We start from the raw sequence: 72089 nt of genomic DNA on the forward strand, positions 1-72089 counted from the left end.
ACCAAAACCTAACTCACTATTATCAAGTTGATTCTAACTCATGACAACCCTGTAGGGTAGAGTACAATTGCCTTTGTGGGTTTCCAAGGCTGTAAATGTTTACTGGAACAGTAAACCTTATTTTTCCTCTAAGGGGTGGCTGGTGGATTTGAATTGTTGATGTGGTGGTTAGCGATCCTATTCACTATGATCACTACACCACCAGGACTATTAGGTCTCTACATTTTGTCTTGTTCTTCTACGTTGTTCTCAGAGTGAATGTTATAACAGCAAGGATCTGGTGATTTTACTTGTTCTGCTTATGAACTTTAGACCATAACCCAGGTGCTCTTCTTCAGTAATCTATGCTCTGCCTTTTTTTTTTTATTAGATTTACATCTGCTGCTTTAACTGCTATTAGATATTCAAACATGCTAAACTTTCTCATCTCAGATTACTTGAATATGTATTTTTCTCAGCCTGCAGGCTATAATGCTATTTTGTTAGTTTACCAGCAAGTTGTCTCTGATTCATCGTAGCCTTGTATAAAACAGAACAAAACTTTCACTCCATCTTCATGATCATCAATATGTTTAAGTTTTTTGTTGTGGTATAGTGTCTCCTAACCTAGGAGGTTCAACTTCCAGGACTATATTGGACCATATTCTGTTGTGATTGATAAAATTTTCACTGAATATTTTTCAGAAATATGTTACCCGCCTTTCTTCCCAGTGCAACTGAGTCTGGGAGCACTGCTGAAGCCTATTCCTCTATAATAACCTTGCTGATATTTATGATACTAGTGACATATTGTCAGTTTTATAGCACAGGCCAGACACCACAATGCAACAAACTGGATAGTGTAAAATGAATAATTATAGCCCTTTTACTTTTTTAAATTCCTTGAGCCAGCTTCAACCTAATCATCACTGTTCACAGAGTGCCTTTCCTAATACACGCTACAAAAACGGTTGCCTTTTTTAAAAAAACATTTCTATGATTCCCTATGTATTTTTGTAATATTTATCATGGTTGATTATAATTAATTGTTTGTGTCTCAGTTTTTCCAGAATCAAAGTTTATGCAGATAGTAATCACACATTCCTGAATCTACCGTGCTCAGGCTACATCGTAACAGAACAGCAAAAATTCATTAAACAAATAACTACATTACTATAATCTTCACCAAATTGCAACTGTCTGTGTGTCTAAAATGATTAGGCTTTTTCATTTTGAGTTATAGGGTCCACCGGGAAGAGTGCTTGTGAGGGAACCAGGAAGAGAATTAACATGAGAATCAGTATTGAGGGCCGTCAACTTTTACAACATATGGTTCTTATAGAAAATGATAAATGATACCCTTTAGAGTAATTGCTTGATTTCCCTCTTTTTATTGTTTTTCAACTTTCTATAAAGTTATCTAAAGGTAGCTCACAACCACTTCTACTAAATCCCTTTTAATTCTGTGCCATCCAGACTGAGTACCAGAAGTTATATTGCCAACTAAGTGGCAACAATTGAAGGAAGATTTAATGTAAATAGGACAAAGAAACCCTGATAGATGTTTTTTTCTGAGAATACATATCCTGTTGCATTTTAAAAGGAAGCATTCATTTCTATCAAACTTAAAAGAGATTGCGTATTGAAAGTGGAAGGTTAGAAATTGATAGGTTGTTTGTGTACTCTTCAAACACCTTTATGATGATAGACAACATGATTACTAAAGGGGTATCAACATGTAATTTTTTTCATAAAAAGCTAAAGAACAAAAGTTATTCATTCTGGTTTCATTCAGATGTGATATTACACACATTAACACACTGAGAAATGCTCACAAAATAATGACATTCACTCTTAGCAATCTAGTTAAGTTTGTCTACATAGTAAAAAAAATCTTACGGGGGAAAATACAGAAATAAACATATAAGACATATAAGAAGGCTTAAATGACTATGCTTAAGGGCTAGGTTTCATATATATATATATATTTTTTTAAACTTTGTATATCACTGTGGAATTCTTTTCATTGTTGTTTATATCACTCTAGATACCAATAGTGCAGAAAAGAAATAGCAAAATAAAGAATAAGTTAATGCAATTAAGACCCATTCTCCATATGACATATTCATGAGTTGTATAGCTGTTATTCTTATGAGGACTAGGAACTATACACGATTGATGTCATCTCCATAAAAAGAAGCCAAGCTTTCTTCGGCTGCCTTTCAAGTGTCTAATGGTTTCACATAGTGAAAAGTTCACCTACAAGGGGGAATAGCCTGATTTAACATTGGGGAAAATGTAGTGTATCAAGATTGCATTCTTCCATCATATTTATTCAATCTGTATGCTCAGCAAATAAGGAAAAAGCTGGACAATCTTATCAAGATCATGGCATCAGAATTGGAAGGCAGCTTCTGAATGATGAGCTAAGATATGCAGATGACACAATGTTGCTTGTTGAACGCAAGAAGGTTTGAAGAAGTTGGTGATGAAGAGAAAGAACTTCAGCTTTCCATAAGAATTGAAACTCAATGTAAAGAAAACAAAGTTTCCATAACTGGACCAATAGACAACATCATGATAAATGGAGAAAATATGTACCGGTAAGTTGTGAGGATTTCATTTACTTGGATCTACCCACGAAGCTCTGGCAAGAAGCTGCCTAGATATCAAACAGCATATTACATTGAGCGACAATGCTGCACAAGACCTCTTCCAAATGTGGAAGAGCAAGCTGTCACTTGAAGGACTAAGGTATATCTGACCCAAAACATTGTATTTTCAAGTGCTGAACAATGAAAAGGGAAGATGGAAGAATTGATATATTTGCATTATGGTGTGAAGAAAAATATTGAAATTATCGTGGGCTGACAGAAAACAAAACAATGGCAACAATTGAGAAGAAATTTGATTTAAATAGGACAAAGAAACACTGATTTGGAAGAAGTACACCCAGAATACCACTTAGAAATCAGGCTGGGAAGATTTTTTTTTAAATCTTTTTATTGGGGCTCATAAGGCTCTTATCACAATCTGTACATACATCAAATGAGCAAAGCACCCTTATACATTCGTTGCACTCGTCACTCTCATAATTCACCTTCCACTTGGGTTCCTGGAATCAGCTCGGTTTCCCTTTTTTTCCCCCCATCCCCCTCCCTCCCCGATCCCACCCCTGGTCCCTTGATAGTTTATAAATAATTATTATATCTTATCTTACACTCCCTGGCGTCTCCCCTCACCCGCCTCCCCCTTGCCAATCTCCCAGAGAGGAGGTTACACATAGATCTCCGAGATCGGTTCTCCCTTTCTACATGCCCTTCCCTCCTGGTGTCGCCACTCCCACCGCTGGTGTTGAAGGGTTTGTCTGTCCTAGATTCCCTGTGCCTCCAGATCCCCACTGCACCGCTGTACATCCTCTGGTACAACCAGGTCCGCAAGGCAAGGTAGGATTGGGGACATGATGATTGGGAGGGGAGGAAGCGTTCAGGAACTAGAGGAAGGTTTTGAGTTTCATTGTTGTTACACTGAACCCTGAGTGGCCCATCTCCTCCTCACTACCCCTCTGGAAGGGGTGTTCAGCTCTCTACAGGTGGGCATTGGGTCCCCATCATGCACTCCCCCTCTTTCACAGTGATGTGATTCTCACCACCACCCCACCTTTGATGTTAGAGACCTGGTCTCCTCTGTCCTTCATAGTCACCTATGTTGGTGTGCTGCTTCCGTGTGGGCTCGGTTGCTTCTGGGCTAGATGGCCGCTTGTTTGCTTTCAAGCCTTTAAGTCCCCAGACGCTATATCTCTCAGTAGCCGGGCACCATCTGCCTTCTTCACCACACTTGCTTATGCACACTTTCGTCTTCAGCCATTATGTGAGGAAGGTGATCACACAATGATTGTTTTTGTTCCTTTGTATCTTCTACATGGTCCATTCAACACCTTGTATTCGCTTAGGCCGTGTGCTTCTTCTCTGTGGGCTTTGTTGCTTCTGAGCTAGATGGCCGCTTATTTGCCTTCAAGCCTTTAAGACCCCAGATGCTATATCTTTTTTTGATAGCCGGGCACCATCAGCTTTCTTCACCACATTTGCTTACACACACGGCTGTCTTCAGTGATCATGTCGGGAAGATGGGTATCCTGCAATGGCTGCTTAGCAGGGCGAGGTGCTATTGTATTGGGGGATTATGCATGAGGAGGCCCAATGTCCATCTGCTACCCTACTACTGAACCTATAAATATATGCATATAAATCTATTGCCCCCATAATCATAAATATATTTACATATGTACATGTCTGTATTTAGGCTTCTCTGTATGCACTTTGCCTCCTACTCCTTTCCTCTATTTCCTTTCGCTTTCCTCCCGACCCATTACCATGTTTGGCCTTCATTCTGGATTCAGTAGTTCCTCTCAGTTACCTTGCTCTTGGTCACTCCCTTCCAGTCCTCCCCTCCCCTCCCTCCTCTGATTTTGAACCATTCGCTGTTCCCTTGTTCCTGTGTTGGGCAACACCTCCTCCCTTCCCCTACCTCCCACGCTCTCATGTCTCTCCAGGACCGTTGGTCCTGTTGTTTTCTTCTCTCATTATTTGTCCAGCCTATCTTGTCTAGGTGGACCTGCTGACATAGTAATATGTGCATACAAATGGATATGACTTTGACTGCACCCAATTGGCCCATAAGAACATGGCTTTGACAGAAGCAACATCGACACGCTGATAAGCAGAAAAGCCACTAACATACAAAATGTACAAGGTAAAAAACAAAAGAAATAAAAAAAGACTAAGCAAAAAGATAGCAAATATTAAAAGAAAAATTGCTAGTAGTTCAAGGTCCTTTCGTTGGCCTTTAGACCATCCTTTATACTCCCTCGGGTTCCCTTTGCTCTGCTTCCTCCGCTGCTCCATTGCACGCCCCCAGTGTTTCAGGCTGGGAAGATTTTGTCTCATGTTCTTTTGACATGTAATCAAAAGAGACCAGTCCTTGGATAAGAAAATTATGCTTGCTAATGCAAAGGGTCAATAAAAAAAAGAAAAGAACTCTTAGTGCAAAGGACTGACACAATGATTGCAGAATTATGCTCAAGCTAACAATAATTGTGAGGATGGCAGAGAACGGGGCCATACTTGCTTCTCTCTATGAGGTCAGTAGGAGTTTGGTCCATAAGGGTCACTAGGGGTAGAAATCTATGTAATGGCCCTTAACCCCAGTACCAGGTACTGTATTCGGTACTAAGGATAGAGTGAGGATCAAGACAATTTTTATCATGCTCTCAAGTAAATAAATTAATTAAAATAAATAAGAATAAACACTTCATTGCAGTACTAAATGTATAAAGGAAGTAAACTGAACGCTGTGATTGAGAAGCCCTGGAAGTACCAATTTCAATTAGTTGATTATAAAAAGATTTTCAAAATAATTTTATTGTGGGTCCTTACAGTTTTTTTAAGGATATGTATAAATATGCTTGACAAAATTGATAAAAATACATCAACTTTATCAAGCATATTTGAACATATGTTGCCATTATCATTTTCTTAAAATTTGCTTTCTGCATGAGCCCTTGTTATCAGCTCCTTATTTTTCCCTCTCTCCCCCACTCCCACCCTTATGATCCCGTGATAAATATGTCATTTACATAGAGCTCCATAGAAAGGAGAATGAAATTTAACTATCACAAAGAGGAAAGCAAGACAAAACACAACAGCAAAATTGAAAGATTCTAAAGTCATGGTGATCTTGCATGCCAGAGAGCTAGAGAGTCATTCATTGCCTCTATTTCCAAAATCAAACTTAGATCATTGTCATCTTTTTTCTGGCAACTAGAATAAATTACCAACCAATATCTCAGAGACTCTTATGCTCATCCGATTTATTAGCCCAATATTAACAAAAGTGATTATCTTAAGGGATAAATTAATTTTTATTTTCCTCCACAATGGTCCTTAGTGCATACCTTTCAAGTCAGTTGAAAGCCCAGTGTTTTCATTTGGCCCTGTGCAATACTGTCTCTGAGCTGGACCGCTGGCCATGACCTTCCTGAATGCCAGCCCCTCTGGTCTTCTCTCTAGCTGACATGACAAAATGTAACCACTTTAACTTTTTACAAACCCCGTGCCCTTGGAACCAAAATCTGCTGCTCAGATCCACTCATCCAGCATTGCCACAACTGCCCATGATTGGAGTCTGGGGACCTGAAAGAGCTTTCCTTGCTCCCCACAGCTTCCACAACCCACACTTGGTTGCCCTGTAGCTGGCGACTTCACAGACCCTGCTCCACCTGCTGTAAGATGCACACCCACCTGCCATGCTCACACGTAGAGGCACATGCTCTCTTTTTCCTCTGGCCAGCAGAGCCCCCAATACCTGACAAGTGTTTGTCTCCAGCCATACCCTGGGACTACATGGACTCTTTCTGAGAGTAGACACTCTTTCTGAGAGTAGCCAATCACTAAACTAGCAGAAGCTCCTTCTAGGATTGGGTTTCCCACTTGCAACCACCTTTAAGACCTACAGGAATTCCATTCAGGACCAGTGTCCCTGCCCACCCATCATTTCCATAGTCTTTCCAACATGACCAACTATACCACGTGCCTGATCCCTTGCTGCCTATTTGGCAAGTAGAAGCATCACCTTAGAACCCTGTCTCCCCTTTCCAGTTATTTTTTATCCTTTTCTTTTTCCTTCCCTTCCCTTCTCCAACACCCCAATTTTGTTTTTCTTTCACTTCTTTTAATTTTTTGCTTTACTTTTCTCTTTTTTCTTTATGCACCTTCCCTACTTCTGATTTGCTTATCTTGCCTTTTTCTCTATTATTTTTCTCTTCTTTTTCTTGCTTTTTTTCCCTTTTAGTTTGCTTTGGGTTTTTTGGTTGTTTTATTTTTTAGTTATTTTTGCTCTTGTTATTTTTTTCTTATTTATACTGGAAGAGACAGAAAATATGCCCATATTACCTAGCTACATCTTCATATCCTATAGTCCCAGCCACGGGGTCAGGGTCCTCACTTGTACATTTAGCAATCATCAATGATAGATGGTGATCACCACTAGCAACACCCTCTTACCACTTTTAGGCACAGCCTTCCATCCTGTATCATACATACTAGGTGATAGGCATCTAAAACACATTAGCACACAATCACCAATTAAATATAAATATAATACCACCACAATGATTTTGAGACAACAAACTTCAATTCACACAAGGAAACAAGACAGAGTAACTCAACAAGTCATCAAAACACAGAGGCACAAAACTTTTCTAGGAAGAACAAATATTGGGTCTACCTTAAAAGAATGATTTTTATGTACCTTCAATGAATTGAGAGAAAGGTAAAGGAAATTGAGGATAAAATCAAGGAAAGCTCAGACAAAATTCCAAAAGAATTAAGTAAAACACTACAATAAAGAAAATAAAAATTTAAAAACTGAATTTGTGAAGAGAGATATCTCCATATATCCTGCTAAAGGAAAAGCCAGGGGCATAAAAGGAAGACACAAATATACTAAGCTCTGAAACCATCAAGAGGAATAACTTACATATGATCAGAACGTCAGAACAGCAAGAGATACGGTGGGTGGACATCACAAGGAAATTATTGAAGACTTCTTGGAAGAAAATGCCCTTACTAGCATAAAAAAGAGATAATGTGTATAAAATAGTTCAAAGTCGCCACACAGAAAGAATTTACCAAGACATAGAATGGTCAAGGTTTTCCAAACCTACAAGTAAAGGAATACTACAAACAATGAAAGACCAAAAGACAAGGCTGAGGATCGGGATAGAACCCATGCAGGCATGTAGAAAATGGAATGACACGTAGAAAACTCTAGAAAGATGGACTTGTAAGGCCAACTCAGAATGATCCCTCCTTCAAAATTGACTTTAAATACTATGGAAAAGTTAGGACATTTACAGAGAAATAGAATTTAAGTAAATTTGTAAAATACAGATCAACTTTCAAAGAAATACTGATGCGGGGTCTTTGGATATTGAACCAACAAAAGCAAATAAAAGCCCGACTTTAAAGCATTTAACAATATCACCCAGAAGTCATGCCAGATAAAGACGTGTCCAGACTAAATTAAAACTACATAATGGAAATAGGCAACATGCGATATCAATTGTGAATGGAGACAGTGACAAAGTTAAAAGAAGGAACAAAGTGTATTTCCCAAACATTCAGATGGAGAGGAAGGCCAAACAAGTTCACAATAGTGCAAACGGTTATTAACTTGGAAAGAAAAGAGTGAATTACAGGTTAACCTCAAAGAAAAGGAAGAAAACGTCACATCAAACTAAGCGCAGGGAGTCACTCGAAGTAAATACTAAAACATCAGCAATGAAGAAAATGACAAGAAAATTCACAGACAAAATGAAGCCAAAGAAGAGATTCATGTGGAACAAAGGAAGTAGCCACAGCAAAGATACACAAAGAACACACAGAGAAATGATAGTCATGCTTATAATTACACTGATAATAGGTGGATTAAATGTACCAATCAAGAGACAGAGGATAGCACAATTGATAAGAAAATAGGACCCATTAATATGCAGGCTACATGAGACACGAAGACAAAGAGAATCTAATAACCAAATACTGAAAACATGTATCAAGATAATGGAAATCACAAAGAGCATTAGTTGCAATGTAAATTGCTGATAGAATGGGCTTTAAGCCAATTACCAACATAAAGAGCAGGGAAGGTCCTTATAGCATGACGAAAGGGTCAATAGAACAAGCGGGCATAACCACAATAAAAAATCTGTGTCGTCAATGAAACAGCCTCAAAATAAGCATATCCAATTTAATAGAACTGAAGAAATACACAAATATTCTACATCAATAATAGGATACCTTAAATACCATTTTTGTTGAAGGAAAGATAAACTAGAAAAAAACAGTACAGAACTAAGGGCAATTTAAAAACTTGACCTTGGTTCACTTATATAGAACATTTCACACAACAGTGCAAAACATATTATTTTCCAGCACCAATGAAATATTTCCAGAAATAGACTAGGGTTTAGGCCCCAAAGCAAACATCAATAAATTAAGAATCATTAAAATGCTATAAAATGTTTTTAAAGACCATCATGCAATAGACTCAACATAAGAAAGAACTAGAAGGGAAAAATGAAACAAGAAAGCTGAATAAGCCCTGTTTTAAAACTCCTGGGTGAGGCATCAAAGAACAAAAAATCATATCATTGACTGCACACCTCCATGATAGGATCGCTGAAGACAAATGGGTGCATAAGGAAATGTGGTGAAGAAAGCTGATGGTGCCCGGCTATCAAAAGAGATAGTGTGTGGGGTCTTAAAGGCTTGAAGGTGAACAAGCGGCCATCTAGCTCAGAAGCAATAAAGCCCACATGGAAGAAGCACACCGGCCAGTGCGATCACGAGGTGCCCAAGGGACCAGGTATAAGGCATCATGCAAAAAAAAAAGATATAAGTGTGTGTATGTATGTGTATATGTATATATGTATGTATATATATGTATATATATATATATATCATATTAAATGAAGGGGGAAGTGCAGAGTGGAGACCCAAGGCCCAAGTGTCGACCAATGGAGATCCCCTCATAGAGGGGTTTAGGAGAGGAGATGGGTTAATTAGGGATTGAGGTAGTATCGATGAAGAACACAGCTTTCCCCCGGATCCTGGATGCTTCCTCCCCCCAACTACCATGATCCGAATTCTACCTTGCAGGGCTGGATAGGACAGAGGCTGTACACTGGTGCACATGAGGGTTGGAGGTACAGGGAATCCAGGGTGGATGATACCTTCAGGACCAAGGGTGTGAGGGACGATGCTGGGAGAGTGGAGGGTGAGTGGGTTGGAAAGGGGGAACTGATTACAAGGATCCACATGTGACCTCTTCCCTGGGAGAGGGACAGCAGAGAAGGGGGGAAGGGAGACTCCGGATAGGGCAAGATATGACAAAACAACGATGTATAAATTACCAAGGGCATATGAGGGAGGGGGGAAGGGGGAGGGAGGAGGAAAAAAAAAGAGGACCTGATGCAAGGGGCTTAAGTGGAGAGCAAATGCCTTGAGAATGATTGGGGCAGGGAATGTATGGATGTGCTTTACACAATTGATGTATGTATATGTATGGATTGTGGTAAGAGTTGTATGAGTCCCTAATAAAATGTAAAAGAAGAAAAGAGAAAAAAATGATTAGGGCAAAGACTGTACAGATGTGCTTTATACAATTGATGTATGTATATGTATGAACTGTGCAAAGAATTGTATCAGCCCCTAATAAATTGTTAAAATTAAAAAAAAAAAAACTCCTGGGTGATGGAAGAAATTCAAAGGGAAATGAGAAAAGCAATTAACCAAACGAGAGCGCCAAAACAACACACCAAAACTTTTGGGACAAAAAGGGCCATTTATAGCAGTAATAGGACATACCAAAAGAGAACAATCAAATAAATCCCTGAGCTCCAGATCTCAAACTAGCAGAAAAGCAGCAGCAAAATAGGCTACAGAGACAGAGCACGGCGATTAATAAAGATTTGGAGCAGAAATAAGTAGAAAAAGAAAAAAATGTGACCAATAGAAAGAATTTATAACACAATAAATTGTTGCTTTGAAAGGATAAACAAAATTAACAAACCATACCAGATCCAAGAAAGAAAGGCAGAAGATGTAAACAAAGTGAATAAGAGGTTTTCTAAAAAAAGAAAAATAAAAAGCAAAAAAGAATGAAAAGAAATGTGTGCGATCACAACAGAACCAACTGATTTTGGGAAAAACTCAATATTATGAAATATATTCCAATCAATTTGAAAATGTATAATAAATGCATACATATCTAAAATGCACACCATACTTAACCTTAAATAGATTGGTATAGAACTTTTAACAGACACATAACCAAAAAAAGAAAAGAAATTGAACAGGCCATGAAAGATCTCCTAGCAAAAAATAGTCCTGATCCAGAGGGCTTCAGAGACAAATTATATATATATATATATATATACCATTCAAAGAAGAGGCAGATGTCAACTCCATTAAAAATATCCCAGGGCATAGAAAAGGACGGACTCTCACAAATTAATCATACAAAGCAAGCATAATTATAATATCAAACCTAGCAAAAGGCATCACTCATGAAGAGAAACACAGACCAATGTTGTTAGGTGCCTATCAGTCAGCTCCACCACGTGGTCCTGCAGCACCCTCACGGTTCTTTCCTTGGGCCTCCTTGTGGCCACGGTGTCGATCCATCTCTAGAGCCCTCCTCTCGTTCACCGCCTCTTTACTTTATAAGCATGATGTCCTTCTCCACGGCCTGACACTCCTGAAAACATATCCCAAATACATAAGACACAGTCTTTCCATCCTTGCCTTCAGCTAGCACTCTGACCATCTTCTAAGACAGACAGATGAGTTCGTCTTTTTTCAGTCCATGCTATTTTAAATCATTGTCTTCAACACCACCATTGAAATGCACTGCTCTGTGTCCAGTTTTCTCATGAAGATGAGGCAATTAAAACACCACGGCTTGGGATAGGGCACTTTAATCTTCAAAGTACCATCCAAGATTTTCAATAATCTGACGTGGTCTTGTGCAACAGAATTACCCAATGCACCGCATCTTTGCATCTCTTGACAGCTGCTTCCATGAGCACTGACTGTGGAGGCAAGCAAGACAGTCATCGACAATCTCAACCTTTCCTTCCTTTATCGTGATGTTACTTACCCATTGTTCCAGTTGTGAGGATTTGGATATTCTTTACATTGAGTTGTAATCGATACTGCAGGCTGCAATTCTTAATCTTCATCAGCAAGTATTTCAAGTCCTCCTCTTTTTCAGAAGCAACGTTGTGTCATTGGCATATTTCAGGTTTTTAATAAACATTCCTCCAATTCTGATGTGACATTCTTCATCATATAAGCCAGGTTTTCTGATTAACTGCTCAGTATACAGATTGAACAAGTATGGTGAGAAGATTCAAATTAGTATTTCACCTTTCCTGATTTTAAACCATGTAGTATTTCCTTATTCCGTTCTCACAACTGCCTGTTGATCTATATACAAGTTCCCCGGGAGCACAGTGAAGGGCTCCGGAATTCCCATTTTTCTTAAGGTTATCCATAGTTTGTTATGATGCACAGAGCCAAATGCCTTGGAACAGATAATAAAACAAAACTGAACTCCTTTCTGGTATTCTCTGCCCTCCACCCAAATCCATCTGACCTCAGCAGGGATATCCCTTGTTCCAAGTCCATCTCTGAATTTGACCTGAACTTCAGGCAACTCCTTGACAATATACTACTGCAACCATTATTGGATGATCTTCAGCAAAATTCTACTTGCATGCGATAGCCATGATATTGTTTTATAATTTGAGCATTCTGGGGCGTCACCTTTATTTCAAATGGGTGCAAACATGGTCAGCTGGCTAAGGAGTTGTCTTCCACATTCCTGGCATAGGCAGGTAAGGGCTCCCAGTACTTTTCAACTTGTTGAAAAAACAAAACACATTCCATTGGCATTCCATCAATTCCTGAAGCCTGTTATTGGCTAATGCTTTCAGTGCAGCTTGAATGCCTTCCTTTTGTACTGTTGGTTCTGGCTCCCATGCTGCCTCCTGAAATGGTCATAAGTTCTTTTTGGTACAGTGACCCTGTGGATTCTTTCCATCCTCCTCTGATGCTTCCCGCATCATTCAATATTTTGCCTTACAATATTTCAATGCAAGGATTGAATTGTTTTTTTTAGGTCGTTCAGTTTAAGATACGCTGAGCATGTTTTCCTTTTTGATTTTTAACTCTAGATCCTTGGACGTTTCATCATATTATTTGGCTTTGTTTTCTAAAGCTGCCCTTTGAAATTTCTATTCAGCTCTTCGAGTTCTCCTTATTCTGTTTGATTTAGCTACTGTGCCATTAGCAGCAAGTTTCAGGGTTTCCTCTGACTCCACTTTGATCTGTTCTTTCTTTCCTGTCTTTTTAATGACCCTTTGCTTTCTTTATAAATGTTCTTGATGTCATCCCACAGTTCATCAGGGCTTCTACCAATAGTGTGCAGTGCATCAAATTTTCTCTTGAGATGTTTTCTGACTTCAGATGGGATAGATTCATGGTTGCATTTTGGTTGTATGGACAGTTTTAATTTTCTTCACCTTTAAAATGAGTTTACATATAAGCAACTGATGGTCTGTTCCACATTCAGTCCTTGACCTTGTTTTAGAGACTATTACTGAGCTTCTCCATTTCTTTTCCCACAGATGGAGTCAATTCAATTTTTGTGTATTCCATCTGTAAATGTGCATGAGTACAGTTGCTTTTTGTATTATTGGAAAAGCTATTTGTTTTTTGGTCTTGGTCTTGCAGACTTATATTATGCAATCCCCAGCTTCTTTTGTATCACCAAGTCCATATTTTGAACTATGGTATGAGTTAAAGGCAACAGAGGTATGTACTACAAAAAGAATAGTATATACCAAATCTTGAAATAAAAAATTATCTGAGAAGATGCATAGATTGATAATCAAGCTGAAAAATATAAGAAGAAAAATGGGATCAGGCATACATATAATAGGTTTTACAGAGGATATTTTCCCATATATACTTAAATATATTGAAAGTAGATCCATGAATACAGTAAAGCATACAGGGGACAAAATTGTGAAAACATGTTAGCCATAAACAAACATATTGAGAGAATGAGTTGCTTGGCTTCAGGATCATCTCTGTATTAATAAAGCTCAGAATCACAATCTTAGGGGTACCAAGGTTAATTTGCATCACTGACACCACAAAAACTATGTTCTAAATATATTGTTGAATGGTCACTAGAGTCTTGTGACCTTGCGAGTAACTATAGATGGAATAATAGTGAAGCTAAATCACTCACTGACATTGAGTAGATGCTGATTCACACTTACTCTCTAGGGGAGACTCGAACTCTCTAGGGAGTAGAAAGCCTTGGCTTTCTAGTTAGCATCAGCTGTGGTTTCAAACCACTACCTGCTGTTGGCAGTTCTACTCACCCCCTGCCCTGCAAACTGGAGGGAAGGAAAGCACAGGCGCGTGCCACTCACAGTTGCACAGTAAAACCCCGGTCCTCGACCGCATCAGTACTCAACAGGATCAGAGTTCCACCCAAAATGTCGAGAACATTTTACATTGGAGCTCGAACAAAACATTGGAATCTGACCAGATGCACGTCATTTTTGTAAATAAAAGTTCGTGTTTAGGCCACTCGTCGTTAGTTGGTGTTGTTGGTAGTCATTGATCAAACCTTTTGCAGCTGTGTTCCAAGAGATTTGCTATAGTTTTCTTAGCTTTCTGGCTTTTTGTACTGTTTTTAGATTTAAAAAATGGGTCCTAAGAAAGAGGTTTTTTTTGTTGTTTTTTTTTTGAAGCAGCATTGTGATAAGGAACTATGCTATCCATAGTTGATGATAATTTAGTAAACTCTTTTAGAAAACAGTTAAGGAAACATCAATAGCAGACCACATTAGACAGATTCCATTTTTCCTTCTAGAGAAAGCCAGCCAGGTCCTAGTGAAAAAGGCAACAAAAGGAAAAATAAACACTTCTGAAAAGCAGCTGCCAATTTATTTTTATGGAAGGGGATCCCCCTTCCAAACAGTGACTCTCTCCATCCCTCCTCTCCACATCCTTGTCCACAGATGCAGATCCTCGTCAATCTCAAGGTGTGGGACACACTGTAGTTGTTAAAAACTTTTAAAATGTATTTCTTATTTAAATGGTATTATTTAACTCTGAACGTATTTCCTTTGAAATTCCTGGGTAATGTTTTGTATAAAAATACAAGGTTAGGCTGAAAACTTGGTGGTCAGGAAAGGATTATGGTGACCTGTTTTCAGCTATTTCTTATGGGAAAAAATTGATTCTGAACTCGACTGCATCACATCTGACATCCCTTCTAGAAAGGATTCGCATCAAGGTCGGGGTTCTACTGTGCAAACCTCAACCTCCACAACCCTCAGATGTGCCTGACTACCACTACCTGCTTCTTGGAAGAGGATCCTATTAGAAGTTCCTTGGATAGAATTGTAGAAAAAAAATGCCTAACAAAACTCACAATCACAAAAAGAGCAGTTTTCTTGGTTGGATATAGTCTAGTAAAGCTTTCAGATTATGGTCGTTAGTTACCCTTCCTTCAGGCCTGAAACTGAATTCATCTGCATGCCTCACCTTTCACCCAAACATTAGCTTAATAAGCGAGCAACACTAGGGAAGTTCATATTCCTCAGAATAACCCAACCACTTGTGATCAAAAGAGCAGCAGTTGCCCAGAGACAATGTTGAGAAACCAGGAAAATGATAGGAAAGCACCCAAGGCAGCAGGAAGTAAAGGGAGGAAGGAAGGAAGATAAATAATACCATATTGTGGGGATTGCAATCAATGGCATGGCACCAAATGTATATGGAGGGTTTAATAAAACACTGACTTGTTCCACAAACCTTCACTCAATTCACAATAGAGATACTTTTTTGAGTGTCTATGAAAAATCTATGTGCAAATGACCATCAGAAATACAATCGTAACCCTAAACTATAATTCGACACTATTAATCTATTTGAGAGGTTATATGAACATCAATGTTATCACAAGTATATAGAAGTGAATGATTTTTCTAAACAGAGAGTAGGATTCAGGACAAAGTGCTGAGGTTCTGTGGAATTTGAGGTTCAGATTGAAGAAGCACAGGCACTAAAGACGTTTGAGAAAGAATGGCCTTAGAAATAAGAACACAAATAACGTTTTTCCACGGAAGCCAAGAGAGAAGTGTGCTAGAAAAAAAGAGGAAATGGTCAAGTCGACTGAATTCGGGTCAAGTAAAATGAAGACAATTTGTCCAGTGGATGTGGCACTCTGGTTATTATTGGTGACCATGACAAAGGCAGTTTCAGTGAAGTGGGAGAGAGTAGAACCAGATTATACGGGGTCAAGGAGTAATGAAAACAGAACAGAGCTTCAGAAAAGTCTACTGTAATCCAATGCACAGGGCCTACAATGTTCAATTGTATAAAATGTGGTGTCCCATTATCACAAGGTTAATTAAGTGACCTGTGCGACTACAATGCTAGTGGCTCCAAGAGTCTTGCCATGTGACCCACATTCACCGAGGCCTGTCTCCAGTTTGCAAACATGCAGCAGTGTTCCGCGTCTGTTCAAACATAGATGAGGGTGATTCTGAGTGTTGTGGCACTCTGGGATTTTCAGGATTTTGGTAGTTATTTTAATGTCTACTTCAATTGTTCTAATATTCCTTGATAGTAGACTATTAGAAATAGAGCTAGGAAGATTCTGCATATTTGAAGCCACTTCCTACGTTCTTAACTTAATTCCATTAGTTCCCATACCAGATAATCCCCCTGTTTTCCACTGAAAAAGTAAAGAACTTTTAACTCACCCACTCTTGAGATTGCATGTTGGACTAAGGACAGACTGAATTGTCTATTGCTTTATAAAAAAATTCAACCTGCATGTTTTCATTGTTTAAAAAATGTCTGCTTACATAGGGAAGTATATAAAGGATATGGTAGTGTGAACGTTTTTGTTTGTATTGTTTTCAGATTTAAGGAGAAAGTTGGTCTAGCATGTGAGATGCTGATGGACATGAGCCACTAAATTGTTCTTCCATGTAGCAGCATAAGGTTATTAACAAACCACACTGTCATCGAGTCAATACTGACTAAAGAGTGGAGTAGGTAATACATTTTAAGATCATAGCCTATTCTCTGGGTTAGTCTGGTACTAGACCCTGCGGGATAAAATGGGGGAAAAGCTGAAATGTATGATTAAGGAAATACAGACTTTCTGAAAAAAAAACAACAGATCCCAGTTACTGGAATTTAAAAACAATTTAGATTCTTGTTCTAAGGAACAAAGCAAAGGACAGAGAAAATAAAAAAGGACCCAGTTAGATATTGATAATTATTCCTGTTAGAAGCAATTTATGAGACTGATAATCCAAAGAAGGACAAATTCAGTAAGTTGTGAGTCAGACCAATTGGGCAATGGGGAGACACAGAGCAAGGAAATGATGAAGCCATTATATCAAACTCCTAATTCAATACCTCCTTATCTTTCTTGAATATCAGCTATGTATTTCTTATATACAAGGTGTTCCTCTGTCACTTGACCAAAATGTTTAAAATCTAGGTCATCATATCCTAAAAAACAAAAACAAAGGAAAGCATTTTCTTATCTTCCATTTTCAAGATTAAGAAATATCTAACAGCCTTACTTTTAGGCTAACTGTCAAGCAGTTAACAAATTGTATTATCTATATTTTATAATATAGTCTCCAAGTCCCATCTCTGTGTTTACAATAGGATTACTAACTGTAGAAGAAGCACACACCCCACTCTCCCATCTGTGTGTCACACTGTGGTGAGTTGGGTGCCATATGATGCTTCAAGCTAGGCCACCAGTATGTCAAATACTAACCGGGACATGCATGGTAAACAAGTTTCAGCAGAGCTGCCCAAACTAAGAACAAACTAGGAAGACAGACCAGGTGGTACACTTCTGAGGGATTAGACCACTAACACATTATGAGTAGCAGTGGAATATTGTTGGATGTAGTGCAGGAGGAGAAGTCCCTCCACTTAGAAGGCACTCAAAATACATCTGGGAAAGGGCTATATTCCATCTGAAGAAGTCCATATGTCACCTTTGTTATGCTGAAAAATGGGGTTGCAATGATGACTGACACCGTAGCTACAACAATGGATTCAGCATGGGAAACACTTTGAAGAAGGCACAGTGTTTCTGTTTGTTGTCTCTGTTGGTTGGAACTGACTTAATGGCACCTGACCCTCCCCCACCAAAAAAAATTATGGCAACCTTGAGTTTTTCCCACCTAATTACGTGAACATCCCAAGAACATATGAGGGGGTTACCAACCCCAACACAATAAAAAGCTCCTCTAGGCAGAATGTTCATAGTGTGCATTTTTCCCTCTAAGTGAGCATCAAGCAACTCACTCTGAGGTAGTGCACCCAGTGGCATCACCTGGGAAAGTTCTCTCAGGTCACAGTGAATTTTTTCATGAAAGTAGTTTCACTGGAACCTCATTTTTTGTGATGGTCGATTTAAGAGAAGAGCATGTGGCTTTGAAATTTTGTTGTCTGCTCTGAAAAAAAATGCCACAGAAACTGTTATGATGTTGAACACAGATTACAAGGACAGTGCTATGTGGAAAACTCAAGGGTACCAGTGTTTTCCTCCTTTCAAAAAGTGAAAATGTCAATTGATGACAACCCTTATTCTGGACATCTATCGACTTCCTGAATGAATGAAAAGGTCAATTCATCATGCAGTTGGAGTTCATTCAACCAGTTCATACTGTTAATCAAGCTTTCTATTTAGAGCTTCTGAAAAGATTGCATAAGTGTGTGATATAAAAGGCCTGATTTGTGGCACATGCGGGACTGGTTTTGCCACCACGACAAGGCACTACTCACGCAACCATTTCTGTGCACCAGTTTTTGCCAATAAAACAACATGTTTCTCTTGCCCTACACATCTTACTCACCTGACCTTTCTCCATGCAGCTTCTAAGAATGAAGAGGGACATGAAAGGACAGTGATTTGATGACATAGAAGAGGTGAAGAAGAAAAAACAACCAGGGAGGTGCTACCAGACAGCCAAACAGATGCATTTGAAAAATGTTTCCAAGAATGGAATCGCATATTTGCTAAATGTATTAAATATAATGGAGAGAACTTTGGAGGTGATAAAGTTGTTTAGTAAAAAAATTTAAATAACTAACTTTGAAAAAAATTTCTTTTGTTTTTTTGGGGGGAGGATATTCCCTCGTATTTGATGGATGGGACATTAATGACTAAAGACCTGAATTAATGACTGAAGAACTATGGGAGGCCATCAAGGATGGCATTCATGAACAAAGAAAAGGTGATTAATACGACTGGAGAGAGAAAAAAAAGGTCAAAGGAGATGTCAGCAGAGACTCTGAAATTTGCTCTTAATGGTAGAATAGCAAATGAAAGAATTGATGGAGTCAATGAGCGGAATAGATTTCAAAGGACAGCTTCTGACGGCAAGGCCAAATAATATAATAAAATGGGCAAAGACTTGGAATTCAAAAACCAAAAAGAAAGAAGAACACAATCAGTATATCTGAACCTGAACGAACTCAGGAAGTATCTCCAGGCTTGAGATGCAATCTTGAAAGATTTCATGTGCAACATATAGAGTGATGCAGGAACCACCAAGAGAAGATGGAAACAATAGACAGAGTCAGTGTAACACAATGTAGTTAGTCCACCATTGTAGGAGGCAGCATATGATCAAGAACTAATGGTGCTGAAGGAAGTTCAAGCTGCACTGAGTGCATTAGCCAAAGGCAAGTATGTTAGTCTGGGTACTTTAGAGAAACAAATCCACAGGAACTCATGTATAAGAGAGAGTTTTACATAAAGATTAAGTGAGCATCAAGAAAACATCCCAACCCAGTGCTTCCCAAGCCCACAAGTCCAACATTAACCCATTAATCTATCAACCCATATGTCCAACACCAGTCCACAAAGTCCTCCTCCATCTCACAAAACACACACTATGATGCTGACTGTAAGAAGAAAGCTGAGTCAGTGAATGTGTAAGCATCTCAGCCTTGGTAAGGGTCTCCACACAGGTGCTCCAGCACCCAGGGCTGCATCGAGGTAGATCTATGTGGCTTCTCCACAGGGATGTCTTGCAGGAAGTGAGCCTTTCCAGCTAAAGCATGGAATTGGCTAGGGCAGCTGCACCATGGTCTGACCATCAGAAAGCAAGAGACCCAAGAACTAGGAAGGCGAGGCTCACTGAGCCATTTATCCCGCCACCCTTCAATTAACCCTACATGTGTTTATCAACCAGGTTGGCACAATAAACTAAATACCTCACAAGGGTAAAGGAATTGATGGAATACCAATTGAAATATTTCCACAGCTGATGAAGCACTGGGACCCCTTACTTTACTTTTCTATGCCTGGTAATTTGGAAGACGGCCCCTTGGCCAACTGACTGGAAGAGATAGATAGTTGTACCTACTTTACAGAAAGGTGACCCAACAGGATGTTCAAATTATAGCACAATATCATGGATATTAAAGGCAAGCAAAATTTTGCGTAAGATCATCCAACAACAGTTGAAGCGGTATAATGACAGAGAACGGCCAGAGGTTCAGGGTGATTCAGAAAAGACTTGAAACAAGGGACATCATTGCTGATGTCATAGGGAGCTTGCTTCAAAGGAGAGAACAGCAGAAAGATGTGTGTGTTTTATTGACTATGCAAAGGCATTTGACTGTGTGGACCTAATAAAGTATGGATAACTTTGAGAAGAATGGGAATTCCAGTTTATTTAATTGTGTTCATGGAGAACTTGTATATGTTCTGGTAACAGTACAAGGGAATACTACATGTACAAGTGAATACTACATGGACATTAGGAAAGTTGTGCATCAGACTTGTATCCTCTCACCATACTTGTTCAATATTCATGCTAACTAAATAATCTGAGAAGGAGGATTTAAATAAAGAAGAATGTGTAAGAATGTGTCATCAGGTTTGGAGGAAGGCTTATAAAAAATCAGGAATATGCACATGACACAATCTTCATTGCTGCAAGTGAGGACTTGAAACACCTGCTGATGAAGAGCAAGGATTGCAGGCTTCAGTGTGGATTACAACTCAATATAAAGAGATCAAGATTCTCACAGCTCGATCAATAGGTGACATTATGATAAATGGAGAAAAGGTTGAAGTTGTCAAAGAAATTTTTCTTGCTTGTATCCACAATCAATGCTCATGGAATCGGCAGTCAAGAGATTAAAAGATGAATTACATTAGCCCTATAATACCTGAATTTTTAATTTCAGGAAAAAATTTTTGTTTTTATTCTTTACTTTCAGAAGTATCAATATATATATAAATATATACATTTAACTAAATGTTAAAAATGTCATGGAATTGAACAGGATTGGTTTGCCCACGTCTATAATTCAATGAACCAGTTTTTAGATAAATTTCTTGCTCTGAACATACACATATAAGTGCCACTGGTTTTGCTTCTCTAGATAAACTGCGCTAATACACCATCTAATGGACTCTAAATCATCAGTGAAGTGGAAAGCTTTTAAAATTAAAAACAACATGGGATCCAAATTGGTGGTGAGTGGGGAGTGGCAGGCCTGGTAGGGAATGATCAAGGGTAAGGTAACATAAAGAGGTATAGCTATAACCCAGATGGGGATGGAACATGATAGTGGGGCACGAGGAAAGTCAAGGGAAATAGAGGAAATAGCTAGGAGGCAAAGGGCATTTATAGAGCTCTAGACAAAGACATGTACATGCAAATATATATATGAGGATGGGGAAATAGATCTATGTGTCTATATAGGTTTAGTATGAAGGTGGCAGAAGGACATTGGGCCTCTACTCAAGCACTTCCTCAATGCATGAAAACTTTTTTCTATTAAATTGGAATTCTATGATGCTCACCCTCCCAGCACAACTGCTGAAGCCAAAGTGGGTGAACAAGTAAATGTGGCTAAGAAAGCTGATGGTGCCCGTCTATCAAAAGAGATAGCATCTGGAGTCTTAAAGGCTTGGAGATAAACAAGCAGCCATCTAGCTCAGAAGCAACAAAGCCCACATGGAAGAAGCACACCAGCCTGTGCGATCACGAGGTGTCAAAGGGATCAGGTATAAGGCATCATCAGAACAAAAAAAATCTTACCATAGTGAATGAAGGGGGAAGTGTAGAGTAGAGACCAAAAGCCCATTTATCAGCCACTGGAGATCCCCTCACAGAGAGGTCAAGGGGAGGAGATGAGTCAGTAAGGGTGCAACGTAGCACCAATGAAGAATATGGCTTTCCTCAAGTTCCTAAATGCTCCCCTCCCCCCACCCCCAACTACCATGACCTGAATTCTACCTTGCAAGTCTGGATAGAGCAGAGGTTGTACACTGGTGCATATAGGAGCTAGAGACACAGAAAATCCAGGGTGGACGATACCTTCAGGACCAGGGGTGTGAGGGGCAATACTGGGAGGGTAGAGGGTGAGTGGGTTGGAAAGGGGGAACCGATTACAAGGATCTACATGTGACCTCCTCCCTGGGGGACGGACAACAGAAAAGGGGGTGAAGGGAGACGCCGAATAGGGCAAGATATGACAAAATAATAATTTATAAATTATGAAGGGCTCATGAGGGAGGGGGGAGCGGGGAGGAAGGGGTAAAAAGAGGACCTGATACAAAGAGCTTAAGTGGAGAGCAAATGCTTCAAAAATGATTAGGGCAAAGAATGTGCGGATGTGCTTTACACAATTGATGTATGTATATGTATGGATTATGATGAGTTGTATGAGCCCCTAATAAAATCTTGGGAAAAAATTAAAAGACTAGTTTGAGGAGCATAGATAAGATGTACAATATCCTGGAAAGCAGTAGAGTGAGTTGACAAAGAGAGTGTCCTAGGATTTTGGAGTAGTGTTGAAAATCAAGAAATGCATAATAAATATACAGTGGATGGCATCTGTCTTCTGCCAGCTTGAATAATCAGCTGCTAAAAGAAAGGCACTGGGGAAATGGATACTTGTTATACTGATTAGGTTCCACAGTAATTAACCCAAAATCAGAAAAACAAAAATGAAACATCAAACAATAAACCTTCAATGACTGTTGAATAAAAGAAATGTTCTCTTCCTCAACATTCAACGTGTTTGGGGATGGTCCATTTGTGACTGCTATTGTGCTCCATATTATCCTTCTATTTTTGTCTTCATCTGCAATCTCCTTTCCTGAGACCAATCTCCTTTCTTTATAGCAGAGCTTTTCTGCTTACCGAGTCATTGTGTCTACAATTTCACAACCTTGAAAGTTGAAGGGAAATACCGTCCACACACATCTTCTTGAAAGACATTCCTTAATGGCATACTATCTCTATGTAGTCACTACTAATTAGAGAAAAATTTAGTAATTTTTCTAGAAATCTATGATCCAAGGCAATTTACAAGGTTTCTGTCACTGAGAAAGAAGAGAAGGCTAAATAGTGGGGGAGAAATTGTGTCTTGTCTGGAGTCAGGTTAATCCAGCAAAAGGCTTTTTCATGGTGGCTTATAGTCAAACTTCCACTGCCATTAATTAGATTTTCAGTGGCTAATCCGTCAGAGGAGAGGCCAGTTTCTAGAAAAGGACATCATGCTTGCTAAAGCGATGAGTCAGTGAAAAAAAGGAAGACACCCATTGAGATGGATTTCCACAGTGACGACATTGATGGGCTCGAACATGACCCTTCTGAGGCTGGAGCAGGACCAACCAGTGTTTTGTTCTGTTGTATTCGTGGTCACTATGCATAGGAACCCAGTCAATGCACCTAAAACAACAAATGCAATAATTCTTCAGTAGGAGACTATCATTCTGTTTTCATAATGGTATATACAAAACAAGCACATTGAATAAAGAAAATGGCTATAGTTAAAATGAAATATTTAAACTGGTGTGCAGGAGGTAGAGTAGTTATGAAAAATGAAATTACCAAGGCATAGGGGAGAATGCCTTTGGAAATGAGGTGAGAAATGAAGAGGCTTATTCGGATGAGTCAGGGAAATGGATGTTAATTTTGTGCTAAATGGGGAGGAATAGCATTGCAGGTGCAATTTTTGATGAATGAGAAGGAGTTACGAGGGGTGTGATAAATGATAGTAGTAGAAAGCAGAGAGAATGAGCTCACATAATATCATGAGCCACAAAGGGATGGGTTTTAACCTTGTATTGGTGGGACAATAAACGGAAAGCAGGAATGGGTAGCAAGGGAGATTCTCTATTCATCTCTAGGTTGAAAATGAGAGCTTTGGGGGGGGCGGGAGGGGGAAATCAGCCATGACAAAGGTGTATACAGTTGCTGTTGTTGCTTATTGTTATTCTTATTGGGTGCCTTTTTGCCTGCTCCAGTTCATAATAAGAACAGAAGGAAGTATTGTCTGGTCTTGAGCCATCCTCACAATGGTTTTGCTTGTCCTCACTGGTGTAGTCACTGTGTCAGTTCATCTCAGTCAGGAGCTCCCTCTTTTTCACGGACCGTCTGGCTACTTCACCAGCAGGGCATCTTTCTCCAGGTACTGACTCCTTCCGACAACATATCCAAAGTATGAGAAATTGAGCCTCACCAGTCTCTTTTCAAAGGAACAACCCACCTGTACAACTCCAAAACAGATTTGTTCATTCTATGGGTAGTCCATAGGATGTTAAATAATATTTCCCATTGCCGGCATCCATCCGCATCAATTATTCTCTGGACTTCCTTATTCATTGTCCATCTTTCACAAGTGTATGGAGCAATTGGAAATACCATGGCTTGGGTCAGATACAATTTGACATCTTTGATCTAGCAGTTTAAACTGATCTCCTGTAGAAAATTTGACTAAGCCAATATGTCATGTAATGTCCCAAATGATGCTTTGATGAACATTGATTTGGGTCCAAATAAAAGGGAATCTTTGACTTCATTTTTTTTTCTTTTGTCCGTTTATGATGCTGTGTATTGGTCAGTGGTGAGGTTTACTTTTGCTGTCAGATAAGAATTGGATTGCTAAATCAGAAGTCAGTGACTCACACCCACCAAACCCTTCAGGTAAAAGTTAAGACTATTTTCTCTGGTAAAGATTTATAGCATGGGGACCCCTAAATAGGATTGGTATGGGCTGGACTTTCCTTGATAAAGGCTCCACTTTTTGTGGGTTTAGGCTGAGGTCTATTTCAAATTGTATGCTTGGATCTTCAGCAGCAAGAGCTTCAAGTCCTCCACATGTTCAGCAAGCAATGTGGTTTGATCTGCATATTGCAGGCTGTTAATGAGGCTTCCTCTAGTCCTGATGCCATATTCTTCATGTAGTCCGGATTCTTATGAATGGCCGTGGAAATGAAATAGTGCCTGAAGATAAGCATTTCTAGATGGAAGACACAAAACACCCTCAGGACCTTCATTTACTGTTGAAGAATGACTCAACATGAGGAAGAGAAGCTACTCATTAATTTGGCATTTCTTGTATAATGAGACATTTGATTGTCTGATTCCAAGTGGGCAAGGCCAGTCCAGTCCATTTCATTGGGTACTCATTTTTATGACTGTTCATTTTTATTACTGTCTGTGATAGGTAGGATTATTGTGCCAACCTGGCCAAGGAACACATTTGGGTTTAATAAAGGCGTAGTTTAATTGAAGGGCAAAGAGATAAATGGTTCAGTGAGCCTCGCCTTTCTGTTGTTCGGATTTCTCTCTGATGGTCAGACCAGTATGTGGCTACCTTAGCTAGTTCTCTTCCTCAACTTGTGAGCTACACTACCTGTGATACACCCATTCTATGGACTGTGTCGCTATTGTTTGAGGTTCCTTCAAGACCTGCTTTGCCCCACTGCTGGTGTATACATCACTTGAAATGGGGACTGTCGGTCCCTGTCATCTGGCTGACTGTTGGTGACCTGCCCTGCTGTTTGCTGTCTGTGGCTGGATTGCCTGAATTGCTCTACAGAAGACTCAGCTGTCTGCTTCCTTGACTTGCACCCAGCAGCCCTCGTGAGTTGAATCACTGCCAGTGTATTAACTGCCTCATGGAAGTGAGTTGAACTGAGCCATTTGTACTGCTCTGTGACTAATTAACTGTTTATTTCTTCATGTTGTATCCATCTATCTTTAGCTATATATAATTTATATCTATATGTCTATCTATCTATCTATCTATCTAATCATAAATGTCCTTGTTTTGTTTCTCTAAAGAACCCTAACACACTGACCATTCCAATTTTTCTGGATCCATGGCACATTCTATTAATGAATTAATGAGAATCTGGTCCTTCTCATTTTGAATACCCACTGTGACTCATAAGGTTTTCAGTGCCTATCTTTCAGAAGTGGTCTCCTTTTTCTTTCGTCCTGGTTTGTCTTAGTCTGAAAGCTCTGCTGGAATCTGTTCACCATGGCTGGCCCTGCTAGCATTGAAATATCTGTGGCACAGCTTCGAACATCATAGGAACTGACAGATGAGAATTATTATTTGTTGCTCTTGAATTAGCTATAGTTCTTGACTGTGATGTGCAACATAAATGTTAAACTGTTCTGTATAGTTTTAATTATTGTTGATATGTCTGAGGCCATTATTTTGACAGATATATCAATTTAATTCATTGGGAGTTCCTTAGGGTTTCACTGACCCTCTACTTTGTTAACTCTTACATTCTTTGCTAATAAATGATCCCTTCTTATGAATCGCTCTCTCTAAGCTTCTCACTGGAGGTTTTCAAATGCAGACCCCTAGGTCTCTCTTTGTAGCCCGTCTTACTGTGAGAGCTCTGATGAGGCTGTACTGTCCTGAGACCTGCTCAGAAGGTCTCCCTCTCTACTGCTCCATGGTGTCTTTTGCACTTCAATTAATAGAACCCAGATATAGAGTTGTACAATTTATAAAGTATTTTAAATACCATGAGTGACCTTGCTGGCTTTAAAATAACACAAGTTATGGCAGTAATACAAATGAACTGAACGATGTTAGAAATATTTCTAAAGAAAGTCATACCTTCAACAGATGGGCAGATATCTGTTAAAGTAATGAGAAAATAAATGAGAGATTCAGAAACTTATATTGGTCAGTGAGCTGCCTAAACGTGATGATATATTCATAAGAGAAGATCCCCTTTGCTTGTCCTGGGAAAGAGTCCCCTTTGCTTGTCCATAAACCAAAAAACATTACTTGCTATCAGTTTGCTAATGTTAGACGTACTCAAACAACTCCCCCCAAAAATATTTCTTTAAAAATAAATTAAATTTGAAATGTTTCATCATATTGCTAAAGTAATGTGTGGTTATAATATAAAATACAGATCTGAAGAGAGAGGAAATGGTGAAACATTGGTATTTTCAGTATTGTAAATAAATAAACTTTCATTTATATAACAAGGAAATATTTTATATTAAGGATATAACACATATTAAAAAGGTCATTTTAAGGTATTTATATTTATTCATAATTTGTACATTTTACATTATTTTTGGATCTTTTACATGGGTGATGAGTACCGTGCATTTATGTCTTGTTTATTGGACTTCAAATATAATTTTGCTATCCTAAATAAATAATTACCGCCAGTTAGAGGTGGCAATTGCCAGATTTTAGATCATAGCTATGATTTATTTAATATAGAATTAATGGTGCGGAAGGCAATATCTAGGGAGTCTGATGATGAAGTATTAGACTTTATGACACAGTTTCATAGAATCATAAAGAGTCAAAGCTGAGAGTGAAATTGCAAATGAGCTCCACAACCCTCTCATTTTTCAGATGAGGAAACTTAGGCTTCCCAGGAGCTGGGTCAGGTCCACACTCACTGCGCTAGTCATTGGTAGGATGAAAACTGGAATGAGGTCTCCTGTCTACACAGATTCTGCTGTGTCTCGTCTCCAGGTCACTTTGCTCTTAGGTCTATTAGGAAGCTAAAAGGCAGCAACTTCCCGGACAGCTTGCTGACACCTTTTGGGATGAATTGTAACACTTCCCCTGCCAGTCGCCTCTAGGGTTCATCCGTGTCCCCCCACAGCATTGAACATGGAGTTAGAGACCTGGTGGCGGGCTGACAGTAAATATTTGCTGAAGGAGCAAATGGCTAAATCAATCTACTCTCCTCAGGTACGGAGTCATTAGAATCTTGTAAATGTTTACTATTTGGCTTGGCAGAAGGCTGAATGGAGAACATCTGAGTGCGTGGGGTGGAGGGCAGCGGTACTTAAGCAAAGGTAAAGAATGGCACCAGGTGTTTGTGCTGCTAAGGACGCGAGGCGGTTTAGAGCCAAGGATGGTAACGGGGGGGAGCCTATCTGGGAAGGCAGAAGCCGGCGTAATATAGCCCATCTCATGTACACAGAGATGGACACTACGGTTAATGTGACGTGTCTTCGAATGTTTTCACAATCCCCGTAAACCAGTGTTTGAAAGCGAGAGGAGCCCCAGCTAGCATCGCTGTGAGTAATAAACGTGAGTGTTGCCTGTTGTGTTGATCATCAGATGATTCACTCTGCTGTAGCAGTCACCCTGGCTGTCCTGAGGAAGCATGCAGGGCGTCTTCAGGTGGCATGCTTGATGCATGGCTTTTCATTTTTGATTTATTATTCTGAGATATTCAAATTGAGAAGCAAATAGTTTGATACCAAGTGGTAGATTATTTTCTTCAGTGTGAAGAAAGCCATGGGAAATATCTACCAGTGAGTGAGCAAGGTTTCTCTCATCAGATTCAACACGAATTGGGTTTGACTTTAAAAGTGAGAGACTCATTGGATAAAATAACCACTTTTGCAGCCTTATATTGATTTAATAAATTACTTTAAACATCAGCCAAATTGAATGGCAAGGCCTCTTGTAGACCAGTGGAAGATAAAAATAGAAAGTCACAATAAGTTAAAAACAGGAAGACAAGCAATGCTATAGGGAACAATTAAATAAGAAAAGTGGAAAATCCTTCAAACAAACAGCTCTTAAAGTAAAGCAACAAGGTGTATGGAAAGGAGAAAGAATAAGAATACTGTCACAGTAGGATAGAAATTATCAAGAAAGGCTTCAGAGCACACCACAGGGTGTGGAAATCAAATTATGAATTTAGGTCTGTGCAGAAAACTAGGGTTAGAAGATCAGGGTATAGATATTATTGGAGAAGCTCTGGTACCTTGAGATTACTTTTATAATCATAAAAGGAAGTCAGGATAAAAGAGAAGTGTGGAAGAGAAGAACAGAGGAGAGGGGAAGAAGAAGAGATGGGAGGAGAGTGGAAAATACAGAAGAGGGAAGGAAAAGAGAATTGAGCTGCAAAACAATATTAAAAGATATTATGTGAAGAAAACTGATGGTGCCCGGCTATCAAAAGAGATAGTGTCTGGGGTCTTAAAGGCTTGAAGGTGAACAAGCGGCCATCTAGCTCAGAAGCAAAAAAGCCCACATTGAAGAAGCACACCGGCCAGTGCGATCACGAGGTGCCCAAGGGACCAGGTATAAGGCATCATGCAAAAAAAAAAGATATATGTGTGTATATGTATATATATGTATGTGTGTGTATATATATATATATGTATATCATATTGAATGAAGGGGGAAGTGCAGAGTGGAGACCCAAGGCCCAAGTGTTGGCCAATGGAGATCCCCTCATAGAGGGGTTTAGGAGAGGAGATGGGTTAATTAGGGTGCGAGGTAGTACTGATGAAGAACACAGCTTTCCCCCAGATCCTGGATGCTTCCTCCCCCCAACAACCATGATCCGAATTCTACCTTGCAGGGCTGGATAGGGCAGAGGTTGTACACTGGTGCATATGGGGGCTGGAGGCACACAGAATCCAGGGTGGATGATACCTTCAGAACCAAGTGTGTGAGGGGCGATGCTGGGAGAGTGGAAGGTGAGTGGGTTGGAAAGGGGAACTGATTACAAGGATCCACATGTGACCTCCTCCCTGGGAGAGGGACGGCAGAGAAGTGGGGGAAGGGAGACTCCGGATAGGGCAAGATATGACAAAATAACGATGTATAAATTACCAAGGGCACATGAAGGAGGTGGGAGTGGGGAGGGAGGGGAAAAAAAAGGAGGACCTGATGCAAAGGGCTTAAGTGGAGAGCAAATGCTTTGAGAATGATTGGGGCAGGGAATGTATGGACGTGCTTTATACAATTGATGTATGTATATGTACGGACTGTGATAAGAGTTGTATGAGCCCCTAATAAATTGTTTAGAAAAAAAAGATATTTTAAAGCATCTAAAATGACAATATATGAGTATATCCATTGATAAGAATATTGTGATAGTATACTTTCTATTCCAATTGATTTATAGTCAGTCCAGTTCCAAATTGTAACAGTTAGATTTTATGTTAATTTACACCCATGTGAACATGTAAGGGTGGAGTCCAACCTAGCAATCCAGCCACAGCCTGATGATGGTGTCTCCTTAGAGAGAATAGACACTGGGGATGTCCCCTCTCCCCTGCCTTACATCCTGCTGGGACTCTGCCTGCTTCCAGGGGTGGGCTGTGTAAGCCTGTGAGTCAATCGCTAGCGCCCTGTCATGTGTCCACCAACCTTGGACTCATGCGAGCCTGCACCCCCTGGTCTGTGGTCTCCCTGCATCCCACTTCACCTTTTTCCTCAGCAGCTTTCATAATGCATTTCATTTCTATTTCTTTGTATCTTTCTGTCTAGAGAGTGGGCTCATCAAGGCAAGAGACACTGTCTCTTCACCTTTGTGTCACCTGGGCAGAACTAGGTTTGGAGCACTAATTAAAGTAAGCACTCATTAAATATTAATTGAGTGAATGTAAGACTGAATGGGTATCTTGGAGGTAGCTCAGATAAAATGCTTTCTGAGTGTGAGGACAGAGCCTGGATGAGGACTTTGGGAATCGTTTCTGGCACTGTTTTGTAATTCAGCAATGAAATGGGAGTGGGGGTGGTGTAAAAGCAAAGATCACACAAGTAAAAACAAATAAAAATTCAATTTATTCAGAAAACACCTTCCTTTTCAATTGCAGGCATTTTAAAGGTACATCATTCATTCTGAGTACTAAGCTAGTCATTTGAGAACATCAAGAAAAAAGTTACATATTTTATGTCACTGCCTTAGCACAAAACACATTAATTATATTTATGTGAGCAGGAATAAAAGGTGTCTTGAAAACCCGAAAATGATTTCTCAGTGACAAGAGGTGAACCAATTAAAATCAGATCTGCAATGAAACATTTGACAAGTCTACAGTGATAGACATTTGAGAAGGCTGTGGGGAAAATGATGCAGCTACACAACTTGTCTCAACCTCAGTAAGGCCAGCAGGAAGGAGCGTTGACACAAATTGTCATGAACTAGCCCAATGCATTGGCTTGTGATCTATCATACATGCAAATGTGTGATACACATTCATGTCTTGTCATGTGCCTGTGATAAAAGGAACGTACTAACTTATGGTTTTCTTATCTTTGTCTTTTTAATTCCAACCAAATGATTGGGTGGGGCCATGCTAATCCGGTGTGTGCACACAACAGTGGGGCTTGATTGGTCAGTTTGTGCCATTCTGTGGGATATAAGGGTGATCCCTCTCAGAAGCAGGAAGGGTGGCTCAAGGGAAAGCAGTGCCACTAGTGTAGCGGGTGTGAATTCACTGCCTGAAATGGAGGCAGCAGAGGCACCTAAGACCACCCAACCACGATCAGGAGGCACAGTGGATGAGAAACACCCAGGCCGGGAGGCAGAGCAATGGCCTTCCTGAACCTCAAAATAGGCAGAATTCCAAAGTCAGGTTACTGAGAGACTGAGGCTAAGAGCGAGATACAGGTACTAGCTGACAAGACACCTTGCTGCAGACAAAACACTGGTTTTTAAATAAATGATTTTTATTGGGGGCTCTTACATATAGTATAACATATATGTGTGTTATAACAAACCATATATCCACTATCTTAAACAGACGTAAAATGATTGGCATCAACAATTTCTAAACCTTGCGTTTCTTTTTGAGACCTTTGCTATCAATTCCTCTTTTCCCTCTCCCTCCCCCACCACGCCAACCCCACAAATCCTTAATATATTATGGACTCTTATTATCATTTATACAAAAGGCTATTCTTGATGTTTTCTAATTTTGACATGTGATAGCCTATTACCTTCCCTCCTAAGCCCTACAAAATCATGAGCATTGTATGTGAATTCTCCGTGAGTTCACGGAGACACAGTGCCGTGGGGGAAAGTTGGGTGTCACCATAGGCTGCCGAAGGACGGAAGATAGAGGCATGTGCAATTTCTGCCTTGTGGCGATCAGTCTGGAGCTGGCGTGAACCTCAGTTCCCCTTTGCGGTCCTGAGGCTTGAGGAAGTCAGACACAGTCCCCGTGCCATTTCTTCAGTACTCAGTGCCCAGGGCATACATGTGCCCACCATCATGCCTTTCTGTTCCAGGGGGAGTTCCATTCAGAGGCTCTCATACAAATAGTCCACACCAATTTATAAGGTTAAGGCCTGCATTTTCCCTTCCTCAAAACCTCTATGAGCCAAATCTCTCTAAGAGCCATCGCTTCCTTTACCGACAAATTTTGCTTGTAAGGTATGATTAAGGCATATGAATTCTCCCATGGCATTTTCTCTGTTCCTTAAGGAGAAGATTTCCAGGTCTTCTTCAACACAAAGGGTTTAAACTGCCAAACTTTTGCTTAGCAGACAAGTCTTAAACACCGTGCTTCCAGGACACCATGATGCCAATCACTCCAGTAGCTGGTTTTGATGATTCAAAACTGTTAAGTCTACATAAATCTTTTGAATCATTAAGTTAGATAGTTTTTCTAGTGAGTACTAATTCTATTATGATAAAGATACTTAAGAAAGGTATTTCTCACAGGTATATCTTGCTTTCCACTAGCTAACATATGTCTACAATCAGAACATACTATTTCATGACAATGCTGGAAATCATTGATTTAAAAAGTATTATGTAGGGAATATGAATGAGAGGATTAGAATCAGTCTGCCTAGGTTTGAATTCTAGCACGATGCCACATCAATTTCTTAAATTCTTGCACACTGCTTAACTCTTTTATGTTTCTCCCACCCCCACCCCCAGAAACACCCATCGGTTTTGGAAGAAGTACAGCCAGAATGCTTCTCAGAGGCAAGGATGGCCAGGCTTCTTCTGAAGTACTATGGACATGTTGTCTGTGAGACAAGTCCCTGGAGAAGAATATCATGCTTGGGAAAATTAAAGAGCATATAAAAAAGGAAATCCCTGGGCAAGACAGATTAATAAAGTGGCTGCTTAAATGTTCTCCAACATAAGAACAATTGTGTGGCTGGTCCAAGGCGGGGCAGTGTTTCATTCTATGTAAGATAGGGTTGTTATGAGCTGGAACTGACTCAGCATCCCCTAACAACCACAGCAACAAGAATGCTGTAAACTGGTGATTATAGGCAGATCACTTAACTCATCAGATTGTTTAAAGTTTGAACAAGATATGCTCTGAGAAAGCATTTAAAACAGATCTTCAAACAAACTCCCTGTCATCAAGTCACATGTGACTAGTGATGACTCTCCACAACAGGACAGACTACCCCTGTGGGTTTCAGAGACTGCTACCCTGGACAGGAACAGAAAGCCCCATCTTTCTCCCTCAGAGTCGCTGGAGGTTTCAAACTGCTTACCTCTCGATTAGCAGCCCAAGGCATAGCCAGGATGCCACCTAGCACAGAGCAAGCAGCGTGTCTCATTTACTACTATTCCTACCATTATCCTTGCTATTGTTACAGACTCCTAATTAGACACTAGAGTTTGATAGATTAGAAACAGTTAATGTCTTTAGCTGAACTTGCAGTAATTGTTCTGATAATAATATGTTGAACTCTGAACACTTTCAGATATTGCATCATTTTCTAATAATATCTGGTGGGAGTTTGGGGGTGGCACAAGCAGCTATGAATGACAGTGTCTCTGTCACTCTGGTTATTTGGCAAATTTCTTCTTATGATATATGTTTGCTTATTGAAGTAACAAAAGCAAGGAAATAAAAATGTGGTATTTCATCAAAAGTAGAACAAGTTTTACGAAATGAATACGTAAATATTACCAGCATAGTTCTGCCTCATTTTTTATACCAATGAATGGAATGAACAGCGCTTAGAATAATACACTCTTGTGACAATGAACATTAAAAAATGGGTAAGGAATATAAATTTGTAATTTCCACATTGGGCAGCTACCCAGCCGCCCACCTTAAAGGGAATGCTGATTAAAAGTGCCATTTTAACAACCAGACCCTTGAACTCAACAATAAATTAGATACCGGTTTTGATCTGCTGGATACCCCTCACTGTTTTCAGTCATTGTTCTCCAAAGCGAATCTCCAGGGACAGTAGGATCCTGTGCACGAACTGGACAGACAACTTTGCAAGGGTTTGCCTTGTCCACTGAAGGGGGCATTTGGTCCCTGGAAACCCCGTGTCTCTAATGGGTTTCATAGTCAGAGTTTTGTTTTGTTTGTTTGTTTGTTTGTTGTTTTACCTAGGGAATTGTTAAAAAAAATTGAAGCAGCAGTCTCTGGGGAACCTTGGATTCCATGGCCACCTGCTCTTTGTGACCTGAGTCTGCTTTTCCAGGATGGTGCCTCCACCCAGCTGGGGTGGAGGAGAGGTCCTGCAGGGAAGGAAGGAGAGAGGCAGGAAGTGGTGACTACAGATGCCCTTGAAGACATAGCTGCTGACGCCTCCAGGGAGGGGGCCAGTGGGACCCAGCACCAGGATCTGCTGTGGTCACCATCTTTCCGGCATGGGCAGAGTGCAGGTTCTCTGTCTACTTGAGAGGTGTCCTCCCACCTCCACAGGATAGGCTGGGGCCCCCCATCTGCCAGGTCCCAGAGCCCACGGTCCATCCTCTGATAAGCCACGTGGCTCTGTCTACTTCCCCAGAACACCCTTTGCCCCAGCCCAGAGCACCGTGAGCTGTCCAATAGCAGGCTGTCTTCATGACTAGCCCGTGGGGTCCTGGGCCCCAGACTCTGAGCAGTGCCCTGGAGACAGGCCTGTAACCGGGGAACTGAACTAAGTTGTGTAAGGGTGCTGTAAAAATACCCTTGACTGGATGTACGACTCCTGACACTGGGCTGCACTAAAGCCCGTGGGCTACAATTAGGGGAGTGTACCAGTTCTTCAGATGCCCGCAATCTGACCGGCCTTCCTTGGGCCTTCTCCAGCAGGACTTGGGATGATGCCTCAAAATCTGTAAAAGAAAAACAGACACTATTGTGGTTTTTCAATTCTCCTGGTTTTAAAAAATAATAATAAAATGTGAAGCATATCCATTGAGACTCTTTCACATTTCCATTGTTACCGTTGCTACAGAATAGTCTGAATGTTTGCTGTTAACTCTGGGCCTTGCGAACTGCAGGTCTTGACCAGCATGTATATGCCCGTGTGGCCCAGTTTCACAGCAACAAGTAAACTTTCTGAAGAAGCAGTTTGTGATCTTAGATCAAGGTGCTGTTAAATTACTAGATAAGTTGCTTTCTTGCAGGGAGGGACAAGATGTGAAGATTGCATGCAGAAGCAGGCAGACTTACGACTTTGCTGGGATCAACCTCCCCGGTCTGTCCATTTGTGTTGGGCACTGTTGCCCCAGCCAATGAAGCTTCAGGCTGTGTGAGGTTCAAGTAGAAAGAGTACGGTTTTCCTTCCAAATCCAATCATAATGGTATCCTTATAAGAGAGAAGAGACACACCCAGAGGTAAGGCAAGCGTGCAATGCAGCATGCCAAAGAATGTCTGGAGCTCCTAGAAGCTGAAAGAAACAGGCCCCTCCTCCCCCTAGAGAGACTTGAGAACGGACACAGCCCTGCTAATAATTTGATTCAAATCGGTGGCCTCCAAACTGAGAAACAAAGTTTCTCTGGTTTAAAGCCACCCGTTTTGAGGTATATTTTACAACTCTGGGAAGCATATTCATAGAACTTAATTAAGGTGTGCAAGATCAGCACCTTGAAAACACCAGCCACTCTGTGGGAGAGAACCGGGCTTTCTACTGCTACAAAGGTTATAGCCTCAGAAACTCACGAGTGGCATTTCTACCCTGTCCTATAGGGTTGCTGCGAGTCAACACTATGCCAAACTCACTCCGTGTCGCTGTGTTTGGATGCATGCAGAGAGAAGCTGAAGGGTGTGGGGAATTAGGGACTAGCGAGTAATGAGATTTGAATGGGGTTTTCCAAGCTAGGTAGTAGTATTATGAGAGGCTGATGATAAAGGAGGCTTTTATATGGTTCCATGTCTTGAGCTCAGGTACAAAATATTGGATCCTGTAGCTTGGTGATTCACTGTGATTTCAATTCAGCATAAGTAAATATTTATCTCTAAGTAAATTTATCTCTTTTCTCCAAATCTTCCAACGGTGCTCCTTTCCTTCACCCAAAGGAGCTCAGGTGACACAATTGTTAAGCACTTTACTACTAGCCAAAAGTCCAGTGGTGCAAAACCACCCACTGCTCCTTAGGGGAACGATGTAATAGTTTATCTCCATAAAGGTTGTTTTTGTTAGGTGCTGTTCTTTCAGTTCCAATTCATATCAACCTGACGTACAACAGGGTGAAACACTGCATCATCCTCACAAGTGTTAGGTTTGAACCCATTGTTGAACCATTGTGTCACTCTATCTTATCAAGGGTCTTCCTCTTTTTTTTATTATCTGTCTACTTTACCATGCATGATGTCATTTTCAAAGGACTGGTATCTTTTGATATAACATGACCGAAGTATGTGTGACAAAGTCTCACTATCCTCACTTCTATGGAGCATTCTGGCTATACTCTTCCAAGACATATTGTCAATATTCTTTACCAGCACCATGATTCAAATGCATTGATATCCTTATTTGGTCTTCCTTTTTCAAGGTGCAACTTTCACATCGTATGAGGCGATTGAAAATACCATGGCACCTTGGTCCTTAAAGTGACATCCTTATTATTTGTGGGTGTTTACTGTGTTTGTGTTAGTCTGGGTAGATTAGAGAAAAAAATCATAGACACTCATGTGTATAAGAAAGAGCTTTATATAAAGGGTAATTGTACATTAAGAAAACACCTCAGCCTAATCCAGATCAAGTCCATAAGTCCGATATCAGCCCATATGACCAAAACCATGCAATGATGCCGAGGGTAGAGAGATCACAGCCAGTAGGTGGAAAGTCTTGTGGATCCAGTGGTGTTATAACTATCTCAGCGCTGGCAGAGGTCTCCACATGCCTCCTCCAGCTCAGGGCACTAATGTAGCTCCATGTGTCTTGTCAGCAGCTATGTATCCCAGAGAGTTAGCATGAGTCTTATCTCTAATGAGCTATTTATCTCCTTAGTGCCTCCAAATGAGATCATCAAACTATGACCTGATTGACGGGTAGACTCCACCCCTTCACTCTTAATCCTCTCAAGTTGACAACAGATTATGTAACCACCATAGCATTGCTATAAGTCAAAAGCAACTCATTGACACCTAGTAACAACAGGAGAAATTAAATATTTTCAGCTTTGTTGGTCATATACTCTCTGTAATGACTTACTGAAATTTAATAATATGGCAAAGGCATCCACAAAAATATATTTTTAAAAAGGCATGGCTGTATTCCAAATAGCGGGTGGTGTAGTGGGTTACGTGTTTGGCTGATACGTGCAAAGTCAGCAGTTTGAAACCACCAGTTGCTCTGTGTTCAGAAAAAAAGATGAGCCCCAGAAACTCACAGTAGTTCTACTTTGTCCTATAGGGTTGTTATGACACAGACTCAACTCAATGGCAGTGAGGATTTGGTTTGCATTCCGACAATACTTACATGAAGAAGTACGTGTTAGATTTCATCTGAGTCATAATATGTGGACACCTCATTGACAATATTTAGACACGAATACTGATCTTAGATGTTCTGTTGACAATTTTCGCTGTTGGTCTCTGCACCCTATCATTCTCTTCCCTGTCTTGACATTTCTTGGTTTCTCGTTCACGCAGGATCAGTTGATTCCTCAGTAATGAGACTTTGCAGGTTCCACATCCCCACTTTCTGTCCCAGACCCTCTCTCTGTTCATGTGCACTTGGTTATCTGAGTTTCTTGGTTCTCGTTCACGCAGGATCAGTTGATTCCTCAGTAATGAGACTTTGCAGGTTCCACATCCCCACTTTCTGTCCCAGACCCTCTCTCTGTTCATGTGCACTTGGTTATCTGAGTTTCTTGGTTTTAATAGTTTAGGAATTCAGACTGCCCTCTGGAAACTACATCAAAGGGAAATATCCACATGGCCTCTGGCTTTCATGTGGGGTCAGCCAATGGGGATCTAAATAAGGCATACAAGGTGGGGTGGTATTTGTTCCCCCTACACCATTCTTAAAGCATATTAGGGGGGGTCCTTTCACAGAACTATGTCTCTCAAGACAGACAACAGCACTATAAACACACTTTCCTTCTGGGTTTCCGGAGCTGCTCCTTCCCCTTGTATCTGTGGGCTTAGTAAATTATTCATTGTGACATCTCTACACCTACAACTTTGGATATAATCTATTTGAGAATAAATCATCCTTGAATGTTCTGATTTATACCTGCTATCTGTTTCTCTTTTGTCCCTGGCCGAGAAAGACTCTGTGTTCTAGATCAATCCAGAGGAACAGGATTATCTGTTGGCTCAGCCCAAAAGTTTTGAGGGTAGACCAGTACAGGGCCTTTTGGTTAAAAGTGACTCACAAAGGGTAGTCAACATTTACTGACCATACACGTTAGTCACGCAGTACTGTGGGAAAGAAAATTGTCAAAACTCAAGCAGGCGTAATTGTTAACCGAAACTGGCAAAGGAAGGAGAGCATATATGAGATCATTGGGCATACAACTGGAAATCCAAAGTCAATCTGAAAAAGATGAGTTTCAAGGTCAGGCCAGGCATTCATTTGAAGAGGAATTTGAGGTAGTGAATGAAAAACAGTGAGGTAGTTAGTTTATTGTGCCAAACCGACCAATAAGCACATGCGGGAGTAATTGAAGGGCAGAGAACTTAATGGCTCAGTGAGCCTCGCCTTTCTAGCTCTCTGGTCTCATGTTTTGTCATGGTCTGATCAGGGTCCAGTTGACTTAGCCAGTTTTCCTGCTTCAACTGACAAGGCTCACTTCCTGCAAGACATCCCTGAGGAAAAGCCACATGGACCTACCCCAATGCAGCCGTGGGTGCTGGAGCAGCCGTGTGGAGACCCCTGCCAGGGCTGAGATGCTTACACTTCACTGACTCGACTTTCCTCCTGCAGTCGGTGTCATTGCGTGTGTTTTGTGAGATGGAGGAGGACTTTGTGGATATGTGTCGGACATATGGGTTAATATCGGACTTGTGGGCTTGGGCAGCACTGGGTTGGGATGTTTTTTTGATATGCACTTAACCTTTATATAAAACTGTCTCATACATGAGTTTCTGTGGATTTGTTTCTCTAAAGTACCCAGACTAACACAAACAGCACCAATTTGGTCGCGGAAAGTGAAGGGCAATGCTTTCAGACACATTAGGTTTCTACTGAAGTTGAGCATAAGAACTGTCCATAGGAAGGTACTCTTTAATTTTGCCTTGGGATTGTTACCGAAGTATATGCCTGAGGAACCAAACCTTACAAAGACTTCTGGTTTCACTAGAGAACCTTCCAGCTCCGCTTAGAAATAACAGCAGAACCCCGCTATTCAACCACATAAGTATTCGACCAAATCAGATTTCGTCACAAAATGTTGAAAAAATTTTGCATCGGAGCTTGAATAAAACAGCAGGATATGACTGATGCACGTGAGGTTTTTTTGGTAAACAAAAGCAGTTCATGTTCCATCACTTGGCTTTAGTTGGCATTGTTAGTATGCGTTGTTAGTACACATTGTTTAAACCTTTTGTGGCTGTGTTCCAAGAGCTTTTCTATAATTGTATAGTTTTTGTACTTTTTTTAGATTAAAAACATGGGTCCTAAGAAAGTGTTTTTTTGAAAAGAATCATCATGATAAGGAACTGGTTAACCGTATTATTGATATTGTTGATGGTAATTTAGTAAACCCTTTTAGAAAACAGTTAAGGAAGCACCAACAGCAGACCACATTAGACAGATTTTTTAAAATTTTATTTATTTATTTTTAGGGAAAGCCAGCAAGGTCCCAGTGAAAAAAGATCAAGAAGCGAAAAATCTCCTGAAAGGCAGCTACCAATTGATTTTATGGAAGGGGATGCCCCTTCCAAACAATGACTCTCTCTCCATCTCTCCTCTCCACATCCGTGTCCACAGATCCAGATCCTCATCAATCTCAAGGTATGGCCATACTTTGGTTGTTAAGATTTTTTAAATGCGTTTCTTATTTAAATTATATTATTTAACTCTGAACGTATTTCCTTTGAAATTCTTGGGTAATGTTTTGTATAAAAAGTCATGGTTAGGGTAAAACTTGGTGGCCGAGAATTTATTAATCCATTCTAAGTTATGTCTTATGGGAAAAATTGATTCAGAACTTAAATGCATTGCCTCTCAATGTTCCTTCTAGGATGGATTAGCATCGAGGTCCAGGGTTCTGCTGTATTTCATCATATTGTGGCAGTTCTATATCCCACTGTGTTGAATCCTAATATATGAGATCCCAAATAGATAACTCAAAACTGTGCTGCAATAACCCCTCGTTCACAAATTCTTACCTGACACATGAAGTTGTTGCTACTATGTCCTTTCATTTCAAATTGGGCCACACCTGAAACAAACTCTGCTAACCACAAGGTCTGTAGTTCAAATTCATGCCAACTGAGTCAAGCGTCAAGAAAGATGACACTTTCTACTTCTGTAAAGATTTGTAGTCTTGGAAATCCACAGGGACAGTTCTACCTTGTCCTATGGGGTCTTTATGACTCAGAATTGACTCGATAGCAGTGAGTCAGGTTTGGTTTTGAGCTGTGATTATTCGATGTGAGCTGTGCTTATTCCAGAACGGTGCTTCGTAGTTGAAGCAAGACCAGAAAGGACGTACATTTGTAAGATGTGGGTGAATTAGGGTGATAACTAGAATAGAATTGGAGCTCTGCTAGAAAGTTAATCTTGCTTAGAAACAAGGACAGCATATTCAATGTATAGCAACCAACTCTTGATCGATAGGGTTAGAAACAGTATTATCCAGCTCAAAGCTGGAGGCTGACCACACTATTTTGAATATATGTTGCTTTCTACTGCCCTGCGAATAATTTAAATTACCACATCAGGCTCTAAAAGGGATCACTTACACCTCTTCTGAATCTCTCCTGGGGATTTGACCCCTATTCATACTGTTGCCCATACCCCTCCAGCTAATTCAGAATTTAGAACCAATCCCTTTATAACGCCTTGGTCAAAATGTTTCTGCAGGGTTACTAAATATAAATTTAGAAATGAGCCTTTTAATGTTTCTTTTTGAAAAGCATTTAAAAACCTGGGGGAATAGTAGGCGCTAGAGAAGGGGGCTGGGCCAAACAGGTTTCACCTTGACTCGCAGTGTATGCCACCTTGACTCGCGGTGTATGCCACCTTGACTCGGTGTATGCCACCTTGACTCGGTGTATGCCACCTTGACTCGGTGTATGCCACCTTGACTCGGTGTATGCCACCTTGACTCGGTGTATGCCATACCCAGGAAGTGCTGGGCCATTATCACTCCCTTCCGTTTTGAGGTTAACCTGTCAGAAAATACAGTGTGGTTCGAGATTTTTAAATATTCCAAATGTTCATATGCATATACACACATGGAGAGAATGCTAGTTGCCTTTTGATGAAAAGGAACAAAATAAGAAGCATGATGTGGTGAGGAATCAGGAAGAAATCACCTGCTGGAAATCACATGCAGAACTAACCATGGTTTCAATCTCTGCAGGCAAAAAAAAAAAAAAAATCCAGGCCACAGTGATATCTAAAGAGTGAGGAAAGTGCAAACTAATGGGTGACTGGTTAAATTCATCTTCAATAATTCATACAGAAATCAGGAGCAGAATAAAGCTGGAGAAATCTGAAAATGTCAAGCAGAGACACCTATTAAATGACCTTCTAACCATTATCCAAGGTCAGAAGAAACATTAGCTTGAAACCATGTGAGTCCTGGATTTTAAAAAGATGATGCACATTGTTCTTCAAGGTCTAGTCCCCATTTTAAAGCATAAAAGAGGAAGCAAACCCCAGAGATAAACAGATTTAATCCAGATTGCTCTGGACTTAACTGTTAAAAGGCATTAGTTCAGTGGAAGCAGCAGTGGGTGTGAATTATTCAATGCCCATATCCTTCCCAACTTTAAGGTGTTTTGTTTTTTTTTTAAACTAGGTGTCAAGACCATCAATAATTGATAAAGCATTTGTAAACCCTTAGCAAATGAACAGTCAAGGGACACATTAATAAAACATCTTTTAAAATCTCAGTCTCTGGGCTGATTCTCATCATCTGTCCCAAAGATGAGTGAACTAGCTGGCTCCACCAGCCCCAAAGAGCACTGCTGAACAAGGTGAGGCAGAGGGCAGAGCCTGCAGGAAACCAGGACCATCTTTGCACTGGGTCCCATATCCCTCCAGCTGATTCAACGTTCATAACCAATCCCTCTATAAATCCTTGGCCAAAATGTTTCTGCAGGGTCACCAAAAATACATTTATAAATGAGCCTTTTGCCATTTCTATCTGCAAAGCAAAACAATTCAGAGCCTGGGGGAATTGGAAGGTTAAGGGGCCAGTGCAAATCTTCACCTCGAGGTCACCATTCAAATTCATTTCAGGTGAAAGGAGAGGTCAGGGTTGCAGAACACCACAGCTTTGGGGGCGTTAAGTGGCTGGGTTCATCTTATTCTCACTGGATAACGCAAAAGAAATCAAATTGTATTTTACTGACACGACATCTTTCTTCCTCTGAATGAGGAATAATGCATCTACTGAAAGGAGCCAGCTATTAGCATATCAACCTGTCACTGCCCCTGGGCAGGGAAGTGATTGTCAAAATCTCAGTGTAAATATGATCAAGAGGCGAGGGTCGGGCTCCCAGGGCAGGAAGGCATGTGCCACAATCCTATCAAGAGAGTGACACCCCAGGATTGAGTTGAGGCTACTCGGTAGGAATTGCTTCCTTCGAGGAGTTCCCCTCAATGCCAGGGTGCAGAGGGTCATTGGAGGGATGTTGAGTGATTTCAGATATATTTGCAAACATATATGGAGCAGCAGTTGTACGTGTGATCCTGTAGCGGCTGAGTTCCTAATTATCGGATGTAGTATGCTTTTTTTGACATATTATTTTACATTACATAGACATTGCATAGAACAACAAATGATTTTCCAAGGTGGTACAATATTTCAAATGATCAGGTTATAAAAAAATTCTACTACATTTCTGAGGTGGATATTTACAAAAGTCAACCTTGATACGAGACCTTGGAGGGTAAGAAGATGCAAGGTTTCTCCATCCCTCACGTACACATGTTGGTCTAAATATTCCACACTGCTTCTGCATGGATTCCCATGTTACGGATTCAGTGCTACTTAGACCACAAAAAAGACGTGAACCTCTTATCTGGAAAAGTCATAGCAGAGCTATGCAGTAAGTACTTTCTGCTCTTAATACATTCTAGAGCCACTGGAAAATATTAAATGAAATCATTAAATCAACCAAGTATGCAAAAAAGACTAGGTCTTCCTCGGTTGATTTCCTTTGTTTAGTTTAGAGTTGGGTTTGGGTTTGGTTTGGGATTTGGCTTAGGATCAGATTTTCCATATTTATAAAGTGTGCTCCCCATAATGGACATCTACCCTCATTCCAGAAAGTTCTTCCTGCGCCTTTAACTTAAGCACTTTCCCTAAGCCTCTTCAGATTGCTCTCTAGCAAATCCCTGCTTTATTTTCTTCATAAGCCATTATTATGGTGGTAATATATTTATTTCTTCTTGACTTATGTATCTGTCCCATGCCACCATTAATTAAAAACAAATTCCATATAAAAAAAAACAAACCAGACTGTCTGCTGAATGAATGATAAATGCTTGTGGCACAATTCTTTACATGGATTAATAAGTACATGGACTAATACAGAAAATAGGGAAAACATCAAAACAGCTTTTAAAGGCAATGTGCTAAAAATATCCTCCATGAGATTGAGCAGTAGATTATCTGAGTTTGCAGAAAGATGCCTTCTAGCTAGAGTGAATATGGGAGACTGTGTGAAGCCCGAGCTCTTTTCAATGACTGCTGAAAGGCTTCAGCTTTGAGAATGGTTTTAGAGAAATATGTCCATCAGTGGAGAGCATGGTGAAATATCTGTGGAGCTGCGTGAATGAAAAAATGGAAACTACCATGACATGAATGATGGAAGGAAATCCTGCTGAGGTGGCAATAACCCCCAAACAGCTCATTGTTTTCGTGATGTGTCAGAATGCTTCCCCATTATGCCATTCAAATTACAACACACAAGACACTTGTCCTGGAGATTTCAAAGTGGGAAAACTCCTCATTTTAAGGAATTAAAACTTTCAATAAAAGCAGTGAATACACTCATAGTTTACGCATTGCTCATAACCAAATACTTGACTACATGTGATTAACTTCCCCTGGATAAGAGTTTGCTTCTGAAACAACACCTGAATAACCTGGAAGAATCTTAGTGTGCCGTTTCTTTCTCTTGTGGATGCTTTTCCTGACCCCAGCATATATATTCTTTATATAATGAATTTTAAAAATAAGCTAAAATAAAAACCAACAAATATGGCCATAGATCTAAAAAGTGTGGCTATTATATTTTTTTGCACATGACAAAATGATACTCTGTGCTCCTCCTGGATAATGGTTAAGCCCTGCCTATCTCCCAATCACTCACTCCTTGCCCTCGCCAGATATTTGTTCTTGTAATCATCTTGTTCTACTTGCAGGAACACATTTCTTTCCAACAGCCTCCTATATCCTTGTAGGCAATGGGCTGTGTCCATTCCGATCAGCACAAAGGATGCAATGGGAAAGATCCTGAGGTAGAGCGTCAAGTGCGGAGCCAAGTAAAGAGGTTTTGGTGATGGCATAACCCTAATTACTTATGTGCACTGCCAGATAAATTACCTAGTTAGACCCCCTATTCCCACTTTGCTTCTGTGTGGCTGTAGTCTGATCCTTTCCAAAGCAAAGTCCACCCAGCCATTAAAATAAATCAGGAGATTGTCACTACCTCTCAGGCTCCTCAGAGAAGAAGCTGAAAACAAGTGTGTACACACAAACCTACACAGAATCCCTGGCACTGAAGATTTCATCAGCGGTCTGACAAGAGGATATTTAATTAACTCTCATACCTGTCTCTCCCTGCATGAGACAAACAAAGAGAGGAGCTCTGGAAGATTAATTAATTCAAGATGTAAATGCAGCATCAGATTTTTTTTTTAAAAAGAACAAACAAACAACTAAAATTCTCAGTGACAGAAGTTGGTAGGAGTCAGGAGTGTTTCTCTTGGCTTGGGAGCCCAAGAGAGTTCTTAAAAATTTTGCCACCAAGCACTCCTCTAGCATAAGAAGCCAAGTGGGCATGCTTCGCCAGTGTGTGCAATCACCCACCAGACGCTGGAAACGATGCCTTGGAGAATGGCCGCCCGCAGGGCGGCTAAGGAGCTCGGGCGTCTCGCCTTCAGAGGCATGGACATTTTAAGCTATTTCCCCAGTGGTTAGAATGGCTTTGCAATATTTACAATGTCTTTGCAACAGAGAACAATTATTTCACAATGTTAATGTATGCATGTATAAAAACCCTACTTTCTTGACCCTCTTTTATTCACTCCAGCCCATGAGGGGGCTTTGGAAGAAAGGGCTGGGGTCCTCAGTTCTACCCTCTGAACTTAACTTGGCCTGAGCCATGAGGAAGAGGCAACTGGTCCCCACCCTTCCAGCCATAAAGCTGGAAGGTAGGCCCTCCCCTCCAAGGGAAGCATCGCCGTGTGCAGGTCTGCCTATATGAAGGGCAAAGCATGGGGAAGCTCATTGTGCCACAAATCGTTGAGCACATCGTATAAGTCAGACTTCATTTTTTCATTGTTTACATGGCTGTGCTTTAGAGGGTGGACGAGGAGGAGGGATTAATTTATTGATGCATCAAACACCTCTTTTACTCAATGGAAGGACGGTTTGGATAGCATGAAGGATTTGAATACTTTTGTTTTCCACCGATACAATTTATTACAATGCAATAAGATTAGATCTTTACTGAGTTAGGGTAAACTAGAATTAAGTTAAAAGTAAAAAGTAAACACCATACAGGCAGAATGATAGATATATGAATTGATTTGAAGTTATAAACCTTACAGCATTGTCTTGGAGGAGAATTCTTCAATGGAGGGATACAGGTCAAGAAGCCCTAGATCATGGGTGGGCAACATTTTTTCTACCAAGATCCATTTGGATATTTATTACATAATTTTCAGGCCATAGTAGTCAAACTTTTAACTCACACCTAATGTGAAGGCTAAGGAACCCTGGTTGCATTGTGGTTATATAATCCACAAGTTGGCTGTTCAAAACCGCCAGGGGCTTCAGGGAGGACAGATGGAGCTTTCTACTCCCATAAAGAATTACAGTCTTGGCTTAAGTAGAGAGCAAATGCTTTGAGAATGATTGGGGCAGGGAATGTATGGATGTGCTTTATACAATTGATGTATGTATATGTATGGATTGTGATAAGAGTTGTATGAGTCCCTAATAAAATGTAAAAAAAGAAAAGAGGAGGAAAAAAGAAAATAATTAGGGCAAAGAATGTACAGATGTGCTTTATACAATTGATGTATGTATATGTATGGACTGTGGTAAGAGTTGTATGAGCCCCTAATAAATTGTTTAAAAAAAATTACAGTCTTGGAAATCCCCAGGGGTAGTTCTACCCTGTCCTGTAGGGTCTCTATGAGCCAGCATTGAGTCAAAGGCAATGAGTTAATGTCATGGCTGGAACTGTTACTCTTTGGTGAAGTAGGCGATGTTAGCAGGTATTAATGATTTGGGGGTCTTGAGCCCTAGATATCCTTGAATGAAATGTCAGGGCAAAAACAAATGATCATTTTCCTATAGTTCCCGTCTGTTACATTTCACTCAAAAATATATTCACATATTAAAAAAAGGAAACGCTTTCCCGGTCCTCTATAATTAGAATCATTTGCTTCCCTTTAAGTATACTTTGCCTTTCATGACCAATAAAGGGCTCCTCTTATCACGGTCTCAGACTCTCCGGATTTTGACTTTCTTCTCTTAAAACTTCTTGATTCAAATGACCGTGCATTGTTTTGCATCAAATGAAGTTCAGCATCACTTTTTTCTTTCTAATAGACTCAATGGTTTGAACTATCTTGACTTCCAAGTCCTTTCATCTGGGATCATCTTTTGCTGTCCGTTCATTGGACAGTTGTTACCAACTATAAATTTCTTTTAAAACAGAACATGAGTCAAATGCTGCATCCTTTACATGATCAGAAGGCTTACGTATTAACATGATTTTGTACCAGTAAATTTTAAAAGATTAGAACATAACAGGATCAAAATACAAATAGATACGAGTATTCATTATAGAGCTGTTGATAAATGCAAAATATTGTGAATAGTCTAAATGTGCATGCATAGACTAAAGAAATAAAATTGGGTGCATCCACACAGTAAATCTGTCTAAGACGGCTCTTGGTTATACAGTGGTTAGATCAATGGATTGCACTCTGCAGCTGCTCCAGGGGAGGACATTGTTGCAGTGTGTGCTCATGAAGACAGCAGTCCTCTATGTCCTGTGGGGGAGTGCTATACTGAATCAACTCCAGAGCAATGAATTTAAATATGTCTGAGGTCGATGGTTTCTCCAGTTGAATAGCATTTGGGCCGTCATGCTCTTTTAACTATGCTCCAACATGCTTTAGGTCCTGATGCATTCCTATGTTAGAAGACAACAAATGCCGGGAGTAAATGTATGATGTTTTTACATAGTTGATAGTAGTCAAGGGAATAAACGCTTCCAAGTTCACCTTCAATCACCATCAATGAACCAAATCACTGAAAGACAACAGTATCATTTGGAAATTTTAGATTCTATATTAGGTAAGCAATTTCTTTAATATTTGAAGCAGTATCTCTTATACATTACTTTTAATAGCTAACACCTTTTAAGGATATAGTGTATGTCAGATCTTCTGAAAAATTGTCATTGGTATAGTTAAGTGCTCTCCAATTGGTTGCAACTTGGCAGTGAACCTGGACACAATAAAAGGTGCTGTGCCATCCTTAAAACTTGCTACGTTTGAGCCCATTGTTGCCATCCCTGCATCAGTTTGTCTCATGGAAGCTTTCTTTTTTGCTGAACTTGGTTTAATGTCCTTCTCTAAGGACTGCCCCTGACTATGCACACGCACACCCTCACAGAGCAAATCCAAAGCACGTTCAGCAAAGTCTCTTTCTTCTCACCTTCTAAGGAGCGTTCTGACTTCACTTCTCTGCAGCCACATTGGTTTGCTCTCTGGCAGTCCATAGTGTATTCTTCACCAGCACCAGAATTTAAATGTGCCAATGACTTGGCCTTCCTTTTTCATTGTCCAGCTTTGAATGTATGTGAAGCATTTAGAAATATGATGGTTTGTGTCAGGCATGTCTTAATCATCCAAGCGACATCTTGGCTGTTCCAGAGGTCTTTTGCTACAGATTTGCCAAATTCTGAGCGCTTTATACAAAGTATAACCTTTCATCTTCAAGTCCACTGTGGGTTAGGCACTCCATTGTCAGCGCAGGAAGAACGAGGTAGCTTGAGGGGAGCTTAACTCGTCCAGTCAGACACTTGAAACTAGGCTTTTCATCTGCATTCCGACTTCATGCTCTTACCAAGGGCACAAGGCATTCTGGGTTAATAGGGGATACGTGCATTGGCTGTGACATGCCATACTCATTTTCCCTCGCTTCGGTTTCTTTGGCAACTCACTGCACCTCCAAGTGCATCACGATGACTGCTGGCCTCCTGAAAAGGTCAGGCAAGCCCCCTCCAGCTGCATGTTGCCACACACACCACGCAGCCATGCCTCTCCCAGCTTTGTCATTTGTTGCTATAGATTTCCTATATTTTCAATTATGTTCTTTTTCAGGATGGTTACATCAGATTTGAGGGCAATAAAGGGTTAATTAAATGATCTTGGCGTAATTACTCATTCTGAAACATCTCCTGTTTTAGTTGTGGCATTGGATGATTTTGTGTGGAAAGAGAGAACAGGAAAACTCTCCCAGGGCGGCAGCAACAGCTCAAGCTGATAAAGGAACGAAGCACTGCCTATTCTTCAGTGATTTTGATCACAAGTGGGAGAGTATGTTACTTGTCAAAGTGCTATTAGGAAACTCAGTGTGAGATGAAAAGTGGAACTGGAAAAAACAAAACAAAAAACCAACCTGCTCAGCTTTTTCCTCTGCTCAGGAATGTTTCTGTTTGTTCACTTAAAAATGACAGTTTTGATACATAAGACAGAAAACGCCTAGGTGGCACTAGGATATGTTTTCTACTGTTCCGATTCTAAATGGAGAGCCAGACAGCCTCAAGTCTTGCTGGCTCACCCTCCACCCTCCCCACCTTTCTCACAAGGAGCTTGATGAGGACCTGATTGGAAACCATGAAGTCACACAAAGTTACTTGGCAATTAAGGCAAAAGGTAAAATCAAAACAAAAACAGTAAAACGAACGAACAAACAAAAACACAATAACAAATACTTGAGGATGTCTTTTACCTGAAACAAAAAGGATGTACTCTACACTTCGTCTTCATTACCCAGCCACTTTGAGAAAGCTGGAGCTCTGCTTTTCTGAAGCGCAAAAGCATTTATACAACTCAAGCTGATAAAAATCATGGATCGCTAACATCAAGGTTTTGTCTCTTTGTTCCTCAGTGTGGAAGCATGGAACAGTAGTATTTTCAAGCCGTGCTTTGCTGCATCATGTTTTCTACCAAGGATTTGCTATAAAATCAAGCTGGGTAATTGAAAAGATCAAGGCAAATCATCTAAATAAATCTATATGTCTGACGTTTGTGATCGCCTTCTGCCTGAAACTACCCCAAAGTGAATGGTGGGAAAACATCGGGTTCTAATTCTACACCTGGTACAAAGTAGGTTGGTCTTTTAGGAAAGAAGTAATTCTAGTTGACATGCTGACCACTGGTTCCTTGTATATCAGTATTTCTCCACAGTTTCTTTCTATCATTATATCATTGTCTCCCTCAACATCTAAGTTATATATATATATATATATATATGACAGCCTCCTGTATACAACTATATTTTAATTAATTATAGTCCAAAGAATATCATTAAAATAGTTTATGTAGACATACAATGTTCTCTTCAGTTGTATTACAAAGTTAGTCACCTATACAACATCTCCTAGAATTGGTCCGTCTAAACATCCTCACAATTGGACTAACATACTATGCTAGTGTGGGTACTTTAGAGAAACAAATCCATAGAAACTCATGTATAAGACAGAGTTTTATATAAAGGTTAAGTGTGCATCAAGAAACATCCCAACCCAGTGCTGCCCAAACCCACCAGTATAACATTAACCCATACGTCCAACACCGATTCACAAAGTCCTCCTCCATCTCATAAAACAGACACAACGATGCCAACTGCAGGGGGAAAGCCTAGTCAGTGAGTGTGTAAACATCTCAGTGCTGGCAGGGGTCTCTACAGGGTTGCTCCAGGGCTCTATCAGGGTAGGTCCATGTGGTTTCTCCTCAGGGATGTCTTGCAGGAAGTGGGCCTTTCAAGCTAAAGCAGAGAACTGGCTGATGCAGCTGCAGCCTGGTCTGACTATCACAAAGCAAGAGACCCGAGAACTAGAAAGGTGAGCCTCACCAAGCCATTTATCTCTCTGCCCTTCAATTAACCCCACACGTGTTTTTTGGCCAGTTGACACACTAAACTAACTACCTCATAGACTAACATCATGATAAATGGAGAAAAGAATGAAGTTGTTAAGGATTTCATCTCTTGTGGATCCATAATTAATGCTCACAGAAGCACCAGTCAAGAGATCAAATGATTCATTGCGTTGGGTAAATCTGACACAGAAGACCCCTTTAAAGTTCTGAAAAACAAGGGTGCTACTTTGATCAAAACCTTGGTGTGTTTAATTGCCTCCTGTGCATGTGAAAGTTGGAGTGAAGATGGAAGAAATATCTATGCCTTTGAACGATGGTGCTGGCAAAGAATATTGAAGTCTCATGGACTTCTAAAAGATCAAGCACAACCAGAATGCCCCTAAGAGTCAAGGATGGCAAGATATCATTTCACTGACTTTGGCCACGTTATCATGTGAGACCAGTCCCTGGAGAAGGCCATCACGCTTGATCAATGGGAGGGTCAGCAAAAAGGAAAGTTCTCTCTGCGAAGGATTGGCACAGTGACTACTTCGCTGGCACTAACAGCGGAACCATTGTGAAGATGGTGCAGGATTGGATGGTGTTTGTTCTGTCATGCTTAAGGTTGCTGTGAGTCAGAATCAACTCCTAGCCCCTAACGTAAGCTTTCTTCTGCATGACGACCTCTGAAAAATACAATAGCCGATGAAATGACTTGGCGGAGAAAAAAATTCCCCAAGTGTAATCGATGACTATTAGCTGACAGTCTGATTCCTTGCCTAAATTGTAAAGGGGAATCTGAGGTGGGGATAGGAGGGACCAGCTAATTGTTGCTAAAATAGTAAGTGGGCAGATATGATCAAAATCAGGTTTGAATGAATGCTAAAGTCCTCAAGGGAAGAATCTGAACTCTTGGCTGCCAAGGTTCCCAGTAGATTTTGGGATTCCTAATCCCCTTTTTTGGTCCCAGTTCTGGGTACTGAGTGTATGATTTCGCTCTTTATCATTCTAGATGTTAGGCTTTCCCTGGTTTCCTTTCAGTACTGGCATTATAGTTTAGTTCTTTATTTACTTATTCCCATTTATTTCCATAACAATAAAGCCTTCAAAGTATAAATTATCTCTTGGGTGGTGCAAACCCAAGAGTAGTATAGAATTGACTATTAATACCAAGAGATTGGTGATTTGGTCTATACAGAGGCAAGACTGAAAGAGCTGATGATCTACTCTGAACAAAAGAGTTGTTAAAGACCCTGTGGATGACAACTCTACTCTTACACAGTTGACTTCCCAGGAGTCACACTCTACTCAATGACAAGTGTGGAGATAAAGGGCAGGGAGCTTACTGTAACCCAAAGCTGGCAGCATGATGAACTCCACCTATGAATAGGGAATGAAGCAATAATCTGACTCTAAAACAATAAGCACTTTGCATGTATTTATTTTCGCTTAAAGTGTTTAATCAAATAATATGTCCTTTGGAAAACTCAGAGTGTCTAACTTAATTTAAAAGATACTTTCCTCATGTCTTCTTTAGATCAATTGCTATGCTATGTTATAATTCGATTACTGTCTTGTCTTATTCTTGGATGAGAGCTCTTTTAGGTAAGAGCCAACTCTCACTCATTTTATACCCAGGTATTTAACAGTAACTGGCACGTAGCTGAAACTCGGTAAATGGCATGTTGAATGAATACATAAGTGAGAAAAACATCTTGAATCTATCCCTTTACATTTCCAGGCTTCAATTCCTTAATCTTTAAGATAGTTTAGTTGTTTTCCTGGGTCCCTTTCAAATGTGATGAATAGAAGAAATAGGCAATGTCTTAAAATATGGATGTTCAGTCTCTCAGGAAAAGAAACTATTAAAGAAAATTGTTTCATTTTTCCTTTGATTTAAACTAATGCTTTGAAAGAAAATCTTGTTTTAATTTTAAAATGTCTTCTCCAAAATGCTTGCTCTGGAGATAAGTTCAGGTACAGGTGGAATAATGTGCACTGGGATGTTGTTGTCTGACACACATATTTTATGAGTTGAAAACTGGAACATATACTCTGGCAGAGAAGACCATGTTTATGGGGATAAAAGAATAAAATATTTTAAAGCAGATATAGTCTATGCTGTGTGTGACAAACATAATTCTGAATGCTGGGACTGTTTGTTGGTGGCTGCTGTTGTTCAAACAGCTCACGATCTGGAAAACAGAACTTCTCGAACCAAGGAACAAGGGGAACCTCAGTGAAGGATAAGGCAACGTAATGAGGCTGGAGGAAGGACATTGAAGAATAGAAGGCCTTAGCCCCCTCCCTAAAGGCAGGTTCACTCTGAAGGGCCATCCAACAGCCCAGCTCCCCTTTAAATCTACTTTACTCTGCAGTTCAACTCTGACCTCACCTCGCTCATGCATACCTTTCTCCCCACCGGGGTTCAGTCATCATAGTACTCTACATTCCTGCTGTGAGTCTCTCCTCTAAATTCACCTACCCCTGTGAATAGACCTGGATTCAAATCAGATTTGTTCTTTGAAAACATTCAGTATATCTCCTCTTTAACCTTATTCTTTGGACATGTGCTGCCGCTCAGTAAGGTAACCACTCACCCACCACATGTGGCTATATAAACATACAAACGAAACAAACTCACTGTCATCACGTCCAGGCCAGCTCATAGCCGCCCTGTTCGATACACTCAGTCGGGAGTTCCTGCGACTGTAACTAGCTACAGGAGTAGAAAGCCCCATCTTTCCCCATGGAGTGAGTGGTGGTTTCTAACTGCTGACCTTGCAGATCTCTATGTAATCACTATGCCACCAGGGCTCCTAAATTTAATCAGCTATAATTCAATAAAGTTTAAAATTCAGCACTTTGTCACACTTGAAGTAGTCAATTGCTGCATATGGTTAATCACTATAATACTGGATAAAATGCATATGGAGGACATCTTCATCATCATAGAAACGTATGCTAGACATTGTTGTTTGGGGCGCAAAGTAGTTTTAATTATGTGTATTAACTCCTCTACTGCTAACTGAACCCTTGGATTACCTGGCTTTGATTGTTTTTCTTTATTTCTGCAGTTATTTCCCATGACCCTGAGCTGAATAGTTATTTCCAAGATAATCATTATTTTATTACAGGTTGATCTGTTTTCTAAACAAATAGGTTTGTCTTTTATTTTACCATTACGTCATCTTTTCTAAGGAATCCTGGTTGCACAATGGTTAAAGCTTAGCTGTTAACTCAAAGGTCAGAGGCTCAAACTCACCTGCCACTCTGCTGGAGAAAAGACTTCACAATCTGCTTTCATCAAGATTATAGTTTAGGAAACCTTATGAGTTATTTCTACTTTGCCCTATAGGGTTGCTAGCAGTCAGAATTAATTCAACTGTACACATCAATAGAAATAACAATATTATTATTATTAAGAAGTGTATGAGGGAAGGTAGGCCAGCCCCCACAACTAATCACGGGTTCAATAGGTACAATTGTATGGTTAAGATACATAAAGATTATAATAAAGTCATAGAGAGCATGAGGTATAGGAGAGAGTCAAATAAAGAAGTCAGACATGTTTCATGGTAGCATGCTCACTTCCTGGATGGCCATGATCTTACCAGTCAGATCCGCACAGAGCTGAGTGGATGTGTTGTGGGGCAGAGACCCAGCAGCTGGCTCAAGACCCTGGTTTCTGCTAATCAAGGGTTATATCAACTTAGGGAGGGAGCGTGATTGCAGGTCACCACACGTCACGGGAAGGGGCAGTACAATAGGCATACACATCGTAGGAAGGGGATGCATGATAGGCATAAATGTGACAGGAAGGGGATGCATGATAGGCATAAGCGTGACAGGAAGGGGATGAGCTAGGGGTGTGCACATAGGAGTGGGAGGGACTAGAGGTATACATGTGACAAGATGGGTGGATCCTTGATTCATGATGACAGCCTAATCTTGGTTGCCCTTGGGTGGGCTTGACCTCTCTGGGGTATTCTACAAGGAAAGAGTTAACTACTATCCTTATCAGAAGGGATTGTGTCCTACTTGTGGGATAAATAGTGGTGACTACTTGCTGTGGATGGCTGATAACCTTTAGGGAGAATAATCCCTGACCTACTTCTGCTGACCTCCAAGTGTCTAGTCATTCACCACGTGTAGCAAGCAGCTCAGTCTGGCATATATTTTGGGGAGACAACTTGGGAGAAATCCTTCCATTTCCCACAGAAGTGTTTGTGACAGAAGGAAGAACAGAGAGGCCACAACAAGGATACTTTTGGTTCCTTATGTAAATAGCTCTCTGTGAGTTCTCTTCATTGTCTTTCAGAGAGCATTGCTGATATCTGTGGCTGATAAGGTCAGGCTCTACTCTCATGGGCATCCACCACAATTCTTCATGACATGATTTTTGTTTTATTTGAGAAAATAACTGATAGTTGCTAGGAAGCTCTTAAAAGACTTAAAGGGGCTCATTGCAACTACTTCAACTGAAGTGATAGATACAGAAGTTGGGATATAATTAACAATATTAACACTAAATTATACCTAAAGATGATGATGCTGACATATTTTAGGGGACATGTAAAATCTGGCTATGTCACAATCTACTTAACCTCAGGTGATTTTCTTAGTCTCACTAAACCTTTATTGACAAATGAAACTAGGATATATTTGAGCACTGAATGAGAAAGCTTGTAAATTTCACTCACTGTTGCACCTATCACAATGTAGATTGGCACCAAATATTTGTTCCCTCTCTTGATATTCTATTTATTAATATTCATTCTTCTTTTATTTCTTTAAATGGATTAGATGACGATATTCTATAGTTGTCACTTTTAGTTTTGACTATCTTTGTATGGAATTACACATTACCCTCATACTAAATTGGGCTGAAATAATACACTAAAGAAAGTGATTTGCCTATGGGCTCAGAAATAACATAGATATTACTTTACATACAGGCTTCAGGCTTGCTTTCCTTGCCACCTTGGGCAACATAGTGAAGCTCCCACAGATTTAGTTTCTTCATCTATAAAATGAAGGTGAAATCTACATATATATATCTTACTAGGCTGTTGTGAGAATGAAGTAAACTATTCTGTGTGTAGGGTTTAATTTGGCTCTCTATAATTACTGGAAACTATAATACAAAAGAAGGGAGATCAGGAAAGGGGATAAGAATTTAAAAGAAAGAGAAAACCTTAAAGTAAAATTATTTTCCATGCCTACAATCATCCTGGGGCTCCATTTCTATCTCTTGTGATGTGAGGCAATATGACACTGTTGTGGAAACATCAGTTTGGGGAGTAAACTGCTAGGTACAGACTGATCCCCCTCCACCTTAACCACCACCTAGCTCGGTGTGCTTAGCCAAGTTATTTTGATGCCATCTCCCTCCTCTTTTCTCTGCATTAGAAATTATAATGTCCATTTCCTTGAAATATAAAGAGTACACAAGGTTCTTTATTTGGCAGTGATTGCTAAACAGCAGGCGATTCCAGGAGGGCAACTCAGTGATTTCAGTGCATTCGGGGGTGTCTCAGAGGACAAACGTGGTGCCCAGTTTCTAAAATGTTATAGCCTTAGAACTCCATGGAGCACAGTTCACTTTGACACATGAGGTCACAATAAATTAGAAGCAACTTCATACCAACTAGTTTGTGCTATTTAGCAGATAGTAAAAATTTTAATAAGGCAGAATTAGTATGCGTGAACTTTTTCTTTTTTCAATTTCTTTTGGGACCAGTATCCGAAAGGGGAAAACAATATTTTATTATCAAGGGACTAATTACTTATGTTACTTCCTTCATTCAAAATGTAGAGGAGGAGAAAAATTTGGCTACAAATTTATAAAGCCCCAAATAAGTCTTTGAAGAGTTGATATCCAAGAATTTATGTTTGGCACGCACACACACACACACACACACACACACACATTATCCATGTATAGAAGCCAAAGGCTAATGATAAACTACGTAGTGAATAATTGTAATGACTCGATTTTGAAAAGTCCTTCCAGCTTAAAGAATAATTTTATGTTCCAGTTTTGTTCAATGTGAATTGTTCTAGAAGCTATGTGACTTCGTTTCTATTCATCTGGTTTAACTAATGTATTAAACACAAAGAAAGTGAAACCCTGAGATTTGGTTCAATTCATGATTTAATAGATGAATAAACCAATACAAAGCATATATCATATGAATATATATCATATGAAACTAATTTGGGGTTCAGAATATTAGTACTTCTTATGGTTTTAGTTTACCAGTTAGCTCCATTTAAGTGCCAGTAATTATGACAACCGTTGTGGTGTCTGTAAGGGCCTGTTCTAAATGGACTATTTGCTCTATTGCTTAGAGAAATTTTTGGATATAATAGGGAGGAGAGATCCCTACCCCATAAGGATATTGCAGCCTAGCCTAAAGTCTAGACCAGTGGTTCTCAACCTTCCTAATGCTGCGACCCTTTAATAGCAGTTCCTCATGTTGTGTAACCCTCCAACCATAAAATTATTTTTGTTACTACTTCATAACTGTAATTTTGCCACTGTTATGAATCATCATGTAAATATCTGATATGGAGGATGTATTTTCATTGTTACAAATTGAATATAATTAAAGCATAGTGATTAATCAGTAAAACAATGTAATTTTATATTTTTAAATATTTATTTCTAATGACACATAAATGGAATTTTGTCTTGAAGCATGGAGTAGCATGGGTAACAGTCTTCATGCCGGGTACTCATATGTGGGCATATCTGCATGTGAGTGGACCCGCCTGGAGACGGAGAAAGGAGCGGGGTCTCGGTTCCTAAGACCATCGGAAATAATGTGTTTCCCCATGGTCTTAGGCGGCCCCTGTGAAAGGGTTGTTGCACCTCCAAAGGGGTCACCACCCACAGGTTGAGGATCGCTGGTCTAGACACTTCTGAGAAGTTCTGGATTCGAAGGATTTACAGCCTCCGGCCTTTGGGTCACCCTGCCTGCCTACGTGCTGATGTGAGAATGACAAGGTGGAAGACGACCGGTGCAGAAGAGACACCGTGGGAAGCGCCCTCCCTCTGTAATGCCATATAAGGTAGAAACGTAAACTGTGTGGAGAACCCTTGGCCATGGGACATTAGTCTGCCATTGCTCTGCCAAGCCCCTTCCGCTGATCACCGGAGTTCTGAGATTCTTTCTCCTGGCTTGGGCTTCCTGCAACATTTCTGGTGCGCTGGTTGGGAAATGGGACCACCTGTGGGGAGAACAAATCACCTGGTGTTTGTCATCAACCCTCCAGAGCCCCACACTGGGGGACCCCATCAGCCCGGGATGGACCAGCCCACTGAGTGCCCCCCGACAGTGTTTGCTTGGTTGTGAGGACACCGAGGCAGGACAAGGGGAACCAATTCGTCGGCTCCAGACAAGTCGAACATCCGGAGGAACCGGCATGAGGGGACGTCTGGGTCCCAGTCTGACTTGCCCAGACAGCAAAAGAGACCTGCTTTCCTTGAGGCAAAAGGGGAGACTGATCCCCTCTCGGCACCTCCAGAGTACTACTTAGAGAAATAAAAATGGGAAACTGAGGCTGCCTAGGAGGGGAAGCTGAGTGGACTTGTGTGGAGACGGATTGAGACTGGACTAAAAGAGGTGGTTTCTTAAGCCTCTCACAGGGCTGAAGCAGAGGCGAGGTTCTGAGCCCCGTTTCCAGGGCAACCTTGAACCGCTTAAGGTGGCATTCTGCAAAGCTGAGTGACAGCCAGGAACACTGAGCCAGCCACGCTAAGAGGAGCCTGCAAAGGCCCCCCAGACATTACGGGCTGGGGAAGAACAAAGGGATAGTGTGACCTTTCCTTTGCGCCTGTTCCCTCTTTTTCTCCCTATTTGTGGCATGCCTGCTGTTTGTCAGAGGGCGGTTTATGGGAAATATACAGGTAAATCCACCCCACTGGGTATGATGTTAGAACCATTTAAAAAGGGGTTCACAGGGGATTTTGGAATAACTATGTCCCCTGGGAAGCTAAGAACCCTGTGTGAGCTGGAGTGGCCCACCTTTGGAATGGGATTGCCCCTGGATGACATTCTAAACAAAGGTGTAGTGCAGAGTGGCCTCTTGTTACCGGAGAGCCAGGACACATGGGCCAATTCCTGCTTAGAGATTCCTCGCTTCATTTGGTCTTACACGTGCCTGCCTGGCTTAGGGGACAGGCATCAAAGGTCCTAATAGCTAAGGGAGGGAATATAGCAAGGATTGCTCTTCCTAATCAGAAAAGCTTCAGCTGCCTAAGGTTCCTGAAATACTCTTATCTGAGCCAAAAGATTTAGAGACCCTTGTCCCCTCACATCTGCATCAAGTGAGGAGACCAACCCTTCAGGAGTGGTGACTTTCAGGACCCCTTCTACACCTTGGGAGCTCCCACTGCTCAGGCCAGACACCCCCAACCTCTCCCAGGCTGTCAGATGCCACTGAGAGAGGTAAGAAATCCAGGAATAGTCAGCCGTTCACTGAGGGCTGTGAACTCTGGTACACCAACCCTTCACAACTGACCTTCTCAATTGGAAAACCATACTCCCCCCTACAGTGAGAAATACAAAGCACTCATTGCCTTTAATGCCACCCGTCTTCCTGACCCACAATCCTACATGGCCCAATGGCTGCCATCTCTTCACTGCTTTATTCAGTAGAAAAGGAAGACACTGGTGCTTCGGGCTGCCATGAAATGGTTAGAAGAGAATGTCTCAGAAGATAGCCTAGACCTTGGAGAATATGCCGTATAGACCCTGCCTAAGGAAGATCTGCAATGGGATCCAAATGAGCCAGATGAGAGTCCTGGAGACTTCGGTGAGGGACTGGGTGAGGAATGGTGTGTCAGTAGTCCCTTCGATCCAGAGAGCCGAGGCAATCAAATAATGGTAAATATAACCTTCGTAAGCCAAAATGCAGGCAACCTCAGGCACAAATGGCAGACACTAGAGGGTTTTGCTGGCTTGAAGGCCTCCTAGTGCCTAGAGGTTGCAACAAAGCTTTTGTTAATAGGGAAAGGGAATAAAAGAGGGAGGCAGATAGGCAAATGAAGAAGAAAACAGACCTCATTGCACCTGTTTTATCCCAGCCCAGGGAACAGAAGAGAGGTCGCCCCACCAAACAGACCAGGAAGAGGGGGATAAGGGGAAGAGTAGAGTCAGGCCGAGTTCCCTTAGGAAGTGACTAGGGCACCATCTGCTGGGAAATCAGCCATTGGAGCAACGGGGGTCCGTGCAAGCCTTGAGACTCAGTGGCTCCATGGAGACCGGAGCGGTGAGTAGTGCCGTACTGTTCCAGTGGCTGTGGATTCAATCTTTGAAGACGGAGGCTTACCAGGACCAAGGTCTCCCATGTCCCACTCCGGAGCCCTGTACATGCAGGGGCACAAGAAATGGACTTTCTTGTTGACAGTGGTGGCAAGCTCCTTGTCTTCCCTAGCCCTGTAGCTGCTCTCCTGTTTTGATGGGAAAACCTAAGCCAAGCAACCAGGAAGGATATGAAGTGATACACCCATTTCTGTATGTCCCTCAAGGTCTAGTTCCACTAATATGATGAGACCTAGTCTGAAAACTGAGGGCCACGATCTCATTTTCTGATGAGAAGGAATTAAATTTATGCTTGCCATGCCCAAGGGTAATCTTGACCCTTGCCATCCCTAGCGAGGAGAAGGGGAGGCCCTTTTCAGGTAAATCAGAGAGACTTTGAATCCAAATGTCAATGGCCTGGAGTCTTGACTGAGGATAACCCACCTGGACTAGCAATTAACTAAGTCCTAGTGTGGATCAAGGCTAAACTCAGGTCCAGCCAGTGAGTCAGAAGCAGTGCTCCATTCCCAACGAAGCAGTAAAGGGAATCCAAGCCCACTCCCAGGCTCTCCAAGAACATGGTGCCACTGGGACTGTGATGTAACTAGTGCAGGTGAATTATCCTCAGCCTAGACTCCAGCCTGGTACAAGGCTAGAGGGTGGTCAAACAAGTGTCAGTAACCCTTTTCCCCACTGTGCCTCATCTGGACACCCTCCTAAGCCTACTCCCTGTGAAAGCCTGTTGGTACACTTGTCTAGACCTGAAAGATGCATTTTCAGCATCAGACTGGTACCTGAGAATTGAGAAGTGTTCACCATTTGAGAGAAAGATGCCCAAATGGGGGCCAACCCACAACATGCCTGGTCATGATAGACACAGACTCAAGAACTCCACTACCATCTTCAGAGAAGCTCTTGCAAAAGACTTCCACCAGTTCCCAGCAAAGGCCATGGATGCGTTCTCCTCCAATATGTAGACAATCTCTGGTTGAGCCATGAGGGCCTAAAAGGATGCCTTGAAGGGATAGACAACCAGAGTACAAAGACTCCCAGAAAAAGGGCCAGATCTTCAAGGGGCAAGCGGAATATTTGGAATTGGTCCCCAGACGGGAAAGACAACTAGGGGTAGAATGGAAACAGGTCATCAAGATGATTTTGGTACCTAAAACATGAAGACAAATTAGAGAATTTTGAGGGACCATTCTGCTGCATATTGATACCAGATTTTGTGGTGCTGGCCAAAGCTCTGTAGGAAGCAGTGAAGAGGGGAGAGAAAGAATCAGTTGAATGGGGAAAGAACTGAGCAGAAGCCTTTGAAAAGCTAAACCAGAACTGCAAGCAGAATTAGGACTCCCCAACTTGATCAAGCCTTTTGAACTCTATGTGACAGAAAATAATAAGGTGACGATAGGGGTGCTCACCCAGACACTTATGCTTAACCAGAAACTCCTGGTTACAACCAGTATATTTCCACACTGTTAGATAGGGTCTCACGGGAATGGCTCCCTTGCTTGAGGGCACTTGCGGCCAAGGACATAATGGTGTGAGACACAGATAAGTTGACCCTGGACCAAGACCTAATGGGCCAAGAGGCAGTGGTCACCCTCATGAACACCTAGGGACATCATTAGTTAACAGACACAGGTCTCACCAAAAATGAGTCTGTTGTGCAGGAACCTGTGGTTGTATATAGAGGCCGTGTCCACATTGAACCTGGCCACCCTGCTCCCTGGCAACAACAAAGAATCTGAACATGACTGCGTAGAAGTCATTGAGGGTGTGTTATCTAGTTTGACCAGATTTACCAGACCAGCCCCAAAGTGACCCAGATGAAAAACACTGTGTAGACGGAAGCCATTCTGTCGACCCCACAGGGGTCAGAGGGGCAGGCGACTCTGTAGTCATGCTGACTGAAGTAATCCAAACAAGAACTCTACCCCAAGGAACATCTGACCCCAAAGCCAAATTGGTGGCACCAACCCGTACTTTCAATTAAGTGTAGGAAAACTCATAAATATTTAGGCTGACACCAAATTTGTGTTCTTAAGGCTACTTGTTCATGGTCCACTGCTGAGGACATCAGAAAATACACATCTTAGCAGTACAGGGGAGTGCAAAGGCAGCTGCTACTGCTAAAAGAGCAGCAGCCTTGCCATGCTGGGCAGCCGTTCACTGCCCCCCCCCAGTACCTTGGGCTCCCACCCTAACCCCTGGATGGTCCATGGGAGAGAATGAGTGAATGGGGCAAGAAGCAGCAGAAGATGCCCCGGAAGGAGGGAGAAAACTGCCAGGTGGAAGAATCACTATCTCTCACCTCCTGGGGCTGGCAGTCCTCCTTGTCAAGCAAGAGGCCATGCACCCAGGACAGGAAAGGACTGAAAAATTCTTAGAAAGATGTTTCAATGTCCCCCGTCCTGGCCACCTTGCCAAAAAGGTCAGTCAGCATCGCATGATGTGTAGTTACCATGATGCCAAAGAAGAACCATCCTTGCCACCAGGAATCCAATGATAAGGGGCAGGTCTCTTCGAAGAAGTGCAAGTGGTTTACACCGAACTACCCAGGTGTGGAAGTAACTGGTGTTTGCCAGTAATCATCTGGGTGAGTAGAAGCTTTCCCCACCAGATCTGAGAAGGCCCTTGAAGTAGTGAGAAGACTAGTCAGATAAATAATCCTGAGGTGAGGGTTACCACTCCAGATTAGATCTGATAACAGACAGGCCTTCATTGAAGAAATAGTGCAGATGAGAGCCAACGCCTTGAATGTCAGAACTCAAGAGTTTGGACAGGGTTGAGCACATGAATCAAACTCTTAAATACATGTCAGGAAGTAACACTCAGTTGGGTCCAAGTATTGTCACTAGTTCTCTTTAGAGTCAGATCCACCCCCCTGTGATAGTTATATAATTTCATGTCAACTTGAAGAATTATGAAAGTGTAGGAGTGTCTTCAACCCCATCAATCAGGTTACCGACTGATGGTGCTTCTTAGTGGGTAGAGCCTTCTCATAAGGAGGGCTCTAGAATTTATCTCTCTCTTTCTCGCTCTCTCATTGCCTTTACCTTTCTGCTAGTGAGCCACTCTAAGACATACCAGAGCCTTGGAGATGTGTCCACAGACATTGGTGCCACAAGACTTGACACTCACCTGCCCATGACAGTTCTGTATTCTGTGTCATTGCATGTGGCTGTGTGAGCCTGCAGAGGGACTCAGGGACTAGTAGTAGACTTATGGACTTGAGTTGGTTGGGCTGGAATGTTTTCCTAATATGCAATTACTTCTTGATATAAAGCTCTTTCTGACACCTATCTGAGTGTCACTGGATTTGTTTCTCTAGTCAACCTGGCCTAATACACCCCCTCTTAGGAATTTGGGTATTCCTTTTATTAAATTATGCATAATAGACTCTCACTCTGCCATCTGCCAGAGATCTCCAAAGATCTAAGAGAAACTGAGTTACATAGGCTCTAGCAAAAGTAACCAATATCCATATTGGTAACTGAGAAATTCCCAGTGTATTAGTCTGGGTACTTTGAAGAAACAAATCCACAGAAACTAATGTATAAGAGAGACTTTCGTATAAAGGGTAATCGTACATCAAAAAAATATCCCAACCCTGTGTTGCCCAAGCCCACAAGTTCAACATTAACCCATTAACCCACATGTCTAACACCAATCCACAAAGTCCTCCTCCATCTCACAAAACAGGAGGAAAGCCGAGTCAGTGAACGTGTAAGCATCTCAGTGCTCGCAGGGGTCTCCACACGGCTGCTCCAGCACCCAGGGTTGCATCAGGGCAGGTCGTGAGACTGCCCCTCAGGAAGTGAGCCTTGCCAGCTGAAGCAGGGTACTGGCTAAGACAGCTACACCCTGGTCCGCCCATCACAAAGCAAGAGACTCGAAAACTCGAAAGGCAAAGTTCACAGAGCCATTTAGCTCTCCACCCTTCAATTAACCCCACATGTGTTTATTGGCCAGGTTGGCACAATTAACTACCTCACCCAGTTAATCTTTTTGCATCACTTTTGCAAACCAAATTGGGAATGCCCCTTCACCATCATTTTAACCATGCCATTGGCAGTAAAAGTAAAAGGAATTCCCCCTGGATTCATCATAACAGACTGAGAGAGCCTCATTGCATTGGACAGCAGAGACAGACCCTGCCAACTCCTGCAGGGTAACACTAAGATGATTGGCATGTCCTGCTCCAGCCACAGACCGGAAGCTGGCTGGTCCACACATAGTCATCAAAGCCTGAGGATCCTCTTCCTAGCAATTCTTAAGGGTACACGTGGTTGCAAAGAAGGGGGAGGTGGCGACTGTGACATGTGTATCCAAACCACCTGGTGGTGGGCTGTACCACTATCAGAACATTGTTATTCTACAAATACAACTCCGAAGGTACTCATGTGGGAAAATGTACTTATGCCTCCACTCGATTTTCCTGTGTATCACCCAAGAAGTGGCACATATTTGTATGATCCTGCTAACCCCCCTCCTCTTCTTGCATTTGATATTAGGGCGATGTCCCTTTTGTCTTTGAGGTTTTTAAAAACTCCTTAACATTTAATGTTTCATTTTGTTTTTATTAAAAGATCATTTTATTGGGGGCTCTTACAACTCATAACAATCCATACATCAATTGTATCAGGTGTATTTGTACATATGTTGCTGTCATTTTCCTCTAGACCGTTGCTTTGTATTGAGCCCTTGGTATCAGCTCCTCTTCCCCCCCACACACCTTCATGATCCCTTGATAAATTATAAATTATTATTTTCATATCTTACACCAATCACTGTCTCCCTTCCCCTATGATTTCTGTTGTTCATCCCCCCTGGAAGTGGGGGAGGGGTGTTATGTGTTCATCATTGCAATCGGTTCCCCCTTCCTCCCCTCCTCTAGTCATCGAGTTTTGACATTGGCCCCATTGTGAAGAAGACCCCGGCAAACCACATTAAGATTTGATGCCTATCAGGTCATTAGTCACACCCAGGGCCTTACATGAGGTTCACTAGACCGGGAAAGCTGCAACGTGTTGTAAAATACGTACCTTTGTGACATCCGATGATCAGACTGCTCTCAAGGTTGTGCCCGTTAGAGCTGCTTTAACTGAGCCATCAATGACCCTCAGGTGCCCCTTCCAAGAGGAGCACCAGTGTCTGAGTAACACCTATGAATGAATTGCCAGCCACCCAACCTCAGCTCCCCCTAGGGGACAAGAGAGCGCAAGGACTCCAAGGGACCGACTGGAGAAGGATGGTTCCCAGTGTTGCCATCTTTATGATGCCTTGAGTCCAGAGTCCACCAAAGAGGGTTTTCCAAGTGTTCCATTCATTCTACAAAGAAATTACCAAAGTCTGTTAAAAACCTATTTCTAAGGCTGGCAGAACCCTAAATGAACTGTGCAGACCAGGTTACAAAGACAACGAGTGGTCTCCAGAAAGGACACTTTAATACCACAGAGCAGCCACTTGGGCCAAACATGGTCATGGGGATATCAGCCAGCCATCTATATGGTATACCACTTAATTCAGCTCCAAGAGGTAGTTGAGATTATCCCAAATGAGATATCCAGGGTATCTAACAAGTACTAGCCTAGCAACAGAGCAAAATTGGAAATCCCATGTATCAGAACAGACAGACCCTAGATTACATGTTGTCATGAGAAGGTAGAGTGTGCCCAGAAATAGAGATGATACAGGAAAGGTAATCAGTGAGGTAATGGAAGGAATTCAAAAGTTGCCTATGCCCCTGTACAAACATGGAATGAGTGGAGTCCCAAAGGCAGTGGGGTAGATGCTTCTCTGACTGTGGCGTGCTCAAAGCCCTCCTAGGAGGAGTGTGCTAGTCTTGTCCGGCATTAACTGGCTGTTCCCTGCCTTCTTCCATTAGCAACTAGACCTCCACACTCCGGCACTGAGATGGCTCTCCGTCAGAAGACGACAGCATAAACTCTCTCTATGAAACAGGGCTAACTCCTACAAGAGCAGGCAGGTTGTGAGACTTCAAATGGGCGTATTATATGTTATGGTGTTTCAAAGGGGGTCATTAGGAAAGAGGTCTCTGACCCAGAAGATTTTTGTGGCCTAGTCAAAGTCCAGACAGTTCTGAAAAGTTCCAGATTCTTAGGATTTATAGAGTGTGTGACAGCTTCCTGCACACCTATGTGCAACGCTTCCTGCTTTGGTAAAGTACTGGTAAGAGAACGATATGGTGGACACCACTGAGGCAGTAGAAACATGGATGGTGGCCTCCCTCCCGTTTCATTTAGTGCTATGTAATCCTACCGAAGAGGGACCCACATAAACCTCTTGGGAGCGCTTGGTCATGGGGCATTGGTCTGACATTGCTTGCTGGCAATAAAAGCCTCTTGCTCTGCTGTCACTGGCACCCAGGTGAGGCTTTTGCCTTTCAGGGCTCTGTCTTCCTGCAACAATAGTCAATTGAAATCAAAATGATGATTTAAAGGCTTCTCTTTGTTGTCGATTTAGCTTTGACTTCCAATGAACTGTGAAAAGCGCTTCAAACCCCCTTGTGCCTCCTGCACTTCAATATGCCCTCACAACAGACGAACGTCCCTGCCTAGCTAGATGGCTATACGTTGGATATATGTGACTTTGTTACGTGGGAAGGCAGGTACACAATATAGCTTAAGATAAGAGCTGACTCGGACAAGAGGCCTGAATGAAGCTACAACAGTAGCAGCCATGTCCTGTGTTCAGCCAGATGTGTGGGCATTGTACCTGCAGTGTATTATTTCCTTTAACAAAAGATCATTCATGAAAACCACTGCCTTGAGGAAAATAAATAGCACAATTGGAAAATAAACCTGCCTAAAATGTGAATATCTTCTTTACCACCACCTGTCCCAGTTCCCATGACACACGCAGAATGCTAATATAGCTCAGTTTTAGACCATTCTGAGCTTTGCCTCTATACTAACTATATAACCAGTAAATTTTTTTATGTTATAATTTTTAAATGTTCAGAAATTTTAGTTTCCCCACTTTTCTCTTCTCACTTCATGTTACGTCAATGGAAAACAATGCAAACTATGTATAATTTTTACTGGGCTTCTTATTTTTTTTTGTTTAAATTCATAAACTCTCTGCCTATTTACTGTATATACTCAAATATAAGCTGACCCGAGTATAAGCCGAAGTTCCTAATTATTACCTGGGAAACCAGAAAAACTCTTTGGCTTGAGTATAAGCCTAGGGTGGAAAATGCAGAAGTTATTGGGGTGAGCTTCAATAATCAAAACAAATGAAAATTACTAAAAATTGAGACATCAGTGGAGTAATGTGCTTAAATATCTATTTTAAATAAAAAACATAAATAAAAGGTTACAAGTCATTTAACATTAGTAAATCAGCACAGTAAGTGGAAAATAGGTTCAACAAAAACAAGGTATCAACAATGATACCTTAAGAGTACTATTCCCTGAGCTCAATCAGCAACCAAGCTAAAATGTAAAGAGTTAAAATCCTCCAAAACTGGATTCCTCATCATCATCTGTATCCCAGTGCAGAGCTTCAGCGGATGTGAGGTCATCATAGACACTGTCCTCACTGAGATCGCCGTCATCACCATCACTGCTGTCATTTTCATACAAAGTGCAGTCTTCACTGCCATCCATAACTTTACTAATACTACATTTCTGGAAGGCATGTCGCGCCATGTCTTCTGGAATGTCTTCCCATGCATCTTGAACCCATTTTGCTATTACTGGTAACTCTATTTCAGGCTTCATGAGATTTCCTCCTTTTGTTAGTTGGGCTTGACCAGATGACATCCATTCATGCCACATCCTTCACACATGGTCTTTAAAAGGATTATTCAAAGATACATCCGGAGGCTGCAATATAGATGTAAGCCCACCTGGAATACTGACTAAAGTACCTTTACTAGATTTTGCCAGTGTTTTTATGTCATCGGATAGGTGGGCTCTGAACATATCCCAAACAGGTAATGATGCCTTTTTCTTTAAGGCTGCTCCTGGTTGTCGGTTCCAAATTTCTTCCAGCCATTTTTTTTTGTTCCGTCTTCATCCATCCAGCCTTTAACATGTACATGCACAGTAATTTTTGGTTGGAAATTGATCTTTTTAGGCAAGGTCTTTCTTTCAAAAAGAATGACAGGGCACAGTTTAGTTCCATTAGCCAAACATGATAAAACAACTGTAAAGTGTTTTTTCTCTCTCATTTCCTGTGGTTTTGAGAAAAATGTTTTTTTCCCCCTAAACTTGCCCACAATTCTGTTGCTTGGAAGATCAAAAGTCATGGCTGTTTCATCCATATTCCCAATATCTGCCAGGTCATAATTATAAATCCTTCTTTGTTTTATAATAAATGACTGGAATGACATAATTTTTTTCTTCAAGGTCTTGTGGCAATTTCTGGGAAATCTTTGTTCTTTGTCTCAAACATAGTAGGCCAAACCTATTCATGAAGTGGGTACACCATCCTGCTGACACAGCAAATTTTTCAATACCTGGTGCTTTATATTTGTCATCCTTAGCTATTTGTTGAGCACATATGCGGATTCCCATGCGTGTTATGCAGTAACCATTTTGACGACACTCCATAACCCGTTTATGCAATTCATTCTCTAGAGCCCCATAAAAAGACATTAAACCACAACAAGCTTTTCTGGCTTTTGGAATTTGTTCCAAGTCAGCCTTCATTTTCTGCCACTCCCTCACTTGCTTTTCGTGAACACAGAACTCCCTACTTGCAATACTGTTATTGCTCTCTTCTGCTCTTGACACAACCTTCATTTTGAAACCAGCCTCACATGACTGGCGTTTTTGTTTTTGTTTTGGTTCAAGAGTATCCATTTCTAATAGGATAAAAAACCAAGACTTTGAAAAAGAACTTTCATGGTAATGCCGGCTACCTCCGTCCCCCACACCACCCACGACATGTTAGCCGGGAGGAGGGAGGGAGTTTGTGCAGGTGGGGGATGCAGGATGTGAATTAACACAGAGACCAGAGGGGAGAGAAGGAGCATAGCCACAGACACATCCTTACCAGTTCAGCTGCCGGCGTAAGTAAATCACTATAGGTGCTTCTGCGAAGCTGTCCACATCATAGGATGGCTCTGATTGGTTAGATGAGAGTAAACAAACATTCAAAGCCTTGTAGTGTCAGCGGGACTTTGAATGAACAGCAGAGAAACAGAAATCACCTGTGAGATAATGAGCGCTCATTGTGTTACCTGGGGGGGGGGGGCGGGTAGGGCCCAGAGAGATGTTACACCTTGCTGGGGTACCACTGACCTGTGTATAAGCCGAACCCCAGTTTTTCAGCACATTTTTTATGCTGAAAAACTCGGCTTATACACGAGTGTATATGGTATATCATGTTCAGCGAAATTCTTTGGATTCTTGGTCCACTGGTACTTTTTGATATTTTATATCCCTTACCTCCCTAGATTTTAAATTATATAACCTAGAATTTATTTCTGTAGGCTCTCTGGTTCTTTAGTCTTAAATTCCTCATCATCTACATCAGCGGTTCTCAACCTGTGGGCTGTGACCCCTTTGGGGGGGGTCGAATGACCCTTACACGGGGTTTCCCTGAGACTATCAGAAAACACATATTTCCGATGGTCATAGGAACTAAGACCCTGTTCTTATACCCATCTCTAGGCAAGTCCACAAACATGCAGAAACACCCACATACATGTACCCTGCCTAAAGACTGTTACCCATGCTACACCTTGCTTCAAGACAAAATTTCATTTATTTGTCATTAGAAATAAATATTTCACAATATGTAATTATATATTGATTTTGTGATTAATCACTATGTTTTAATTATGTTCAGTTTTTAACAATGAAAATACATCCTGCATATCAGATACTTACATCAAAATTACAGTTATGAGGTAGCAATGAAAATAATTTTGTGGTTGGGAGTCACCACAACATAAGGAATTATATTAAAGGGTCATGGCATTACGAAGGGTGAGAACCACTGATCTACATTTTCTTCCTTTCTTCCTTTCCCTCTCCCTCCCTCTACTCCTTCCTTCCTTCTTTCTTTCTTCTTTCTTTCTTTCTTTCTTCTTTCTTTCTTTCTTTCTTTCTTTCTTTCTTTCTTTCTTTCTTTCTTCTTTCTCTCTTTCCCAAATTTTTTTGGATGCCCATCAAAAGTGCCAGATCATTAAAAATTAGTATAAAATGTCAACGGGAATCTCTGGAAATTGATTTACACACCAGAATAGAAACATGGCCTCTGGCATCCTCCTCCAGGAAAAACTACTCCAAAAGCATTTATTAAGAAAGCACGTCTCACAACCTTCTGAACGAGCGAGGAGCAAGAGAAAAGAGTTTGAGATACAAAGAGGTAGAGTGAGATATGTGTATTTGGTTTCGGAAAGAATGTTTTTTGAGAGAGCTGAAGATTTAACTACATTACTAAACAATGTCACCACGTAAATGTTTTTAAGAAAGCAGCATGGCCTCAGGTAGTTTATGGTTTTTGTTTTGTTTTATATCCAGTTTGACATCAGAGAACACGAGTGAGGCAAATGGAGAGTAAGAAAGGCCATGAGAGTAGGAGATATCAAACTAGTTCTCAATTTAGGTGACACAGGATGAAGCTCCCAGGAATTCCTTAGAGGTACCAGGCAGAAATCCCTTCATAATGATTTTTACCAAAGGTGGGAAAGGGAGAGGCATGTATTCATTAATTCCAGGTCCCCATTGTTTGGACATTGTATACAGGAACATCAGCTTATCTTCACTTTGGGGCATCAGAAAATTATTTGTGGGAAGAAAACAGAGAGCTTCTGAAGACGCTTGAGGCTGGAATCCTGTCCACCAGAGATGGAACCAAAAGGAAAGGCCAGGAGGGCATGAAGAAGAGTACAAACGGCAGACTGTACCTGTGAAAGAGCAATGCTTTCTGTTCCTCGCAGAAACTCATACTACGGTTCCAAAAAATAGGGCTAGATCATGTTCAGTGGTGATTACAGTTACAAATTTACCAAATTAATAAATTATATTTGTGAGGCCCGATAGTGCTATGGGATAGAAGCAGTACTCCTACCCATCCAAAGGTCGGCAGCTGAAACCCACCAGCGAAAATCGGAGAAAGGAGAATCTGCATGTACGAAGGTTTTCAGTCTCAAACTCTCTATAGAATCTCAGGGAATTGATTGACTTGATGGCAATGGGCGTTGGGGTTGGATAGTCTTTAATACTAATCTACCTGCCCACCCCAAACTCCTTTAAGGCACACACACTTTCACCCATATCATTACACATGGTTGTGAGACACGGTTGGTTTGTACTCTAGAAATAAAGCGATATCTGGCGCAATAGAAAGGATATGTTTTTCCCCATAGCAAAATAGCATTTGTTAGCATTGAACATTAGAACAGCAATGACATAATCAGAAGCAGCAGAGCACATCAGCATTGCAAACTCAGGGTTAATGCTCCTGAGGTGAAGACGCGGGAGAGGAACAGCTGCTGCCAGCAGATGAATATGAATCAGGACACTGCCTGATCGGGTTCATGCCACAGAGGAAGAGATGTGACTGCCACAGATGCATGCAACACATGTGCATTTAATGTGAACTAAATACATACGCTTCTGTCTTCACACAGACCCAGCAAAGTTGAGACAAAAAGAAAGTGTGTATAGCATGTGGGTGAAGCGAAGATCGTGACGTAGAGCAAACAATAAATACCAGTCTACAGAAGAACCACATATACAGTTGACGAAGATGCCTGTCTCTAATTTCTCCCTGAGTCCAAACTTGGTTTTCACACCGAGGAATCTGTGAATCACCGTGTTGAGAACATGAGATATATATGAGTCACAGATATCCTCACCCCTTGTAAATGCCCAAAGTGGCCCAGAGGTCAGTAGACGCAGCGGTCCAGCCACCCACCTCTAGCAGAGACAGGGCCCTGTGCCGAGCTGGCCAACAAAGGAACCCAAGGAGTAGACAGCAACGGGAGAATCTTCAGCGCCTGTCTTAACTGTGGAAAGTTAAAGGACATTTTTCACAGGAGTGGATTTCTGGGAAGTACTTTCTGAGGTACGTGGAAAAACAGATTTTCAGACATCTGAAACCCACCTTGAGGATGGACATCTGAATGAATAATAAAGTCATCATTGTAATTCCTTTAGTATGGACTGCTAACGATTAGTTATGCGGACTGCTCATTTATAGGCGGCTGTTTTAAAATGCATCCTATGAGAAGCGCCATGGAGTCAGAGATGATAATCTAGTCGTAGGTAATAATGGTGGGGACTAGTGCTTTAGCAAGTGTGGTCAGAAAGTTATTTCCTGGGAGGATACTAATCAAGATGAGCGTTAGAGGATACTGGAGTAGAGGAGGTGGTGGAGGGAATGATAGCAAATCTG

The sequence above is a fragment of the Tenrec ecaudatus genome, chromosome 8 (assembly GCF_050624435.1).
Source record: "Tenrec ecaudatus isolate mTenEca1 chromosome 8, mTenEca1.hap1, whole genome shotgun sequence".
NCBI lineage: Eukaryota > Metazoa > Chordata > Mammalia > Afrosoricida > Tenrecidae > Tenrec > Tenrec ecaudatus.